This window comes from Coenobita brevimanus, chromosome 69, assembly GCF_032717465.1.
Source record: "Coenobita brevimanus isolate Jiangsu-jjx chromosome 69, ASM3271746v2, whole genome shotgun sequence".
Classification (NCBI taxonomy): Eukaryota; Metazoa; Arthropoda; class Malacostraca; order Decapoda; family Coenobitidae; genus Coenobita; species Coenobita brevimanus.
Window position 1 is genome coordinate 24,968,711 of NC_137022.1, and position 63,204 is coordinate 25,031,914.

Genomic DNA, 63,204 nt, shown 5'->3' on the forward strand with positions numbered 1-63,204 from the left:
TGCTGCCACGTTAAAAAGGGGTTCCAAATTCCTGATCAAGCACTTCTTCTCACATCATTCATCCAGCCAGCTCGATCTCTTGTCAGTTCCCTAGCCTCACCGACTTCCAAACCTCTCTTCCTCACACACTCATCCACCATATCTCTCCATCTTCTCCTTGGCCTACCTCTCCTCCTCCCTCCTTCAAATTCGCTCAGATATACCTTTTTCACCACTCTATTGTTATCCATTCTCTCCACATGAAGATACCATCTCAGTATATCTCTTTGATTCTGGTGTCCACCGAACTTCCTCACTCCACATCTTTCACGAATCACATTATTTCGTATCCTATAGACCCTCTGTACTCCACATATATTCCTCAGGAGTCCCATCTCCACTGCTCTTACTCTTGACTTTTCATTTTCATGCCATACCATAGTCTCACATCCATATGTTAAAGATGGCACTAACACTCCTTCATGTAAGCCTCGTGCAGCTGCAACACTCAAGTCTCTGTTTCTTATCAGGGCCTTCATTGCACCAGCTACTTTTCTTTCGTGTGTCACTCTACTTCAACTTCTTTTGCACTCAATGGTAATCTTGAAAAAAAAAAAAAAAAAAAAATCTTATATGTTGTCTTACTTCAAAAACATGTTTTCCCACTTTCTCGGCACTTTTCCTCATTCTCACCTATTATCTTTTCCTTAAACTATTCCTCCTGATTCCTTTTCATATTAATGATTTCTCTTTCTTCCTTCCATTTTTATTCTCAAACCTTATATTCTCCCACATGCATTGTTTTCTTAATAATTATACATGCCATATTTCTGCGACTTATTCTTGCTGTTACCATTTTTTTTTTTCCCCCTCAGAAGTCCTGGGGGTAAAAGGGTTAATGATGGGTGTATGTAGTACACCCTCCAGTTCAAAACTGTATCCTAAGCTGAAAAAAAGAATATTCTGTGGATGATAATAATCATCATCAAGTAAAAAAAGCTTATGCTTGTATCACAGCAACACTCCTGATCAATGGACATGACTCATCGTCCCAACAGCAGATGCAATCCAATACTATAAATCTCCAGTCAGATATATGGGATAATGAGAGAATAGACTATTAAATGTCTTGTTTATTTACAGAAGAAACACTGAGAATGGCCATGTGAGATCTGGCCACACACCATGTTAAATTAACATAGTAACAATAACATGCCTCACGGAGGCAAACATTTAATTATCGCTGGAGAAGCAAAACATTTTTGGCATTCCTTCATGCAAACTACAAGAATAGCTATTTGGAGGACTACAGGCTCCCTCAGTACCCAGGGGTCAGCCAGGAAAGTAGGAAGGGTAGGTAGAATAAATTAAGGTAGCGAAAATTCAATAAGGTTGGGTATTATGAAGGTTGTGGCAGAGATGGATTTTATCAGTGGCATGGCAGAGTCTTGTGCTTTGTGTTACTGTGTGGTACAACACAGTATATCGCAGGAGGGGGGGAGGGGGGAAGATGGCCAGACTGGGAAGGGCAAGTGGGATAGACTGTAGAGTGCAGCATGAATTTACAGGACTTGGCATGCAGTTGTAAGATGGGACATAGAATTCTTGGACAGACAAGCAAAAGGGTACATGCAAGTTTTCAGACTCATATGACATGCATCTGAAAGCCCATTTTCTTCTGAGTTCTGCATCTTACACAACTTAAATACTGTATACATGATGCAAAATAAAAATGCTCCCAAGTCCCAAGTGCTGATTGGATGTTGCAGTGATGGCTTCCCACTGGCAAAGAAGTGATGTCACTGCTAAGAAGTGACACCACTGCCCGCAGTACATGAATAAAATGTGATATTGTGGGTAAAATAGTCATTTGGTCAGTTTCAAGCATACAGACTTCTTAAAAATATTTTCACTATATGGGTATTAACTCCAACCAGATCTAAAAACACTGCAGGTACCCTAATGGGGAGGAATATGAAAAATATATGTTAGGGTGGGGATTGTGTGTGGTTAGCAGATGCTGGTAGGATGGGACACTTTAGGGCAGGAACAGGAAGAGGCAGGGGTGGAGTTAGTGCAGGATAAGCTGGCAGTTCCACAGCTCGCCATTATGGTCACTGAAACACTTCCACACTGCTCCTCTTGTCAACACACCACAAGCAGCAGGAGGATATGGGCAGTGTCACACAAGGTTTTTCTGCTAAATTCCCTTGCAACTCTCTTGGGAACATTCTCTTGGCAGTTATTAAAGAAATACTGTCATACAGTCCTTTTAGTTGCAACTGCCTCAAAATAATGCTGGTAACCCCAAAAGGGAAGTCACCAAGACCAAGTTGTCTAAGAAAAGTCACTGGAGAAACTGTTTATGTGACACTGCCTTAAGTTTATCAGTAGTTTCCTCAGAAAAGAATCCCAGAAGGACACAGATTATGCTAGAGGATGGATAAGAATTCTTTATCAACCCATCCTTCATTCACCAAACTCGAGATGAATGTGACTTTCATCTTCATCCTGTGGGTAAAAGAAAATATACATAAACTGTCTGAGTTTGACAAAAACTGAATACGATAGCAATCCACAATTCTAGTCATTCATGTAAACTGTTACACAACTATTAACTGGGCATTAAATCTGAGATATTAACACTGACTATTGTACTTCGCACCACAACACTGCAACAACCACATTTTACTACCCTTGCCCTCTGTTACTAGATCCACTACTCATAATTTTGTCTTTTTCACCATTCAATACCAATCATTTCTTTCTTGAAATTCTGTTTTATGGTTCTTAAATTCACTCTCATCTTAAATGTCAGGACCAACTTGCCTAGCCGCAGGCTGCTACGCTCCTCATGGGGGCAACGTAGGATTGGATGATGGATGGATGGATATATATATAGTACTTGTCCTAAATATATACAAACCTCAATATTTCACCTACACTTCAAACCTACAGCTCTAAACATGGTAAGAAGCTAGACAGCATCTCCCATCTTATTACTTCAACTCTTCACCTACCAATTCCATTTATATCCATTTCTGTCACAATCATGTTTGGTGCTAGAGAAGGACACCTTCACATGATGGCACTCATATAAATGAGTGGCTCCAATGTCTGGTTATACAAACATCCCTTACTTCCACCCTATCCTCAGAAAGGAGACTAGACTGCAGAAAGGCAATTTTTGCCTGCAGTTCACTGGGGTCTCATTCAGATGAGCCTGAGGTTGCAACTACTATTTACTACTACACAACAATATTAAACATCACTCACATCAAACCCAAAACAGGTTTCCATCTCTTTCTGTGCCTCCTTCTTTGCCTCTGAGCTAATTTCCGCCTTGATCTCAGGCTTCTTATGCTGCAGTGAGAGTAGCGACGACTCCTCTACCAGGCATGGACCATCAACTGTGAGTGAGGTGGAATTAGGTGGAGGTTAATCCTTTGACTGTGGTGGGTTTCTGATTTGAATTTTTCATTATAAGTTTAAAATTTAACAAAATGGTTTTAGTCTCAGCCAGAATGTTAATCATATTCCCTATTAACATTTTTAATGACCAAAGCATCCTGAGCATAGTAAAACTGTCTATTGTTAGAAAAATAAAATGAAAAGTAGCAAGGTAATTTACAACCAAATAATTTATCCCATTCAAAACAAATGATATATTTTTTTCTGTCTTTCTTGTTACCTCCAGACAACTGTATTCGACTTAGGACAGATGTCTTACATTACTGAAAGCATTATCTAACTCCTCCCATTAAAGAAGTCTCCCATAAGCAAAATAAAATAATCAATATTAAATGTAATCCTTAAAGTCTGAAAAGTCTCTCTTAGCTAAATAAAAATCAGTGCTCTGATGCTAGAGAGAGAGGAAATAGTAGTTTCATCTCATTAGTGAAATAATTAGAGATAAGGATGAAACAGAAACTAGGGTCTGTCATCAGTAATGCCCAAATCTAATATCTTATGCTTAAATCAGGTGATGACGTTTGGGTGACGGGAATGTGAGATGTGAAAAGAGTGGATTCACATTATAAAATAAAGTATAATGCATGTGAGAAAGAAAAACAGTCAAAATGAAAGAGGAGAAAAGCTTCCTTAAAAAACAGAAAAGCATACAAATCTGGGAGGCCATGCAGCAACAAATCTATGCCTTCACAGCTATGGTGTCAGTATCTTACACCATGAGGACTGAGGTGGTCAGCAGAAAAAGACAAGAAGAGAAGAGAAGAGAAGGGTTGAAAAGAAATGAGAAGGGAAGAGAAGAGATGAGAAGGGAAGGGGCAAGATAAGATATGTGATGGGAAGGGGAGGGAAAAGGTAATTCAACAACATACCAATGCCATCGGGAGTGATTGTGTCAGGCGTGATAGTTTCCGGCACCATTAGTGGGGAAGTAGCCAGCACCCCCCCTACTCCACTCCCATCAAGCGGTCCATCTGTCACTGGGATACCATCAGACATCATCACGTGACCCTCACCATCCTGCAACCAATGGATGACAATAGTTATCATCACCATCATCCTGACCTTTTTCTTTTAAGGACAGGGCAAGATAGTATCCACAAACAAAGAATGACTATTACACTAGCTGTGATTTTCCAGAACATATCTCTGATCTGTCATGAGAAATGCCCACAATCAAGTGAGATATGAAACTACACTCTCTTCACATCAAGCTTGCCTAAATCTGACAACACTCCATCTGAAAGTTACATAAGTTATAACATTAAATTTTGTGGTAGGTGGGGGTGCTCACCATCCACTCACTTGATGTAGTGCTGCTCTCAGGTGTCTGCCCTTTCCTCTCCTCCATCCTTCTTTCCTCTTCTGTCTTTCTTTCCTTCATTTATTCCTCGTGCTTCTACCTACAGGTGACTTTACAGTCCCTCTTCTGTCTTTCTTTCCTTCATTCTTTCCTCTTCCTTCTGCCTGTGGGTGACTCTACACTGAGTGACAAGCCCACCATTTACTACACTGAGTGGTAACCACATAACCAAATTTTGGCGCCTGGTGGTTTACTGAGTAATTACGGCACTCCAATCAGATTGAGCCGGTGAAGGTTTATATCCAAGGGGTGGTTGGGGTATATTGTTCATGTTTTGCCACTCAGAGATGAGTGAGGCTGGTCACTCTCATCTTAAATGTCAGGACCAACCTGCCTATCCCCGGGCTCCTACGCTTCTCATGGGGAGATGTAGGATTGGATGATGATGATGATAACATTAAATTAACACAAGAACACAGCATGTCATGAAGAAGTGCTATGGGATGGACACTGAGCCACAGTATTGTCTTACATCTGCTACAGACTTACAGACGTACAGTAAGCCGCAAATGGATGAAAGTCTCCACCAAAGTTTACCTGTAAGTGAAAGAAACACCATACACATACCAAGTACAGCACTTAATGTATTATGGAAAAGATGTCTGACCTGCAGCTGTATGACTTCAAGGACGACATACTGGTTACCATCCTGTCCCTCAACTGCCATGATGTCATCTTCATCAACATCGCCCGTATACATCTCAACCTGTTTAAAAACATGTCATTACAAGGGTTCATTAATGTAAAAATACTAATACCTGGTACATATTCATTTCCGCACCTATATAAACTACTATGGAGCTGCTTTTGGCATCTGGCTTAGTTTTTACATCATACATAAGGCTCCAAACCTGTTGTCCATTAATCAGCTGAAGTCGCTTCTGTCGCCCGATCTTAAGAGCCTGGGCCTTCTCCTGGGCTGATGCATCAGGGTCATGGATGGCCATGTGTCGAATCAAGTTGCCTGTACCACAAGTATTGCAAAAATGTCAGTACTGTATTACATAGCCCACATTTACAAACTTCTTCCATATCAATGAAGGCAACTAATAATTTCATAATCAACTCAAGGAAAATATGCTACAATCATCCATTTATCTTCCTAAGGGTCAAAATTACTGCCTCAGCACCCAATACAAGATGTTATTAAGACATGTTTATGTAGTACATACAATTAACTTCTCAAAAGTTTTACAACGGTGACACAGGTATAGTTAGCCAAGTTATGCCTTTTCTGTGGAGTAAATGGTCCAAGCATTTAACTGGGCACAGTGCTGATTAGTTCTCCTTCTATCAGGTTATTTCTTGCTCTCTGGGCTTACCAAACCCTTCAGCAGGAAAGAGGCTACCACGATAATGGCAAGAAAGAATTAAATTTTTGTGCATAAAGGGCTAACACAGATCATCTGTGAAACTTATTTTTCTACACTACTGTGGCTACACAAAGAGGAATAGGATATGGCCAACACCTTAAAAAATAATTCAATAATCTTTGTATTCATTCATCACCTAATCCTATGTTGCCCCATGAGAAGCGTAGGAGCCCAGGGTTAGGCAAGATGGTCCTGACATTTAAGATGACAGTGACCAGCCTCACTCATCTCCGAGTGATATTACGTCAACAATAAATCCCAACCATCCCTTGGATATAAACCTGAACAGGCTCAATCTGATTGGAGCACCCTAATTACCCACTAAACCACCAGGTGCCAACATTTGGTTATATGGTTACCACCCAGCACAATAAATGGTTTCCTGGTGTACAGGAAACCATTTGGTATGTCAAAGTGTAGTCACCCACAGGTAGAAGGAAGAGGAAAGAATGAAAGAAAGTAAGACAAAGGAGGGAGTCTAAAGTCACCTGTAGGCAGAAGGATGAGGAAAGAATGGAGGAAAGAAAGACAGAAGAGGATGGAAGGAAAGAAAGATGGATGAGAGGAAAGGGCAGACACCCAAGAGCAGTATTACATCCAGTAAGTGGATGATGAGTGCCCCCACCTACCAACCACACTGGTTACCATCCTGCGTAAAAAATGGTTTCCTGGTATACAGGAAAGAAATTTTTTGTAAACACCCTAAATTCTGGATTAGTAAATGTATGCTTCTTCACTTCTCAACCCTCAAACAACAAGAATTTAAAGTGCACAGGAAGGCCTGGCATGAGGCTATTTCAGTAATATACAATCAGTTTTAAGGGTACACATACTCCACCTGTAGCTGCCTGGAGGAAAAGCATGAAAGTTCCAGTACTCCACCGGCAGTTCAAGAGTAATTCAGTAACAAAATACTGTACTGGAACAATAAGAAAAAATACCCTCTCCCTCTATCTTACCTTTATGCCTGAAAGCTTTGCCACACTCGGGACACTCCTGTGTTTTCTCACGTGGCATGGGAGGGATGTATTCAGGGTTGTGATACAAATTCTGGTGTCGCTTCAACAGCTGCTTCTGACGGAAGGCCTGCACAGGAAAAGATAAAACCAAAATAATTACTGGGAACTTTTGGTTTGACACTCGAGATCTCAAAGGAATACTGTAGCAGACTGGCCGATGCATTTATGAAACAGAAATAATTTCATGACGGTAGATTAAAGATTGTATTCCAGGCAGCATAGGAATTTTGTAACACATCTTCCTAAATGATTTCTGCATTTTACTCCTCAATATTCTCCTGTATGTTGTCAATGGAAAGTCTATCAATACTAGAAATATCCAAGTAACATACACTATGACAGTATCAACATGTAATATGCTTAGAAAATGTACTTCAAAGTCTTCATTGTCACCTATAATTATGAAAAAAAAAAAAAAAAAAAAAAAAAAAAAAAAAGTCCCTTACCTGGTCACATTGGTCACACTGATATGGCTTCTGCTCAGTGTGTACTAGCATGTGCGACTCAAGGTGACGGGCCGAGGTGGAGGCATATGGACACAAATCACACTTGAAGCACTTCTCACCCTCATGGGACTTGTTGTGCTGCTTGAATGTGTATCTGAGAGGGGAGGATGGGAAGTGAGATAGTGATTCTTAAAACATTAACATACCGGTAAATTAAATTCCCTCCCTCTATCTACACCCTATTTCCCCCACCCTCCCTGTCTTTCTCTTACACCCAATTTTCTCTCCCTCTCTCTCAATATGTACCTGTGAGTAATGTGGGAGGAATGGACATGAGACTGTGACACTTAAGCCTCCTTTGGTGCTGACAAGCCTACACATTGTGGTGTTATGCACTCAGGGAGGAATAGCTGCAGAGTCCACCCAAAAACAAACTTCTTTATATATCCCCATACTTTGCTATGGGTAGGACCCTGGTGAGGCACTGTCTACAGAATAAGAGGGTGCCATTTCTATACGTGGTGTACGTACAGCAGTGTAAACCCCAACCACCCCTGGATATAAACCTGCCCAAGCTCAATCCGATTGGAGCGCCTTAATTACCCACTAAATCCCCAGGCGCCATAATTTGGTTATATGGTTACCGCCCAGCATAGTAAATGGTTTCCTGGTGTACATGACCATTTGGCTTGTCACTCAGTGTAGAGTCACCTGTAGACAGAAGGAAGAGGAAAGAAGGAAGAAGAAAGAAGGAAGCAAAGAAGGAAGGATGAGAGGAAAGGGCAGTCATCCAAGAGCAGCACTACACAGAGTAAGTGGATGGTGAGTGCCCCCACCTACCACTAACCATCATTCTATTTCAGTTTCCCCATTAATCCCCCACATTACACGAGAAACAAAGGTCCAGCTGATGATGATAATTACCCCATACTGAACATTGGTACATCTAATTAATTATTTTTTAAAAAGTCCAAATAATTTTTGCCTGCGAGATACTGATGCATAATTCTAATTTTGTGCTCCCTCTTTCTCATTTTATGAATTATAACCCTTTTTTTCTTGTGAATTCTGACAATTATGGAGGAAGAATGAGACACATTACACCATGTCTGTTCTAACCTGATGAAGATCCCTAACCCTTCAGTTGATGGTCAAGTGTACTGTAGTCAGACCTGAGTCACAATATGACATGTATCTGAACATTCACTCCTGCCAAGGCTCATGGGGTTTCAAGCAAGAAAGATTTGGTACTGGTATTCAAGTTCTGGGAGTAGCCCAGTTCCAGCAGGTGAAAACAAACTGATTATAATAAATGGTAGCAGAAGGTGCCCACCTGTCTGGGAATGCCTTGCCACACTTTTTGCACTTGAGTGGCTTGTCGGATGTGTGGAGCTTCTGTACGTGTATCCTCAGGTCAGTCTTACGTCCACATGTAGTTGGACACAGCTCACACGCATACACGGGCTTATTACCTGAACCATGTAAAACAGATTTATAATCTCGTTGGAAAAAAGAAAAAAATCTTAGGATGCATAGTTTTCATGGACTGCAAGTACTACAGTATATTTTTATGAAACACTTTTCGTGAGGAGTTGAAAATTCAAAATACTGTAGCATATTTTATCAACCGGTAGCAACTGTAACCTCTTGTCACACATGAGAACACAGTATAATAAACTTGAAACATCTTATCACAGAAGAGGTGAACTAAGCATGGCAGATTTTACACCAGTATGGCTTCTCCCCAGCATGAACCAGAGGTGGTGTGTCTTAACCCACTAAACCACCTGCCTCTACATGTTCTGTTTGTTATATATGTTTAGAGTCCACAGACCTCAGTTAAACTGCTGAAAAAACACTACAATTTAACTTCTCCACTCACCCATACATAAAGGTTAATGTGCCCTGATTTAGACTGAAAATTAATCAAGCATGTCATTACTCACCAGTATGTATAAGCTTGTGAGCCTTGAGCGAGTTGGACTGGGTGAATCGGGCATGACATATCTCACACTCGTATGGTTTCTCCCCGGTGTGAATCCTGAGGTGGCGCTTGAGCTTAAAGGTGTCAGGGCTGGCATATGTGCAGTGGGGGCATTGATATGGCCGCTCCCCCGAGTGGCAACGCATGTGCCGTTTCAACTTGCTCAGCTCCACACTGGCATATTCACAGTCAGGGCACTTGTGGGGTTTTTCATGAGTATGGATGTACCGCACATGACGAACCAGTTCACCTGAAGTAATGAATGTTGTGTCAAACAAATTACCCACATGAAACTCAGGCCTTAACAACAACATAAAAAATCATTACAGCATGAAATAACAGAAGTTTAATTTAAATAAAATTATTCAACCCCATGACTATAACATCTGTGATTTATTCTGCCTATAGGCTATACAGACAATATTATTTAGTTTATGAGGTATATTTGCAATCAAAACTAATATTAAATCGCTCACTCCCCATAAAATAAGTCATATATTTTATTCTGAATACTCCTTGCTACTTTAATCATTAAATATCGAATTTCTCAAAATTAAGGAGCTAAAACATACATCCGAACAATGCTGTAAATTAGTAATTATTCACACAAAGTAAAAAATTCATACTTTTACAGAACTGATTTATCCTTTGCAACCATCCTTTTCCTGTTTCTGGATCCTACCCACCTTACTTCTCTGCAGGGAAACAGAGTTCAGCGAATGATTACTTTCTTACTTCCAAATGTTGATTCTTATGTTTGGGACTGGCTGTATCCTGCTAGAACAGGTTGGAGTTCTGCATCACAGTAACTCATAGATTTCACCCACCTGTAGGTAGCAGAGCCATCTGTATGGGTGTCAGTGATGCAAAACTACCTCCTGCACCAGCAAGAATTCCATGTGGATGTGGTAATACTGTACCTGAGGTGGTGAAGGTGCTCTCGCAGAACTTGCAGCGGTGTGGTTTGATGCCAGTGTGGGTATTGACGTGGTTTTGCAGTGAGGCCAGAGTCTTGAACCCTCGCTCACACACAGAGCACTTGTGGGGGCGCTCCTCACTGTGAGACTTCATGTGTCTGGATAACAGGTACCTGACAGGGATTTATGACACTGCTGTCACTCTTCTAGCAATGAAGGATCAATAAAACAACAACAATATATGGGTTACGTAATAAGAAGGGTCTTAAGTGAAGCCAAGAAAGTGACTCGGTAGTAGTTCTTAAAACAATAAGAGGTATCAGTACTACTTTTACAGAAATGTTCTATAATTTGATAGGCCTTGAGTGATACCAAGGAAGTAATTTATGTTATTTATATGAATTTCATCATAAAAGATGCCACCTTAACCCTAGAAGGGGTGAATACAAGCAAATAGATTGCACATCACTCTGTCCTCCAACAGCCAGCTCTCTGCATCACCATCATTCTCATTCATATACCATTCTACCCCATCCTTTAACCTCACCCTTCATTTCCTTCTCTGCCTCTCTTAACTTAATTCCATATCTCTGTCACTCTTTCCAACTACTCCATATAGCCAACCATACACCATTAATACTGCTGAAGATGAGAAACTTCAGCCTGCAGTTCACTAGGTTTGTGCTTCAGATGATCCTGGGGCTACAATTATTACTATTCCTACTACTAATACTACTAATGTGATCTGATTCCTCTACTCCTCCAGCTCACCTTTTGGGACTGGTATAGTTGCAGTAATTGCACATGTGAGCTTGTGTCACCTGCTGGGACTTTTTGTGAATTATACGCATCATTTTCTTCTCGTCCTCCTCACCGGACTCCTGAAATTACAATTTAAACATCAGTCTCTAAATTACTTCACAAGATTCACGATACAATATTATGGTTTAAACATCAGCCTCTACAGTACAGTACTGTAATTCATGGAATGTGACGGCCCTGCAGGGGCAGATGCTTGCCCGTGGTTGACAAATCTGCTTGGCTAGACAGACTGGGGTTGATCAACAACAACAACAACTTGAAGCATTATAGACTTATCAAGTGTCTTGCTTCACACAGCTGCAATTTCGTCAAAACAAAAATCATGTTCCTTGTTATTTCAGTTGAGTATGTGACAGTAGATCAGTCATCAGCCTATACCTTAAATCTAATTAGCTAAAAGACAGGTGAAATTACTATGATGCTATTCCTAACTTGAGTGAGATATACCCACAGTATTCACAAGCACACTATTATTTTTAACAATTTCTGTACCTATCTACTTCACCTCAGGATAAAGTCAGCCTCTCCAACATTCTGCATGTGTGTTTTTTTTTTCCCCTGCCCTTTTACAGCTTATTTCTCATAGTTCAGTGGCCAAAAATGACAACACTATGGTTCGACATTCTTGCCATGCCACTTGTTCATGACTATTATCGTATTCTTGCGATAATCTCGAGCTGCAGTTCAACACACAATATGGAGAAATGACAATTTCAAGCCATGTTAAAGTGAAATGATTACAGCACAGAAAAACACATGGCAAGATATTGTAGAAGACCTATGCACAGGAAGAATGTTATACCGTAGTTCACACATGCACGGTTGGAAAAGGCCATAAAACACTGCTTATGAAAACTCACATAACTTAGTCCCTCATCGGCCTCATTGAAGTCGTAAACAGTGTCGTCTTTGTCAGCATCGCCAGACTGCTCCACGATCAACACGTAGCTCACTTCACCCGGGTTGGTGGACGATGGCACGATGGTCACAATCTGGTTGTTGTCACCTGCAGAGCCAAACCAACATCATTTCAAAATCACTTCTAACATTTTTACTGACTCTAGGCAGCTTTTAACCTTGTGTAATGTTTGCAACGGTTATAACCAGTACACAGTATTTACATTTATCTCATCTATGCACATATTAAATCTCATGTAATGTTACATGAAGGAAACAAAGAGAAAGTTACTCCACATAAAAAAGGATAAATCAAACTAATCATACCCCTTTGGAGACATGAAGGACATACAGCTATGCTACTACCATCCAGGTCATACTAACAGACAACCCTGAATGTACGAAACTGCAAAAAGCAATTGTTTCTGTAGGGCCATCCTCCAGGTAATATTACATAACGCACACCCTTGTGGTAGACAGCACCTCACCAGGGTTGGACTAAGGTCCTTCCCACACACAGATGCAAGGTAATATGAGGATGTTTGACACCTGGGTGGATGCTGCAGCTGTTCTATGTATGTAGGCTCCTCATCAGTGTCAATGCTTTAGGTAAAAGTGATAATCACAAACAACAGAACAACAATACGCATATGTATCAAAACTTACATGACCAAAAAAGTACACGCAGCTGAAATGACTCAAAATCACTAGCAAAATGAGTAAAGTGACAATGCAACCATACAGCTACTGTGGAACAGTAACTGCATTGTACCCACCAGTATTAAGGACGACCTGGTTGTTTGCCTCGGCTGTCTGCATCCCAGGTATCACCTGCAGTGTCCCATCCTCACCTAGTGCCACCTGACTCTGTGACAGGCTCTCCCCATCCTGCATGATGTACCAGATACTTAGAAAAGCAACTGTGCTGTGCTGGAGATTTTCATATATTTTAAACATATATTTCAAGCTATTGCTTTCAAGTTATCCTCTTATAAACTCAGCATACTCTCATTTATCCAACTTGAAATACATGGTTGATTGTCTTTTTTTTTTTTGTCCTACTCACAGAACATGCATAACACCCCATGTCCCAAGGTCCAGCAGTCGTCCTATGTGCCACACTCTATGCCAACACTTTCACACTAACACCAGGCATCCAAACAAACCATGATAGGGCTGTCTCTTCTCTTTCAAGGCTGGTGCACTGGTACTTTTGGGGGATCAAAGTCACACCATTTCAGACAACAGATAACACATAGCCAATCAATCACATGTTCAAGCTATGTGTACAGAGTAAAATGAGTGTCAGTGTGAATTATAATTCAGTACAATTCTTACGTCATTGATGGAGTCATCCTCAGCGTTAAGCATAACGGTATTTTCGGCTCCCCCAGACTCCCCCTCTGAGGCATCCCCAGCATCAGAGGACACCACCACCATCTGCTGTTGGCTCCCATCAACATTTTGATAGAAGTACTGACCCGACTCATCCACAAATACCTGAGCCACGTCTGATCAGCAACACAGAATGAAAAAGAGTACAGTATTGTATGACTGAAATACACACACACACACACACACACACGCACTTTTATTACAGGGGCAGTGATTATTATGGGCAACATGGACAGAAAAATAATTAGTACGGTATGACCAGAAAACAAACAAGCAAAACTTTGTTAAAAATGGAATGCTTATCCCTCTCGGGAATGATGATGCAAACTGTCATATCAGAGTCGAGCTGTAGAGTAACTAATGACGCAATTTGCGTCACTATCAGTTTTGGGCTCAAGAGATACTGATTAGGCAATTCTAGACATATTCACCAAAAATTAAGTTTTAGCATGAAGTGTGTCAAACCTTGGTGGGTCATAGGGGTGGGTGTTTATTTCAGCGCCAACACTCTAAACTACAATAGTTGGTGTCCTCTTGGCTTTCAGTGGTGGTGGGGGGGGTGCACGATTATTGGCAATTTACTAGAAAACTATTGGTCGTATCAAAATTCTGAAAACACCACGAGAAAGCTCATGAAATTCTGCATCTAGCCATATACTTTGCTCTTGCACAGTGCACAAAAATTTATGCTAGGAGGTTCAGATGCTAATTTTACTTTGGAACTAGTTTATTCTAACCGTATTTCAGTACTTTTACTTATCAGTTTTGTGTGTTTTTGTTAGCTTATCTTAGAGCATAAACATCAGTGAAGATGATGGTATACAATTTATACCAATATAACCAATTTCAAGGACAAATAAAATCCATGAGAATGTTTTCCTTTGTGTGCAGTCAGAGGCTGCCTTCAATCCATTCTCTCTGATCATGTCATACAAACTAAGAGAAAACTTACAGTTCCCATGAGGGTTAATGAGGTCAATTCTGCTTCAGTATCTAATACTAATGCAATATTTTCTGTCATCTGTCTTTTGCTGCTTTGCAGACTCTCTTCATTTGGTTCTATCTTTCTTGTATAAAAGTTGGCAATATCACATGGCATTATACAAGTGGCAATGCATAACTATTTAACCTACAGAGCTTTGGGCTGTTTCATGCAATTTATTCTTGCCATCTCATGATTTTTTTAGAAAGGGCAAGATAAAGTCTACAAAAACTCTTTCAGTACAAGAAGTATTTCCTAAGCTGAATAAAATTGTCTGGTAACTGCAAGAATAAATTAGAAATGACATCATCCAGATTCACAGAATTAAAAATAATATACAGTAATCCAAGTACTGCATAGAGGACATGCAAGACCTGTTTGCACTATTGTCCTATGGTACAAGGTTGGGGCTAAAAAGAACTTTGGTGCACAAATACAATGCTCACCTGTTGGTCCCTGTTCACCAGTTTGTATTTCCTTGTTGAATGTGTCCAGGTAGTTGTGGATGTCGCTGATCCCCTCGCCACCCTCACTGCCCTCCATCCTACTGAGTACACAACATATCAGCTCTCAGAACCCAGCATGCTTCCATAAAACAATGCACAACACTGAACTAAAGTCATCTGTATTTGTTTCTGTACTATAACATGTTACTGTTAACCATGGCAAATTGGATTTCTTTTTTTCTGGTTTTCTTTATGGTGTAAAGCAGGACTTAATGGGTTGCTGAATCAGTGATCTATCTAGCCATAACCATAAAAGAAAATACACTAATACAATTCACTGTTTTTTATAATATTTACATGGATGTCCAAATGCACAATATTAAATACCCAATGACACACACAAAATATAGTGCAGGTATTACTAGTTTCATTCATTACAGAATTAAAACTTTTTACTGAATAAAGTCCAAATTCAAAATTTCATATTCACCCCAGCTTTTGATACCTTTAGCTCGCCCCCCCCCCCCCACAGCAAACCCAGTGAGAAAAGAAGTAATCTTGTAACAACAAAAAACAGAACCAGGTTGTATGAAATGAAATTCAGTAGTGTTGGATATACAGAATAGAGAGTTCAATCAACTACAAGATGTTGTACAGTATAAAAATGAGACTCCTGGCTGTAGAGAGTTCAATCTAATGCCTGATGTACAATATTACTATACCTCTATTATTCAATTTTAGTCTGGCTATGGTACTTGTTGAACAAAAGAAAAGTCAAATAATGAATCAATGTATTTCTAGGTTACATGACACAGAAACTATGCATTTTCTTTTATAGCAACAGGCATAATCAGGAGGGATGATGTAAGCAATACAGACATTTGCATTTCTGACTAGAAAATGGGGAACTTGGGCAACCTCTGGACTAACTAAATGGACAGAATGAAGTAAATTGATGGCATACAGAAGTTTTTAAAATTCAAATGTGAGAATATGGGTAACACCTGAAAAGGCAGACCTAACTGTGTATGCAAGGAATGGAACAGTATGCTAGTGAGAGAAGGAAGCAGATGGGTGCTGAGAAAGTGAGAGGTATACTGCAGGAAGGTTTGTAGCCTGGAGGCAACTCTATTGTGGATTCCCTGTTTGGGGTTTTCAGCAGAGACCAAGACATTAGAGATGACAGTGAATATTGTGTGCATTTTTTTTCAAACTCACAAAATACTCTGACCCCCACAGCTACTGGAGAAAGATTTGTCAGGTGGACACAATTCTGTTACTGTTAAGTAGATATAATGCAATTCATTCAACTGATTTAACCTACCCGAATCTAGTAAGTCTATCTATCTATCTATCAATTGCCAGACACCATAATCCCTTAAGGGGTGGCCATTTGACTTTGAGTTATTTGTTTTAAGGGGAGGGGCACTAACCCTCCACCAACCCACTTGTTCACACGTAGGGAGCACATATGGTTTGGTTATATGGTTACCACCCAGCGTTGTAAATGGTTTCTTGGCTTACAGGAAACCATTTGGCTTGTCACTCAATGTAAAGCCACCTGTAAAGGAAAGAAAAGCAATAAGAAGTGAAAGGAAAGATGCGAGAAATAGGAAGAGAGGAGGGGAGGCACAGAAAAAGAATGACAAAGGCTACGAAAGAAGTAGGCAGCACTACATCAAGTGAGTGGATGATGGTCGCCACCACCTACCACCAAAATCTACTAAGTACTCACCATATTTATAAACAAATGCATTTTAAGATTACTAATCATATCTGGCCTCTCCCAGCTAGGTGGGGTAAGGTAAGATCTAAGAGAGAGAGAGAGAGAGAGAGAAGTAGTCAACAGCATATAAAATGAAATGGGCCACACACTCATTTACTCACCATTAAAGGCCAGGTTTAAAATTACACTAATATGATAATAATATGGAGAGAGGGATGGTGCTGGTAATGAATGGTGATGGATGGAAAATCTCAAATTTGTTGTATGCTGAGGATGCAGTGCTACTTGCAAATACCAGACAAGAGTTTGGTAGACTAGTGCAGAGTTTTGTAGATGTCTGTGAGCATCATACCTTAAGAGTAAATGTAGAAAAGAGTAAAGTGATAGCTACCGAGAGCAAAGGTGACTCCTAGTGCGATGTTACAGTGAATGGAGAGAGACTGGAATTGGTGAGAGAGTTCAAATACCTGGGTATGGTGGTAGAAAAGAGGAAAATGTCCCAAAGAAGTGGAAGGTAGAGTGACACAATGAAGGAAAGTAGCTGGTGCTGTGAAGGCCCTGATAAGAAACAAAGGCTTGAGTGTTGCAGCTGTGTGACTTACATGAAGGAGTGTTGACACCAACTTCAATATACGGATGTGAGACCATGGTGTGGCATGAAAATGAAAAGTCAAGAGTAAGAGTAGTGGAGATGGGACTGAGGAATGTATGTGGAGTACAGAGAGTTGATTGGATAAGGAATAATGTGATTCGTGAAAGATGAGGAGTGAGGAAAGCTGTGGACACCAGAATCAAAGAGAGTGTACTGAGATGGTATGGCCATGTGGAAAATGGATGACAAGAGAATGGCAAAAAAGGTATATCTGAGCGAATTTGAAGGCGGAAGGAGGCGAGGTAGGCCAAGGAGAAGGTGGGGAGATATGGTGGATGAGTGTGTGTGGAAAAGGGGTATGGAAGTTGGTGAGGCTAAGGGACTGACAAGAGATTGAGCTGGCTGGTTGAATATTGTGCAGAGAAGTGCATGTCCAGGGATTTGGCACTCCTTTTTAATGTGACAGCATTCAGACTGGCTCTATCAGATAAGTACATGTGAAGCTACAGAAAGTGGTGGAATTTTTTTGGCCCATCAGATGAAGCCAGGATCTCAAGGGATTGAATGATGAATGAATGGAAGCATGGCCCACTGAACTGGGCAAACCTTGGCTGTCTGGATGTTGCTACTCCTCACCCTGCCTTAGGGTGGGAAAGGAGGTCTGGATGATGATGATGATGATGATGATATGGGTCTTGCAACCAACACATTAATCACAATTGTAATTTAAGGACAGAATGAAATATGAGACTAGCATTATCTAGAAACATGAGTGAGGTGGAGGGAGAGTGGGACGGAGAGATTGAGGGAGATATGACGGCGGGGGTGGTCATATGCGAGAGGGGGAGGAGTTAGTTGGAAAGAGGACAACTTGCTAGACAATGACAGGGTGTTATTACATTGTGGCCACCTCCGGCATCAGAGCATCTACTGTAGCTACAGATACAGCTATCAGTATACTGTGTAGATATAGCTCTGTGTGATTCTTTGATGGAGTATAGCACTATGATTTTTTTGATGGACAAACATTAACTCATTCTATCTGATACCTTTTCCATTATAATCAGGCCACTACAATACTATTCTTATTCAAGATGGATCTCCAGTAGTGTATATATAGGGTTAATGAAGCCTGTATGTAACCACTTCAGTATTAACATTCTCTAAGCTCAATAAAACTGTCGGTGATATTGGTACGGTAACTGCCAATTTCATTTTGTCCCCTTAAAATTTCAGGGCCTGGGGCTAGGCTACCATAGTCCTGAATATTTAAGGGTAGGACAACCCCTATGCCCTAGAAGCATTACATATGATCAAACCTCTGACCACCTCTTGGACTGCAGCCCATAAACTTATCAGTTTCACCCCAGGAGCTATACCGGTATTCCCCCCTACTCCTCCCCCCCCCCCAAAAAAAAAATGCAGTGAAAGTCCCAAGTTACCTATTAAACTCATTTGTATAACTGAAAATGCCAGCTGTACAACAAATGCAGCCTTTTCATTAGCCCGCGCCCTTGGTACTGTACATATACCCTAAACCTGGATAACCAATGGGCCAGTGAATAAGACACTATATCTTTTATTAGGGCAAATTTATTTCGATCTGAAATGGTTGTTCTTACCACACACAGCTAGAAATAATAAATGTAGCTTGATGTAAAACCTGTTAACTTTCCTAGCAAAATGTGAAAAACCAGTGACCAAAACTGCCTAACTTAAATTACACATTCCCGTTAATAATTCCAGTACAAAGAACTCTTGCCATACCCATTCTTAACGGCCCCCTAAGTTGAAATGCCTGGTGGTTCTTGATCCCCATCAGCTCTTCCGCACTACGGCAACAATATCCTGGAATATTATGTATCCCAACAGCTACACGAGACCTGGGGGTAAAACGCAGCTGACTACTATCATGATTCTGCTACCTCAGAAGACAACATGGCTGCCATCCCCTTCTCTCATTACACCTCAGTCATCTTGCCATTATTATCTCATTTACTCAGCTGCTGCACATCATTATCATTCATTTAACCTCTGCCTAGGAGGTCAAAGTGTCCTAGTAGGCACCGTGATAGGGCTACAACCACGCAGTCTGACGGACAGAACAGAAATTAAAGCTTTGCACAGTGAAAAGTAGGGGGCATCACAGGCGGCCTCGGGGACACCACCACACGCTCCTCAATATCCCTTAATTTCACATCCTGCCTGACTTATTATCACAATAAATATACCTATTTCTTAGTTAAACGATACTGTACTATCACCTGATGCGGCAAAATGTGGCCTCAGTCACAGCAAAGGGCCAAAACAATCCATAAAAACATTACCTGGATGACTCCTGGAGCGGCCGTCAGAGCGCGCAGGAGGGACGCGACCAAAATGGTGACCTTTTGTCTCGGGGACCCTTACGATAATTGTTGCTGAAATTATTTTCATCCAATTATTATAGCGTAGGTACTATAAATTTTCCAATATTTTAAGTAATCATTTACCTAACGCATTTGAGTGTCAAGTGGTTATTACATTTTCACTTATTCATTTATAAATGTTTGCAAAGCAGAGACTTCCTCAATCTTTGATAGTTATTTAGGTTATTAATTTTATTATAATTTACTATTTCAGTACACAAAGTAACAATAACATCAACAACAACAAAAGTACGTTCGTGGACAGGTGAGGAGGTGGGCGGGACGTGTCGCTTGAAATGGCATTAATTCTTAACTTTTCATTGTATTTTTTGTCACACGTAGCATATTGATAACGAATTGCGTGACATTAGCAATATGTAATGATGGTTCTGTCAATAATGGGTTGTTTAGGCAAGATAACCAGGTAAGGCAGGACTAGTCTGGTATTCAATAGTTTAAGTTAGACATAGAAATTATTTTGAGTGTTATTGTATTAGTATAATGTACGCTAGTGCATGAATAGGATAGTATGTGTGTAATTTATGACTTTGTGATACAACATTTTGTATTGATGAGATGCTTTATATGATTTTTTTTTTTTTTTTTTTTTTTTTTTTTTGTGCACAAGTTTATGAAGAATGATACTTGAGGCTGTGACCAAAATCTGCATAGAGAGAATAAAGATGTGTCACAATGGGAAAATGTTAACCAGAGTTAATGGTACTTAGTCAGTCACTTGGTGGATTCACTGTATCATGGGTTAGGTTAGCGTCCTGTGTGTGCTCCAGTCATAGTAAACTTCAGCTTCAGTCTAGCAACACTCAGATCTTCACTCTAGTAATGTCACCACTGTAATAATGTTGAATATCCTTAAAATAATGAATGATGGTGATGTTAATAGAGTTGACAGTGAATAATGAATTTTGTATCCCCAGAGTACTGTACATACATCATGGCTGGTGTTGGCATGAGTCATGAGAATATTGTGTTCCCCGGTCGAGTTCCGGCTGAGGTGAGGACTCTGGTCAAGGCGGCCAAGGACATGGACAAGACCTTCTATCGGCGCCTCATTAAATGTTGGTAATGTCGTGCACAGTACCTACCAAACACCAGTACGTAGAAAGGCCTCGGTATGGGTATCTATCTGTCTTTAGCCAGACGTCTCATTATAAGTAGCTTTTCTGTATTTATTTTATTTTTTTAATATTTTGCTATTAAGTCCTCAGTACACACAGTCAGCTTTAGGCCATAAGTAGCATCATGTGACACCCTTTTTTGCTATTAAACCTTCAGTTGCTTAGATAATTTTCCTGATAAAGTACCATTTCTACCTTCGAAGTTGAATTGCCAGTTTCCCCACAGTTTGCAGCAGCAGTTATGTATGTAAAAAGTTGATACAATGCCTGTTTTATCACTTATAGTTTTTATTAGTTTTCTTACAGTCATGTTACTGGAATACGTTTGTTTCTGAGTCTGTGACTCCAGCTCTATATCCTGGCAAATTTTTTGTCAGTACACCGCTTCCCGTTCGATCAGCGAAGTTAAGCAACGTTGGGTCTGGTTAGTACTTGGATGGGTGACCGCCTGGGAACACCAGATGCTGTTGGCATCCCTACGTCAAGTGGGGTTGGTGGAGGATTAGTGCCCCTCCCTGTAAAACAATTAACTCTAAGCCCTTGGCCACCCTGTCTGGGATACATGGCGTCTGGCAATGAATGAATGAATGAATGACTGAGGTGGACGTTATTTGTGCCTTATAATTAAATTTGGTGGGAACAGGTGTACATCACCTAAATTAGACTGTTTTCTGCTAGAAAGGTTTAGAGTATCACGGTGATCATATGCCTGATAAAGATTTAAAGCTCCTTCTTGTCATGTAACAAGAATTACCTTTACAGTACACTTGGTTCAGGAAGTACCATCAAAGTTGTATGAAGCAAAAAGTGTACTCAGCATATGTTAATATACATGTTACTGTGGTATATATGCACAAATGTAATGTTGTAACTGCTAGGTGAGTGATTTTTTTTTTTTTTTTTTTTTTTTTTTTTTAATATAGATTTACTGATTCAGTATGTGGATGGACAAGAGGCCCACCAAGACATTAAGTACCGTAACTTGGTGTTGGGATGAGGGTGTAAAAACTGCAGTTAAGGAGAAAAGAAGGCTTTTCTAGGAATGGAAGAAGGGTGGTAAGAGAGAGGAATACTTGGCTGTCAAACGTATGGCTAGAAAAGAGGTTTACAGGGCGAAGTCTGAGTCACAGAGAATTTTACTTGATAACATAAATTGTATGGAAAGGAAGAATATGGCATTTAAAGTGGCAAATCAGATGAAGAGGGAGAATAGGGATATCATAGGTGAGCAGTGTGTGAAGAATGATGAAGGAAGGGTAGTGGTGAACAGTGGGGATATTATAGACACTTGGAGAGAGCATTACAGCAATGAGGTGTTTGACTGGGACAGGGAGGGTTTGGAGCCAGCATATCCAGTGTTTGACCCTTGGCCTTTGATTGACACTGCTACTGTGAGCAGGACAATAGGCAGAATGCAGGTGGGGAAGGCAGCAGGTGTATCTGGGCTGACTGCTGAAATGTTGAAAGCCTCAGGAGATATAGGGGTGAAGTTAGTCACTGACCTGATAAATACGATTATATATGAGTGTGTTGTCCCATATGATTGGCTGAAGAGTATAAATGTAAATGTGTACAAGGGGAAGGGTGATGCCCTGAAAAGAGGAATTATAGAGGCATTAAGCTTTTAGACCAGATAATGAAGGTAATGGAGAGAATTCTAGAAGGTATGATTAGAGAAAGAGTGAATGTTAATGAGATGGAGTTTGGATTTATGCAAGGCAAAGGGACCACTGATGCCACATTCATTGTTCGATAGCTTTAGGAAGAGTGTATAGGAAAGAAAATGGAACTGTACTTTGTTGATTTGGAGAAGGCCTAGAGAACCGTAATGCCTAGTCTAATTTGTCTTGCTAAAACAGCCATGGCTCAGTGGGTTAGAGCGCTCAGACTGAAGGGTCGGAGGTTCGAGTCCACCCGAGGGTCATTGGTAGACATCAGGAAGGGCATCTGGTCATAAAGTGCTACACACTCCAAAACCAAAGTCCTCTGCCCAGGGGCAACACCTTAGCCCTTATTGAAAAAAGGGGATGCGGTGTAAAACTTAAAAAAAAAAAAAATCTGCGGGACTGGTCTAAACTGGTCCAGACCAGTCTAAAAGCTTCATGAAAATGTGGCTATTATGTGGTGTTTAGGGAACCAGAATACACCAGTGGGCTTAGAGTATTATAAGAAAAGATTAAAGTTTACTCCATGTTTTTTATTAACTGCAGTACATGTACTGCTGGTGGTAAGTGGGGCATCCATCATTCACTTACTTATTGCAGTGCTGCTTATAGGTGACTACACTGAGTGACAAACCTAATGGTTTCCTGTAACCCGGGAAACCATTTACAATGCCGGTGGTAACCATATAACCAAGTATTGGGGTGATGTGGAGCTTACTGTGGTGCCCCTTTTAACTTGGTGGAGAGATGCAAATACAGCGTCCACCGAGGAACCAAACCTTTACGCTCTTCCCCGCACCTTGCTGTGACAAGGTGCTGTCTACTTCAGGGGAACATCAGTTCACTACATAGAACAGCCCTGCAAGGGGGTTTGCTTGCCCATTGTTGATGGGTGTTCTCAGCCTGACAGGTCGGAGTTATTCTACTGCTGCAACATATGTTTTTTTTTTTTTTTTTTTTTTTTTTTTTTTTTTTTTAGTGCAAGCCATACCATAGATTGGATATATTAGTAATTGTTATTGGAGTTTTATTGTATGTTTTGCAGTGAGCCTGGGGTACTTGCAAGGTAGTGCTGGTGAGGCTGAGTGTGAGGCAGCAGTGCGGCAACTTTGTCAGGCAGCTGGCGCCACCACAGAGCAGGAGGTTATGGTTAGTCACACAACACATGCACTTCACACATATACACATAAAATCAGTAGATCATTGTATAAATTGTTTTGTTTCTTAACATGCATCACCACCATCATCAGATCTTTCTCACCCTGGGGCAGGGAGAGGAGTAGCACAGTCCAGACAGCCAAAGTTTGCTCACTTCAGTGGGCCATCTTTCCATTCACTCATCATTTCAACCCTCAAAATCCTGGCTGCATCAGATGGGCAGAAAAATATTTCATCACGTTCTGTAGCTTCACATACACCTATCCAATAGAGCCAATTTGAACGCTGTCACGTTAAAAAGGGATGCCATATCCCTGGTTATGTGCATCCGCACAAAATTCATCCATCCAGCTCGATCTCTTACAGTCCGTTAGCCTCACCAGTTGTCATACCTCTCTTCCTCACACACTCGCCCACCATATTCCTCCACCATCTTCTTGGTGCACCTCACCTCCTCCCTCCTTTAGATTCTCTCAGATATACCTTTTTCACCCCTCTATTGTGATCCATTCTCTCCACATGACCATACCATCTCAGCACACTGTCTTCATTTCTGGTGTCTACAGACATACTCACTCCACATCTTTCACTTATCACATTATTCCATATCCTATCAACATTCTGTATTCCACATACATTCCTCAGCAGTCCCATCTCCACTGCTCTTACTCTTGACTTTTCATTTTCATACCACACCATAGTCTATCATCCATCCATCCATCCATCATCCAATCCTACATTGCCTCATGAGGAGTGTAGGAGCCCGGGGCTAGGCAGTTGGTCCCGACATTTAAGATGAGAGTGACCCACTTAACTACCAGGGGCCAAAATTTGGTTATATGGTTACCACCCAGCATAGTAAATGGTTTCCTGGTGTACAGGAAACCATTTGGCTTGTCACTAAGTGTAGAGTCACCCACAGGCAGAAGGAAGAGGAAAGAATGAAGGAAAGAAAGACAGAAGAGGGAGTGTAAAGTTACCCATAGAAAGAAGGACTAGGAAAGAATGAAGGAAAGGAAGACAGATGAGGATGGAAGGAAAGAAGGATGGAGGAGAGGAAAGGGCAGACACCTGACAGCAGCACTACATTGAGTGTGTGGGTGATGAGCACCCCCACATCTGTATGTTAAAGTTGGCACTAACACTCCTTAATGTAAACCTCGCGCAGCTGCAACACTCAAGCCTCTGTTTCTTATCAAGACCTTCATAGCACCAGCTACCTTCCTTCCTTCCTTGTGTCACTCTACTTTTCATTGTACCCAGGTATTTGAACTGTTTCATCAATTCCAGTCTCTCTTCATTCATTGTAACATCACACTGGGAGTCACCTTCTCTCTCAGTAACCATCACTTTACTCTTTTACATTTACTCTCAGGGCATGACACTCACAGACATCTACAAAACTCTGCACTAGCCTACCAAGCTTTTGTCCATTATTTTTAAGTAGCACTGCATCATCAGCATAGAACAAATTTCAGTTATTCCAACCATCTCCATTCATACCAATGCCATCCTTCTCTTCATTACTTGTGTTTTTACTTCTCTCATCACCCTTTCCATATGTATGTTCAGCAACCATGGGTACATCATGCACCCTTGTTGCACACCCCCATTGATCGTGAACCATTCACTTAGATGCCCATTTACTCTTACACATCCCCCACTGTCATCATAAAAACTCTTGACAGCACCTAGCAGCTTACCATCTATACCGTACATGTGCAAAACCTTCCACAATTCTTTTCTGTCTACTGTGCCATATTTTTTTCCTGATCCATAAATGTCATAAACACCTTATTGTCCTACTCCCATGCCCGCTCCACTATCTGTCTCACTATAAATATTTGATCCACACATCCTCTGCCATTCCTAAAGCTACCCTTTTCGTCACTCACTAGGACTTCTATCTCTCGTACTTTCTGTATAATAATTCTTCCATGTACCTTCCCTACCACGCTCAGTAAACTTATGCCACAATAATTCTTTCACTCACTTCACTCACCTTTATTATTGCACAGGGGTACAATCACTGCCTTTTTCCACCCTGCTGGCACAGGTTCACTCATCCATGCCATCTCACATAGCTGCAACAAGCACTTCATTCCACTCTTCCCACTACACCTAATCATCTCTGCATACACCTCATCGACCCCAGCTGCTTTCCCATTTTTCATCCACTTCACAGCATTCTTCACCTGTGCGAGTGTCATGTTTCTTGGCACTGCATTTCTTCTCTGCACACCCCCAAAACCAATCACAATAACAGCCGCTTTGCATTTCAATATTTTTGCAAGAAATTTCTTAATCAGTTTATGAACACTTCACTTAGAACTTCTCCACTTATTCATTACTAAGTGGTCAGTATGTGCATTGAAGGCTGTAAATAAATACTTTTGGTTGTATTTTGAAACTGTCAACAAATCAAGTTATGTCACAGTAAAGCTGTCTCAATAACCTTTGTATTGGGGTTATGTGTGGTACAGCTAATGATGGCTTATAAGCTGGAAGTTCAGCTAAGCACTAATATCATCTGAATCTTTCTCAACATTTGTTTGAGACTCTTAGGGATATAAAATGTGAGAGCAGTCACAGTACCGTACCAAATATTTTTCATACAGCGAACTCTTAATAGCATGTATGGTTATAAGGACTAACCTATTGCCACTGTGCCAACAGACAACGTGTGTACAGTATGCAGGTGTGTTGGCTCTGCTACGAGCTGCTCTCAGGGTCAACACATCCACTGTGCGGCAGGACACTTGTATCGCTGACTTTACCAACTTAGGGTGAGACTATTGTTTATCTATCTGTCTATCTATCTATAGCCCGACGCCCTAATCCCGCAAAGGGTGGCCGCAGACAAAACGCCTCCAAGTCACTCTGTCACCCACCATTTGACTACCCTCCCCCCAACTCACCCCCCCCCTCCCTCATATACCTCTCAACTCCATCCCTCCACCTCATCCTTGGTCTACCCCTCCCTCTCCCTCCCTCCACCTCACCTACATACACCCTCTTAGTCAGTCTTTCATTCTCCATCCTCTCCACATGTCCAAACCACCTCAGTGTATTTCTCCTAATCTTTTCAACCACATCCACATCTACCCCACAACGTTCCTTCACTTCTTCATTCATCAACCTGTCCCTCCACATCACTCCACATGCTCCTCTCTAGTAACTCATTTCCACTGCTCTCACTCTTGACTTGTTCCCATCTTGCAAGGTCCACGCCTCGCTTCCATACGTCAGGGTAGGGATCACAATACCATCATGCAGTGACTTCTTAACTTCCATACTCACCTCCCTATTTCTCATCACACTTCTCAGTATGAAAGTGCTCCCCCCCCCCTTTTTTTTATGTTGCATTTTTTTTTTTTTTAGTTCAAGGGAGATTTTTCTTAATGAAAGGGTTAATAGGGATTGTTTTAACCTCTTTGCTAATAGAAGTATTCCCTAAGTAGAATAAAATATGGTGGGAGTAAGCATAGAATGAAAAGACAAAGACATTACACTGTCCATTGAAGTTAACCCCCTTCATTTAGTGGTAAGTGATGACACCCATCATCCACTCACTTGATATAGAGCTGCCAATTTTTTCCTTCCTATTCTCACTCTGTCTCTGTGTTTGTCTTCTCTTCTTGCTTCTTTGTTCCTTCCTGTCACTTATTATTCTTTGCACTTAAGGTGGCTCTGCATTGAATGACAAGCCAAATGGTTTCCTACAACCCAGGAAACCATTTGCAATGCTGGGTGGTAACCATATAACCAGATGGTGGGGTGATGTGGAGCCTGTTAAGGTGCCCCTGTTAACTGGTTGGACATGCAAATGCAGCATCCATCCAGGAGCCAGGCCTCCATAATAGTCCAATGCCTGACCATGGCGAAGCATTGGCAACCACAAGAGAATGTCGATTCACTGCAAAGGATGGCCTTGCAGCGATGGTTGGCTGCTTGCAGTTGATCGGTCTGCTCAGTCAGATAGACTGAGGTTAGTCAAAAACATCAACAGTCACCATCATTACAGGTATATCTCTGTATGCTTCTCTAGCTATTGCCAGATATTTTTGTTAATCATATATTTTTTTTGTTTGGGTGTTTGTTTGTTTCCCCTGCAAAAGGAGAGAAACGACACCTTCAGTATGCATTAATCCCAACATTACATTGTCACTTTGTATTTTCTGTCTACCATCAGTCTCTAATTATCCTAGGAGGAAATAACGTAGTGAAAGAGTGCACTGGGATTGATTAGGTTCCGCTTGAGGGGATGGGGCAATGATAAATATCTGGTGCTGTGTATTAGTGATGAAGGTAGATCACTTGCACAGTAGACAGTGGGTAGACATACTGTTGGTAGTTCTCCTATGTTTTTATTTTCTCATTCCTAGTTGGGGTATTATCCCATCTTTTGATGGGAAATAAAATCAGAATGATGATGATGATAATGACTGTTATTATTGCACACAATACTGGTATTTACAGTCATCCCTCATTTTTTTGCAGGAGTTAGGGAGCAACCACACCCATGAATAGTGAACATTTGCAAATAATAAAAATTCATCTAAAAGTGCCACCACAGCCATGATTTAACTGTTTTACTGTCAAAAAAGAAAGAAAAAAAACTATTATGACAAAAAAAAAAAAAAAATGTAGTTCCCCAAACCGTCGCCAGGCATTGGAATTTACTTGTTTTAGTTGGTGGGGGCGACACCATCCACTCACTTGATTTAGTGCTGCTCGTAGGTGCCTGCCCTTTCCTCTTTTCTTTCCATCCTTCCTCTTGTCTTTCTTTCCATCATTCCTTCTTCTTCCTTCTGTCTACGGGTGACTGTACACTGAGTGACAAGCCAAATGGTTTCCTGTACACCAGGAAACCATTTACTATGCTGGGAGGTAACCATATAACCAAATTATGGCGCCTGGTATTTTAGTGGGTAATTAAGGCGCTCCAGTTGGATTGGGCCAGTGCAGGTTTATAGCCAAGGGTTGGTTGGGTTTTATTGCTCACGTAATGCCACTCAGGGATGAGTGAGGCTGGTCACTCTCATCTTAAATGTCAAGACCAACTTGCCTAGCCTTGGACTCCTACACTCCTCATGGGGTAACACTGGATTAGATGATGATGATGATTATGAAGTGTATTTTCAGATGGTTTAGCCACTAATTTCAATAAATCATCTCAAAATACACTTTAACTAAAATATTTTGTGATGGTTTACTCATCTGCAGATAACCTAAACTGGCACAGTTATTACTGCTGAATAGAGGTATAACTACAGCATATTAAAAAATGGATTTATTTTACTGTATACAGTAGTGTACATTATTGCCTTCTCTCTTCTTGCTATTTTGGAATTGGTAAATGACAGGGATCCCTGCAGAACTTATTCAGTTTGATATTTCTTGCCGTACAGACTTCCAAATGAGTTTGCAACTGATGTGAGCCGAGTCGTGTATGGCGCTGCACGGGCAGACATTAACCGGCAGCTTGTGGTGGCATCTCCGGCCCTCCCTACCCTCACCAACATCAGCTGGAGAGTGGAGGTCACCATATCAACCAGGTCAGGTTCGGATGATGTGTTTAGATGTATGTAGGTGATTGGCTACAATCAACCCTGGAAATTACTGCCAGAAGGCTGTTCACAGCATATGCTTGCTGTTGTGTGCTGGTGTTCTGCATCACTGTAAAATATAATTCTCACAACAAAATTATGCATGCTCTGGTGTGCTTGTGTTCTGCATCACTGTGATCTATAATTCTCGCAACAAAATTATGCTTGCTGGAGTGTGCTGGTGTTCTGCATCACTGAAATCTGTAATTCTCACTTGCACCACCTTGGATCTGGTGGGGCTAATTATACAGAGTACAGTGCTGCAAAACTTTCGCCTGTGCCAGCAGGCATTTTGTGTGAATGCTGCCTGAGAGTGAAGTGTAGCTTCAGGTTTGGTAACAGGCCCTCTCTCAGTGATGACCCAACAAAATGCCTGGAACCACTGTCTGATTTGCTTTTTCTCCATTTCTGCAACATTTGCAGCCTTTCTTCTAACTTTCTCTCTGTTGAGCACCACCTCTCCTCCTCTAAACTGCACCTTTGCTTTGTAACAGATTCACCTGTCGAAGGTTACTGATACCAAACCGTTTTCTGTATCCTCCTACTCTCTCTGTACTCATTTCAAAGCCAAAGGTGGTTGTTGTGTATATGTACGCAGTGACATACCTTGCTTTCGTGTTCCTGAACTTGATTCTTCTGTATTCTCTAGTCTCTGGCTTCGGCTTTCCTGTCATTCTCAGACTAAAAGTATCTGTGTTGTTTACTATCCCTGAATTCTAATGACTATGAAAAAATCTTCAATGATCTTACTTCTAAGATGGAACACATCCTATCCATTTCTCCATTCTCTGAAAACTCCATCCTAGGAGATTTCGGTGTTCACCACCACCTTTGGTTCTCTTCTCCTTTCGCTGGTCCACCTGGTGAACAAGCCTACATCCTTTCTATCCTTATTGACCTAGAGCAGCTTGTACAGCACCCTACCCGTATCCCTGACCACCTTGGAGAGAGTTCCAACATACTTGGCCTCTTCCTTACAACTAATCCTTCTGCATACGCTTTTAATCTTTCCTCTCCGTTGGGCTCCTATGATCACAGCTGTATCACTTTAACCTGTACTATCACTCTAGTAAGGCCTGTGGACCCTTCAAAAAAGCGTCGGTTGTGGCACTTTGGAGCTGCTGACTGGGAGGCCCTCAGGCAGTACTTTTTGATTTTCACTGGAATGATTATTGCTTCCATGGCCAGGAGCCATCTGAGTGTGCCATGCGCATTACATAGGTTATTCTCTCAGGCATGAAAGCATACATTCCTTTCTCATATCCTTTGACTAATGCAAAAAAAACATGGTTTAATCACGCTTGTTCTAATGCTGTCCACAACGAGGAGAAGGCTAACAAAAGGTACCAGAGCTAACCCACTCCTGAACCTCATCTCTTTTATGCTTCTGCCTGGAATCATGCAAAGTCTGTTCTTTGCTCTGCTAAAAATAATATCATTCGTACTAAATACTCTGAACTCTCCGACTCGAATTCTTCCCATTTTTTCTGGCACCTTGCCAGAACACTTTCTAACAAATTTACCTTATCATCCTTCCCTCCTCTTTTCCACTCTAATGGTTCTGTGGCTATTTCTTCTACTGATAAAGCAGAACTCTTCGCTCAGACTTTCTCCTTCAGTTCCTCCGTAGGCGATTCCTGTGCTGTTCCTCCATCACTTCCCTCCTCAGACTTTCTCATGGCTAACATTAAGATTTCTTCAGTTGATGTATTTTCTGCCATCACTGACCTCAATACTAACAAGGCATTATGGACCTGATGGGGTCCCTCCAGTTGTCCTCAAGAACTGTGCTTTTGTGCTTACACCCTGCCTAGGTAAACTTTTTTGCCTTTGTCCATCAATTTGTACCCTTCCTTCTTGCTGGAAGTTTGATCTTCCCACCTACCTTTCAAACTCCTGGTCATCCTTCTTTCAGGATTTTGGTGAAAGCTTTGCCATTGTACTTGACATCTCAAAGGTTTTCAGTCGGATCTGGCATAAATCTTACAGTTTATGTCTTTCTATCTCTGCCTTCATCTTTAGCTTCCTTTCTGGTTGTTCTGTAGCTGCTGTTGTTGACAGCCACCATTCTTCTCCTAGAGCTATCAGTAGTGGTGTTCCTCATGGCACTGTCCTATCACCAACTCTCTTCCTTTTATTCATCGATGGCCTAAGCTGGACAGTACATCTAATCCTATCCACTCATGCTGATGACTCCACCTTTCACCTTTCCATTCGTTTCCCACAGCGTCCATCTCAGCAGTTACTTCAACAAACTAGGGATGAGGCTATGGCACACCTAATGTCTAACTTGGCTTATATCTCTGATTGGGGTAAAAGTAATCTTGTTGTTTTTAATGCATTAAAAACTCAGTTCTTACATCTGTCAACCTGACAGTGTCTTCCACAGGAGGACCCCCTATTTTTTAATAATATCCAGCTTTTCTTGCATCATCTTTAAAAATACTTGGGGTTTCATTCTTTTGGGATTTGTCTTGGAAAGAACCTATTACCTCCCTTGTAAAATCTGCCTCCAAGAGATTAGGTGTGCTAAGCCGACTCTGTGGCTCCTTTACCCCTGCACAGTTGTTGACTTTATACACGGGTTTTATTTGCCCTTGTGTAGAGTACAACTCGTGTGAGGAGGCTCCCCACATACAGCACTTCTCAACAAGGTGGAGTCAAAGGCTTTTCGTCTCATGAATTCTTCCTCTTTTACTGGCTTCCTTCAACCTCTGTTGCATCTTTACCTCTTTTCTGTGGCTACTTCAATGGTCATTGCTCTTCTTAGCTGTCTGCTTACATCCCCCCACCACTACAACAGACACATAACTCCTGTCGAGCATCAAACTTTCATCCCTTTTCTGTCCAGCTCTCTAATGCAAGAGTTAACCGTTACTCCCAGTCCTTCATAAATGCAACAGGTCAGCTCTGGAACTGTCTTCCCTTGTCTGTGTTTCCTACTGCCTATGATCTCCAGTCTTTCTAACCCAGTGTGTCCAGGCATCTCGAAATATACGTACAGTATCTTGAATTTGGCTCATATCTTATCTTTGTTTTTGTTTTCTTGGAGGGAACAATTTGTGGGCTCCGGGCCTTTGGTTCCTTCTTCCTTGCATAAAAAAAAAAAAGGCCATGCAGTCATAAGCCTATCTATCTATCTATTGCCAGACACCATAATCCCGTAAAGGGTGGCCATTTGACACTGAGTTAGTTGTTTTACAGGGAGGGGCACCAACCCTCCACCAGCCCACTTGTTGATATGTAGGGAGTATGTATGGTTTGGTTATATGGTTACCACCCAGCGTTGTAAATGGTTTCTTGGCCTACAGGAAACCATTTGGCTTGTCACTCAGTGTAAAGCCACCTGTAAAGAAAAGAAAAGGATTAAGGAAAAGAAAAGGAATAAGAAGTGACAGGAAAGATAGGAGAAATAGGAAGAGAGGAGGGCAGGCACAGAAAAAGAATGATTAAAGCTAAGGAAGTAGGCAGCACTACATCAAGTGAGTGGATGATGGTCGCCACCACCTACCACAAAGGCAGGAAACTCAGCCACAAATAAACAGTCAAAGTCTTACATGAAATTCCCACCCAATTACAAGTCTTATTACATAACACAGAATGAAGAAAGCCCTCCTGTATTGGGGCGTGGTGGCCCCACCACCCAGCATTTATTGTGCACAAAGTCTTTGACCTCCTGGAGCACAGAAAGAATAGGATAATGAATCTCAGGCCTCTTTTATCCTCTGGTTAATATCCGAGTGAAATCAGTGAGCCATGCTTTGCATATCCACATCCCAAGTGAATGTCAAAAATTGGATTTGAGAGTGAATGGATATATTATCAGTTTCACTGGGCACACTTTTGAAAGTTCTGTTCTTTTTATGCTGAGGCTGGTGATAGTAAGGAATGTAGCAGTGATGATAATGATGATTGTAATTGTAGATGATGGTGATGATGATATTATGATGCATTTTTTCCTGGTGAAGTACCTGAACTTGTATGTATCCTGTCAGCTGGTTGTCACGTGTGCTGGAGCCAGTGGTAACTCTGCGGCTGGAGTCGAGTGATGGCACATCCCACACATTTGAAGTGCCCATAGTCAAGTTCCACCAGCTTAGGTTTACAGTGGCCAGCCTTCTGCACCAGATGGAGAAGCTGGAGGCATCACCACTAGTCAAGAAGTAGCAAGTTAGTCTAATAAGTTTAGTGTGACTGTATGTGTACTCTCTTGAGTCATTGTTTCTGTACATCCCCAGATAATCTATGTAGCTATCTATTGCCAGACACCTAATTCCCATAAGGGGTAGTCACAAACAAATCTCCTCCATGTTTCCTGGTCCTCTGCCATTCGCTGCCCTGCTCCCATCTCACATCTCCCTCTCTCATATACCTCTCCACTCCATCCCTCCATCTCATCCTTTGTCTTCCCTTCCCTCTCCCCCCATCCACCAAACTCACAAACAGTCTCCTTGTTAGTCTCTTGCTCTCCATCCTCTCCACATGGCCAAACCACCTCAGTGTATTTCTCCTAACGCTTTGTATCACATCGACATCCACAACATAGTGCTCCTTCACTTCCTTATTTGTCAGTCTGTCTCCCCCAGTAACTCACATGTTCATCTCAACTAGCTCATATCCTTCTCTCACCCTTGACTTGTGTCTTTCCAGCAAGGTCATTGTTTCTACACATCCTCTGATAATAATGATAATAATTATAATACTACTAACAATTATCTTGTCGTTTGTTTCACAGAAGCATCAGTTTTCTTATGGAATTCAATAGTGCCTGAAACACATTTGCACCATTGTAAATTACAAGAACTGTGACATTATTATATCCAACACAAACTAAACCCTGTAATCATCCATTACAGCATTGTTTCTCCTCCTTCTCCATGACCAGAAGGAATATGTAGCCAGGGTTTCATGCCAGACAGAAATCTGTTGTTGGTACTGTAGTTTGGAGCTTTCCTTGACTGTTCTAATACTATTTGTTGCTTACTGTAATCCCAGTCTGTCTGGCTAGGCAGAGCAATTGACCACAGGTAATCAGCTGCTTATGTTGAGCCATCCTACAGGTACAGTACAGTACATATATATTGTACAGGGTCCTGCACCTTGCTGTGATAGACATTGCCTCACCAGGGTCCTTGCTGTAGTGAGGTGCAAGGATAATATGAGGGGGTTTGACTCCCAGTTGAATGCTGTGGCTGCTCTACCCAGGATGCACAGCACCACCACATGTAGGCTGTTCTTCAGTCCCACTAATAATAACAGTACACTGTATCTCTAGAAACTGTTTTTATGTTGTCTAATGAAGCTTTGAACTGCGACTACAGCAATGAAAAACAAGTGTTCAATCATTGAAGTACTGGTAACGGATGCCTTTTTGGGGTGGCACCCGCATACATGGGTGACTCTGCTACCTTGTTGTACAATGCTCCATGGCTCCTTCCCAATCCCACATAAGGAGGATTGTTGATTGTTGGAGAAAGGCAACTTAATCCACTGGGTTCACATTCAGGTGAGCCTTGAATCACAATTCAGTAGTGTGTTATCAGTGTGAAGTTCTGGCTAATACCTCCCTCCAGCTAGAGGCAAAAGTGTGGGGTGTGCAGAAACTGGCTTACAGTTGTACATAATTACAAGTATATTTTTACAGTGTACAGTTGTAATAAGGAGCTGGTTGTTACTCCTCTTGCTGCATTTGTTGTGGTCTCTGGCTCAACTGGATGTTAACCTGTTCAACAAGAGAAATTTGGCTACTTCATTTGGGTTCACCCTGAAATCTTTTATAAGGTTATGTTGTGTTGTGAGAGTGAAATGCATGTTGTAGTGAGAGATGGTATTACAGTGTACAGAGCAGTTTATGTACTGTATTAAACAGCATGGTGAATAGCTTAATGTAACTTTCCACTGTGAATTGTTAATGTGGGTGCTACTTGATATCTTGACTAGAGGAAATGTAAGAAAGTAAAAGCCAGATTTTTTTTCCCCACAAGTCTTTGGTCAGGCAAGTCCTTGCACTGACACACTATAGCTCAAATCTAAGCTAAGTAACCAGAGATTTTTCTATCATGTCAACATTGAGTCAGGGTTTGGGGGATTTGGATGGTGAGTGAATGTGACCCATTTAATTGGGCATCTTGAGTAATTTTCCCATTATCATGGCTTTGTTTTCATATTCTTTCCTTTTCTGGAAGCCAGCTAACCCCACCTGTGGTTGGGAGAATAGGGACAGGATGATGATGATGACAGTGATGATGTAAACATTGTCAGGTACAGTTGTCTTCTACAGCATAAATGATCTAGACTTCAGCAGCCCATATGAAACAGGTATTAAAATACAGTATTGGATTGGCAGTTATCGTAAATTCTTGAAATACTGTATTAATACCACGGCCTGTGTTTTGGTTGCAGTAAAATTTTCTTCATACTATAGGTCTGATTAAATTTGAGGTGTTTAAGTTTAAATCTGTGATTGTTAAGGTTCTGCCAAAGATATTTAATATGTATTCGGTATCCAGTGTAAGAATTTTTGCAAGTACACGTGCATGGGGAAGTAACTGATTGTTTGCTTCAACCAGAGATTGTAGAGTAGGATGATGTATTGAACCATTGTTCATCATTTTTGTAGCTAATTTTGTATAGTTATTTTGGATGTGATTACATATCTAGCATTTTCATTCCATGCAAAAGTGAGATAATAGAGTACTTGAATGTTTTATGTTATGCTGCTAGTGATTATTGCTCATTATTAGCCACTCATACTTGTCATTCACATCTCAGGCATGTATCATTGTACAGTAATTGTGATTAGTATACAGTAATATTTTCTTATAATAAACAATTATTGATTATGTATATTGTATCAGGATACCTCTTGCATATTTTGTTTCTTGTGGGTTATCGTTCTATCTATCTATCTATCTATCTATTGCCAGACGCCTCAATCCCGTTTGGGTTGGCCACAAACAAATCGCCTCCAAGTCACCTTGGTCAGTCCTTGTCCGAGGCTTATTGTTTGTTTTTTAGTTAGTTGTTTTCCGGGGAGGGGCACTAACCCTCCGCCAACCCTTTTAGTCGTCTTTTACGACAAGCAGGGATACTGGGGGAGTATTCTTGAAATAAAAAAAAACTACCCCCAGGGGTAGGTTATCGTTACAGTACAGTATTTTGAACTTTACATTCTTGCCACATCCAGACAATCACCTTTAACTTTAGAGGACCTCATAGCAGTGAGTGGATTAGCAAAAGCTATATTTATTCCCTCCTGTTTAAAATTCCTTCCTAAGTTTAACATGAATATCCAGAGGAAGTCAGAACATGTACAGACTCGGGTGTTGCAAAGGTTATTCGGCTGAAAACAATAACTACTGTATGATACAATAATTATATCTATCCATCTATCTATAGCCAGATGCCATAAACCCTTAAGGGTTGGCCGTCTGTCTTTGAGTTAGTTGTTTGTTATACAGGTATATCCATCCATCCATCATCCAATCATACATTGTCCCATGAGGGTGTAGGAGCCCGGGGCTAGACAAATTGGTCCTGACATTTAAGATGAGAGTGACCAGCCTCACTCATCCCTGAGTGGCATTACATGAGTAATAACCCCAACCACTCCTTGGATGTAAACCTTCACTGGCTCAATCCGATTGGAGCGCTGCAATTACCCACTAAACCACCAGGCGCCATAACATGGTTATATGGTTCACACTCAGCGTACTAAATGGTTTCCTGTGTACAGGAAACCATTAGGCTTGTCACTTAGTGTAGAGTCACCCATAGGCAGAAGGAAGAGGAAAGAATGAAGGAAAGAAAGACCAAAAGGGAGTGTAAAGTCACCCGTAGGCACAAGGACGAGGTAAGAATGAAGTAAGGAGAGAAGAGGCAGGAAGGAATAGAGGAAGAAGAGGAAAGGGCAGACACCTGAAAGCATCACTACATCGAGTGAGTGGATGGCGAGCGCCCCCACCTACCAAAATTTAATACATATACTGTAGACAAATATATAAATTGTATATATATATATATATATATATATATATATATATATATATATATATATCTATATACTGTGTATATACATATATATATACTGTGTATATACATATATGTATGTATGTATGTATATATATACATATATGTATATATATATATATATATATATATATATATATATATATACTGTGTATATACATATATGTATGTATGTATGTATATATATATACATATATATCTATCTATCTATTTATATATATATATATATATATATATATATATATATATATATATATATATATATATATATATATATATATATATATACAGTTATTTATTGCATGTTTTCCTAGCAGCTATGTTTATTTCTCCAAAATAGATGTTATATCGTATAACCAGTCCTTAGTTGACAAACTAAGTTTCACATCCACCATGTTCACAATTTATTCAGGACTCAATAGTTTGAAAATAATGTACATTAAAGTGTCAACCATTTCTTAGCTTACTGAGACAAAGGGAGTGCTGAATGCTCATTACTTTGGAAGGTGATAAGGGCAACATCTTAAAAAGACTCTTGCATTCGCCCTCAGTGCAATAAAATAAATTTTTAAAATCATACTACAGTACAGCACGGTTTGATGATGGGAGGTGAAGGTGACCCTCATCCACTAATCTGATGTAATGCTGCTTATGGGTACTTCTTCCTTCCCCATACCATTCTTTCAATTTGTCTGCCCTCCTCTCTTCCTTTCCTTCTTGTCTGTTTTTATTACTCTTTCCACTTCAGGTGGCTCTACTCTGAGTGACAAGCCTAATGATTTCCTGTAACTCAGGAAGCCATTTACAGTGCTGGGTGGTAACTGTGCACAGTAATTTAATTTACAAGGTGAAGTGGAATCTATTATGGTGGCTCCGAAAACTGGGTAGAGAGATGCAAATATAGTATCCATCCAGGAACCAAACTTCCACACTATTTCTTGTGCTGTGCTGTGGTGAGGTGCTGTCAGCCTAATAGGAACATCAGTTCACTGCACATGACAGCCCTTCAGGGAGTGTTGGTTGATTGTGGCTAATGGGTCTGCCTAACCAGGGAGATTGGGTTCATCAGTAACAACAACAACACAGGGGTTGAAAACACACCTCAGTCAGTTGTTATTTATCTATGCTATAAAAGCATGTGTGTGTGTGTGTGTGTGTGTGTGTGTGAAGTTGCTGAATCATCCTGCTGGTTGAGCTTTGTGGGCAGGTGGGTGGATTGGTGGACAAGAAAGTGGCATGGGTCGACAGGCAGGGTGAGTAGAGGAGGTGGATTGGGTGAGCAAATATGGAGCTGGGTGTAGGGGGTGGTTGGGATCATTAGGTTGGTTGGATGTGGCGGGTGGGTTGTATATGGGATGGGAAAGTTGGTAGATGATTTGATGGGTGGGTAGACTTGGTGGGTGAACTGATTGTTGGATGGGTGGCTGCCTGCAGGACAAGGCAGGAGATGGGGTTATGTTGTCCTAGTTCCAAGACAGACCACACTGGGTGAGGCTGCAGGTATGTGGGTTGGTGGGGGATGGTTGGTTGGTGAGTGGGTAGTGATAAAAGAAGTCTGTGGGGAATAAGTAGGTCCATGGAGGGAATAGGCCTAGGTCAACGTGGGGAAAAATGAGACCCATGGGAAATATGTCTCTGGGAAATTTAGCCCACGGGTTTAATAGGTTAAAAATCAATCAATGTATTAACAAGAAGCAGTGCCAAGACACAGCAAACCTGTCCCCAGCAGATATTTTAGTGCTAACGTATAAACACATGATATATAGTCAAAGATGTCACATATCAAATTTGGAGTAAATCGGGTGGAAACTGACGATTTTATGCCAATTTGAAACATTAAGTCCGACCCACCTGACATTTACCCCCCGACCACTAACTGGGGGTTGACCCCCCCGATGAAATGAGGCATGTTATAGGAGGCAAATCTGAAAGATGCACTTTCAGGTTTTGGTTCCATGTCAATATGACGAATATGAAAGGAGTTATGGCGAAAAAACTATTTTTATACTTTTTTTTTTTTTACATTTTTGGGGTCTACAGCCTGGGCTTTGGCCCAATTTGACCACAAATTTAATCAGGTGACCACAAGGTCATAGCCCATCATCCCAGTAATTTTAGTCAAAATCGCACCAGTAGTTTTCGCGTAAAGCTGTTAACAGACAGACAAACAGACAAACCGAGTGAAGACAATACCCACAGTGTAGAGACTCAAAACTCTACACTGTGACAATACCAGTCCCCAAGCTCCTCCGGGGCGGGGACGGGTAATTACGTGCTTCCCGTGGGAATATGACCATACTTATGGTTCAAGGTAAAAAATAGGTTCATGGGAGTAAACAGGTCCATGCAAGGAGTCTGGGTTTATGGAGGGAACATACAGAGCTGGGGGGGGGGAGGAATAAGTCCATGAAGAAAATATAGGGCCTCGGGGTGACACCTCCATGGCACAAAATAGGTCTATGGGAGAAAGTAGGTCCATCGGGGTCCATAAATGCAAAATAGATCCATGGAGGAAATAGGTCCATGAAGTGGAAAGTAGACCCATGGAAGAAAACGTGTGGGTGGTGGATGACCCCTTGGGATTGTAGTGTGTACTGTTGTTCTGAGATATGTGGGCGAAATGTATCCTCAAGTGTAATAAGTGAAATGTGTTTATGGCACATGGTGGAGGGGGTAAAACACACACACACACACACACACAGACTGACGAGGAGAGTGTATTTGAGTGAGGTGGAGGGGGGGAGAGGGAGGTGTAGGCCAAGGATGAGATGGAGAGATGGAGTGGAGAGGTATATGGGAGAGGGGAGTGTGAACTGGGAGCAGGGCAGTGAAATGGCGGGGGACAGGGCGACATGGAGGCGATTTGTTTGTGGACACCCCTTACGGGATTAAGGCGTCTGGCAATAGATAGATAGATAGATGTATACGGTACATACATCAACCGTGGAGACAACTTATCACAGTTTCAGTCCATCCATCCATCCATCATCCAATCCTACGTTGCCCCATGAGGAGAGTAGAAGCCCGGGGCTAGGCAGTTGGTCCTGACATTTAAGAGCCAATATTAAAAAAAGAAAAAGCTCATTTAGTTCATATTTCACATGCAATGCGTCCCTTGCGCCCATTTACATACAGTAATCTTAAAAACATGGAGGAAGCCTCACCATATAGGTTTACTGTACACTACGTCCACACATCCATCTTCTACAAAGACACATCGCACACAACACAACCACTTTCCACTTTTCCAAAATAACACCATTGAAGAAATACAGTCACTCACTGTTAAACTTCGTCATAATCAAGAAATAATAATTTTTAACATTGCCATTTCCCCCTGACATCTCCCTCGCCATACCAGCGCAATACAACCCTCACCCCCTCCCCGGAACATACCACCGCTGGGGACTCGAACGCTGAAAACATTGCCCGGTACGAAATACAGAAAGCGCAGCCGCCGAGGCCTCAACACCGTATCACAGGTCAACAACATTTATTGCATTTTCTCACCGACAACTCACATTAACCTACATCTATATCCCATTGAAGCACAGTGCTCCCCACTTTTCCCCAAGCATCACACTTTGTTGACTCACATTTTCACTCACCATTACCTCGTGGACGGGATCCAAACTTCCTTCAAGATCACACTATCACCAAAGGAATACACTTCAAACCAGACCGATCACGGATCACTTACACAAACTACAAGGAAGCAGACTGGACAAAATTCGCTGAAGAAACCGAACAACACTGCAGCACTAAAAACACGCCCTAAACCAACACCAGATAGGCACATTATTAAACCTAACAAGATCATACTTAAAGCAAACACCATATTCCACGAGGCAGCAAAAGACACAGCAGCTCAAGTTTTACATCTAAGATTGGTGGCCTCATATAGCAACTCCACTCACTCAAACACAATTCTCCTTCCAACACACAGAAGACATCATAAGGCCCCAGCAATTAAGCACCGAAACTGACAACATAAACGGCGAACTAGAAAACCTATATATACAGTAACTACATTCATCCACTCTACAGACCCTTCTCGGCTTTGCAAAACTCTAAACAGTATCACTAATTCACAACCAAGCACCTCCAAGTTCTATGCCGCAATCATCTTTAACACCCAAGACATACTTTCTTAAAAGGAACGGGCAGACATACTCATGAATCACTGCCTGTAACATAAATCGCCTTACACCAACACGCATAGTCTAAAAACACTCTCTTCTTCCCTGTTACCAAGACCAAATACTCCTGTGACTGCCACAGTATTTTCTTTCCTCCTTTCCTTTGTAGAGAGGAGCTATTATAACTAAATTCAAGGCCTATAACGCTGTCTTCTTAGTCAGATCTGTACAATTTCCATAAGCCAACTTTCTTCCGTCAATCCATATTTCAACGTTTCGCCACGGACTTCATTAATTCTGGAGGGTTTCAGCATTTTAACTTTTTTCAGTGCCTAATACACTCTCATTAAACGAAGAAAATCTTTGTATAACATTACATTGAATGAAACTTATGGAGACAGTTCGTGCCTTTAGTTCCTCGCAGTGGTTTTGTTGCCTCCCCTCAGGAAAGATCAAACTTTGCCCACATTTCAGCCAAAACAAGGTTATTAATGAAGGACAGTGTATTGAAATGATGAGAAACAAGCTGATCTTTGTGATGCAATCCAGTAATGAAATAAAATATGAATTAGACAGCTCATGTCCATAATTCACGCCTTTGGTTCTAGCTAACACTCAGGTAACGATGTCGCCGAAAGGTAAGAAGGAATGGGTAGAATGTGACAAGTGCATATTTACTAGAATATGATGATTACAATAAGCATCCCTGGCTCATTAATGATGACTCTTTTCTTGGTGCTGAGAGAAGCGACTCGTTAATGATACAGAACACAAACAGAAGTGTATATAGTATTGTTTCCCCCTTCAACGTTTTCTTTCTTTATTTTTTTCTTTAGATGATCATAGAGATAAGATGGATTTTCTGTATCAGCAATTCGCCGTTGTTAAATTCGAGATAACTTATATCAGCCATTAGGGATTAAATATTACAGGGTTTAAAAAGCCATCGATACTAGATTATTTTATTTTGTCACAGATCATTTGGCTGCAATCTGTTACAGTAATTTGTCTGTTGTTCTTTTTTTTTTTAAGATAAAATGATTCTGATGATTTTATGTGGTGGACTGTAGGAAAATAGCATCATAAATGTAATGAGTAGCGAGCGAGTGCGCAAGCCGCCTTGCACTTGTTTCTTGTTTACAAATTGTACACAAAGGTCATCAATGGCCTTCAGTTTGTTGCTCTGATTTAGGTTTTACATAATACCATGAAAATGAGCACTTCAGGTCTTCACACAGAGGGCTTCCCAGTTGCAGGTGAGTTCATACCAGCCTTTAACAAGTAAATAATTGATCCAGCAGCCGTAGAAACTGTCAAAATGGGTAATGGTAACGAGACTGGCCTCAGGCTAGTGCCACTGACCTGGAGACGGACCCACTTCTCCCATGACCTCCAGCTTCAGAAATAACCAGGAAATCGTAGATGTTCTTGTCATTTAGGCTGTCACCTTTAGTATTTTAATCGAGGCTTGGGATAATGCTCGTATATAGGCGTACTGGCAAGAGGCTGGGTGTGTCAGGCACTGCTTGTTTCAGTCAGTTTTTCACGGATTTTCCTAATTGTTCTAAGCGACTTTCCCTATGGATTTAAAGTTATTATTGTGTGCTCTTTGCTGCCGGCATATTGTGTGCAGTTTGCATCAATATATTTTTGGAGTGAACATTGAGTAGGATATGTGCTAGGCGAGCTAAGCATTTAAATTACTTTATTTTGTAACTAGCAGGGTTATGCTTTGGCCAAATCAAAGCATTTAATGGCTACATTACAGAGTAGGTGCATACCTACAAAATTAAATTAATTAATGCCTTTTTCAGTTGTATAGCAATAGACACATTTATAAAGATTTGTAAATGTAGTTATGTAGGTAGATTGTGTGTTTTATGTACGTATCCCTTTTTATGGCCAAGAATACGAAAGCCACTTAAAGAAATATTCAAATTGGTGCATGAGGGACATGGGTTAAGAGTGTAAATCTCTAAACGAATAGACTGTTAATAATTACCATGGGATGCGCTGTTATGAGCTGTATCATCTATATTGCCCATTTCTACTATTATGAGCTGTATCATCTTTATTGTCCATTTCTCATTTTATTGAATTTATATCAGTTATTACTAAATAGGTTAGATGTAGCACATACCGGTACTACATAATGTGGTAGACAAGAGTATTTATTCCTGTCAGTGTAGTTAGGCACTTATCTTTAAATTTTTACTGGAGAACTTCGTTCATTTTAGATTTCTCATAAATATTATTATTATTACTACACATTATTATTATTGTTATTATTATTATTATTATTATTATTATTATTACTAATACTTAACCCATGAATTGTGCAATTACTTTTTTCATTCCACCCCATGGTGTGCAAAAAATGTTTTTTTTTTTTAAGTTTTTCTTTATTATAAACTTGAAGATAAACATCCAGGGCATCATATAGTGAAAAACAAAATCTTTTTCCCACTCTCTCTCTCTCCGTCTTTGTGTAGCGCCATTCATAAGTTTGCGTAGGGGTGTAGTGAAAAAATTATTTTTGTTTTTGATTTTGTTTATTACAGACTTGAAGAAAAACACTCAGGGCACCATCTAGTGAAAAAGAAAAAAAATCTCTCTCTCTCTCCGTTCTTTGCATAGCGCCATGCGTATAGGGGTGGAGTAGTTAGCGGTGATGCACAGCCGCTGGAAGGTTAGCACAGCCTGAGCTGTGGCTCGCAACGCAATGCTACCCAGCCTGAGCTGTGTCTTGCAATGCGATGCTACCCAGCCTGAGCTGTGGCTTGCAACGTGACGCTACCCAGCATGAGCTGTGGCTCGCAATGCAACGCTACCCAGCCTGTGCTGTGGCTCACAATCCACGAGTTAATAGTAATAGCAGTAGCAGTCCCAGGTTATTCTGAAATGTGAACCCAGTGGACTGCGGACTGAAGTTTCCCCCTCTTCTGCGGATCACTGTCATTGTTCTCATGATTAAAGAACTGGAAACATTAACCACAAAGCCTGCAGTGTGTGATTATGTATTTTTCATTCTGTTCTTGCTCCCTTCAGATAGTTTTATTCAGCTCAGGATAGACTTTTTAAACAGAAATGGCTAAATATAGCTTTTGTTTTTACCTGTCAAGTACAAGAGATCTTCCTTAATCCCTCAGTGACCCCTGGCATTGAAGAGTGCCATATAGTACAAGTGCGATAGGTGTCGAATTAGTGCTATTATAAAAAACATAACAGTTATGGGAAGGTAACAGAGGTCAGTGGTATATTTGCACGAACCTACTCTACCATCTCAAGTACTTAGGCAGTCAGATTTTACTGAGCTTAACCCCTCAATGGCTTTGAGGCACGGTATACATGTTCTGGACTTTTTATGTTTGTGCACCAATACTGGGGGCCCAATGGTGGTTCAATATCAGGAGGTGGCAAGACTAAGGTGTTGCCGTCTTGGGAGGACTTTTATTGTCTATTATTTTCGTCACATACCAGAAGTACAATATGTCAAGGTTTGCAGCATGAGATGTTTCGCTCCCACGGCAGCTTACTTGGATCTGATGGAAGCGATGTCTAATGAATCAGGTTATGTTGTCAGCTGAAAGTGAGAGTGAAAATGAAGGTGCTATTATAAAAGGAAAAAAAAAAAAACAGCTTTAAGTTTATCATAATACCGAACGGCATACGTCTGGTAGTGGAGGAGCTCCAGCAGCACAGGTTTTGACAGTTCACCAGTTTCTTTTTTTTTTCTTTCTTTTTTTACATTATGTTAGACATCATTTTAATAAGGAAATTATGGTCTATAGTTTGATGTGGAATATTTTATCAAAATAATAATAAATACAGTGAGTAGATTACCTAAACAATACATATACATTAATATGAAGATGGTTCAGTGGGCACCATTTTAGTGGACACACACTTTCACTCATACATTTTAAATTTTACTTTTTTAAATTTTAATGTAGGAAAAATTTTCATGCTTAATTTGTAAAAAATGTTCCTTTCTTTTCATTGATATTAAAAAAAATATATATATAAATAAATAATTACTAGAACATCTGTGTAGGAAATGGAAACACAAGCTTGAACAGAAATTATGAGTGGGAGTATCTGGTTACAGTAGCTTTGTTTCAAGGGATCCGAAGATTTTTATTTACTGTATACTGTATTAACTTCATCAGTACCCTGATATCTCCATATTTTATTCAGTTGTTTGATTCAGCACAGGGGAGACGTCTTTCAGTGATGGGGATAGAGTCAGTCTTCATTAACCTCTTCAGTACTATATCATTTGTCATGAATTATTCTCTTAACTGTCAGAAAATTGTTTAAGGGAAACCTGCTTAGAGACCTGATTCATGACTTTGAAATGTTTTATGAGCTGTAGATTAATTACTTTAGTCTGGGCACATCTTTTTTTTTTCTTTTTTTTCCTGTGTATATATTTATTATTTTTTATGTTGGAGAACAGTAGAATATTTTATTCAGACTTCCTCTGAGGCCCCTGGGCTGAAGGGGTGTAGGCATCTGAGGCTTGATTATTTGTTGTGTTAATCCAAATACAGTGATCCTATGGCTGTCATGCATAATTGGTACGTGTCTAGTGCGTGATAATGAAATTGCATGATAACGAAAGCACAAAACCTATGGGATTTATCCTAATTGGTACCAGCCACCCCACTTGTAAACCCAAATTTTCCCTTTTACAACTGTTTAGACCCTCAAAATACATACATACTGTTATGATAAGTACTGTATCAGAAACACACATAGACATGGTTGGATTAATAGAAAATCATAAAAGGGCACAATAAGGAAGAAACACGTACCGTACCATATAGAGACCTGAGATGGGTTTGAGGTAAAGGGTTCTCAGGCTAGGGAGCCGAGAGTTAATGGCCTCCACCACCAAGGATGAACTCCTCAATTAGGACCTTATCTTTGAATCCCTCAAAGCCTTCAGAAACCACAGTTTTTGCACCACCTTTGTTGGCAGAAATCAGCTGAGGTGCACGATAACAACATTTTTTTAGCTGAAAAATGCAAGATAACGGCAGGAGCGCAGCATTTCCTGTAGCAGTGATAACAAAAAGCACACTAACCAAGTGCGCAATAACCAAGGGATCACAGAACTGACTGAAGTGTCTGTTTGTGCTTGATTATTCATTGTCGGGGGAATCTGAAGTGTTTGATAATTTTAAAAATGGTTCAAAAGTAATCTGTAATGTTTTTGTGGGGCCTGTACTATATGGGGTGTGTCTTATGCTGACTAGAATACTTTGAGGGTAGCAGGAGGTTACCAGAAAAGAAACTGGATAAAATGGAAGGATGGAGTGGAGGAATATATGAGAGAGGGTGTGTGTGAGGCGGTGAAAGGGTACCTGATGGTGGAGGGCAAAGTGACATGGAAGTGAGTCGTTTGTCGTCCCCCCTTATGGGATTAAGGTGTGTGGTGATAAATAAATAGATTCAATGGATAGATAGGTGGATGAAATAAATAATGTAATTTTCCTTAAGGAGCTGACTGATCTAAAGTGTTAGAGTACAACAGCTTCATGTTTATCTCTTTTAGTATGTTTATTTTGTTATTAAATTACAGTAAATCACAGGAAAATAATCCATAGTAAAGTACAGCAGTAATAAATATAAATGTCATAGGACTGAACAGATTAAGCATTGCTTTTCTGAATCGATAAGGGATAAAATGATTTTGAAATGCAGCATCCTATTTGATGATAATTTCTGGGCTGTTTCTGTTAGTTTCTTTGAGCAGCATGCCACATACACTACCATAATTGTGACCATAAATTCCAACCGCTTCAGTACAATACCTCTTTACTTTTATTAGTGTTGCATCCAGAATAGTTAGTTTATTGAGCTCAGTAGTCTTTGTTTTATTACTTTATTTTATTTTTCTATTTTTTCTAGTTTGATGTTGTGCTCATTAATTTGGGGATTGATTTGTTACATCAAGGGAATCATATTTAAAGGTACTATTGATTAGCCAGAACTCGACTTAATTAGATCTGAGAGAGAGAGAGAGAGAGCATGTAAGTGGCTCAAGGTAACCTGTAATGAATACCGGTACCAATAATGTGTCTCAGAGATTATTGTCCTTACTTCTCCTCCTCCTCCTCCTCCTCACTATTACTATTATTGTTTCCTGTACTATTTAAAATGACATGAATACAAGTTGTTGTTGGTCGATATATGAATTAAATTCAGCTGATTGAGAGAACTATAACTCTCTCTCTCTCTCTCTTTACTCCCCTAGACTTTTCCCTCCCATTGTAGTTTTCCTCCACCCCCTCCTCTTGTTCCCTTCTTTTTCTTCCCCCTCCTCCCCCCCAACCTTTCTGCCACGCGTATGCCTCCCCCTCCCCCTCTGTCTGTCTGTCTGTCTGTCTGTCTGTCTCTCTCTCTCTCTCTCTCTCTCTCTCTCTCTCTCTCTCTCTCTCTCTCTCTCTCTCTCTCTCCTATTTTTTGGTTTAATGCATTTTCTTTCCTCCTCCTGCTCCTGCTCCTGCTCCTGCTCCTGCTCCTGCTCCTCCTCCTCCTCCTCTTCCTCCTTCTCCTCCTCCTCCTTCTTCTTCTCCTCCTCCTGCTCCTGCTCCTCCTCCTGCTCCTGCTCCTGCTCCTGCTCCTGCTCCTGCTCCTCCTCCTCCTCCTCCTCCTCCTCCTCATCATCATCATCATCATCATCATCATCATCATGTTGTTCACTCTCTTATTTCTTTATACTTGGACTTTTTATTTCCATATTTCCTCCTTTTCTTTCCCTTATCATTCTGTGTCGTTTTGTCGTACCATCATTTGCTCTTATCCATTCCTTCTGCTCCCGTCTTATTTACATAGCAGTTTTCCTTCCTTCCTTCCGTGTTTGCTTGCTTGCTTGCTTGCTTGCTTGCTTCCTTCCTTCCTTCCTTCCTTCTGTCTCTTCAGTCCTTCCTAACTTGCTCCTCGCTTCTTACTTCCTTCCCCATTTTTGTTCGCCCTTTCTTCCTTCTTGTAATTTACCCTTTTTCCCTTCCGTTCCCATTTCTTTCCATTTCATCCCAATATATATTTTTTTAAAGTCCAGCATGTCTTTTTTTCGTCCTTCCATTCCTCTCTTCCATCCGTCCCATCATTCATTCTTCTTCCTTTCTCTCTTTGCCATCGCTGTTCTTTCTTGCTTTCACCCATATTTGAACTTCTTACCCTTTCATTCTCATCCGCTTCCTTTCCTCTTTATCATTTCTTTCACCTATCTTCCTTCATTTCAATTTGTTTCCTGTTCCTTAATCCATCCGCGACTCCAATCTCATATTCCTTCCTTCCGTCTCGTTTTCCTATCCATTCCATCTCTTCATACTTCCCTCCCGCCTTTCTTTATCACATTCGTTTTTTTCTTTCCTCTTCTCTGTCCTTCCCTCCTTCCTCCCCCACTCAGCATCCTCTAATACCTGCGATATAATAAGGAATATTTAGGGTAGTAGAGTGCTGGAAGACCCACACCTCACACAAAGTCGAAAATCTCACCCAGGCTCGCTCTAATTTCACCCTTAGTTCCCCCCAGTCGTTGAAAAGGGGGGCATAGGTCTATTGAAAGGGGCGGCAGCTGTTTGAGGAAAGGGGGGAGGCGTAGAGAAAAGGGGGAAGGGGGGTAGGGGGTAGAAAGGGGTAGCTTGTTCGAGGCCCAGCTTATGGAATGTCAAGAGGAGTGTGTTGGTATTGTTGTTCTTGTTTGTTTGTTTGTTTGCTTCACCCCCCTTCTCCTGCCTGCCCTCTCCCCCTTCCCCCCACTTTCACCCTTCATTGTCTCCCCCTTTCCCTCCTTCCCATTCCTTCGTGTCGTATTTCTGTCACCCCCATCTACGTCTGGGCTCTGCTTTTTCATCTGGCATTGTAGTCCATCAGGTACAGGGGGTTGTCGGTACCAAAAAGATGGCAAAGGCTCATTGGTTTCATTTGAAAGGTATATTACTCAGGAACTCATTTTGCCCTGGTAGCAGTCTGGATTTCACAGCTTTCATATTTTTATCGCCTATTGAACAGACCACCTATTGGCGAATAAATCCCGCCAAATGCAGTAAACCCTGTATGCGGTACATTCATATCAGAACTGCATGTCATGATTCTACATGGTATGTCAAGTGCCTTTTACTATTTTAAGTTTTAATTATGGCCATTTAATGCTACTGTAGTAAAAAGTTTGGTCAAATCAAAAGATGTTGTACTTTTTGAGCCAACATTTTATAATGCCAATAATCTACGCATTGCTATATCTTTGCAATCAGATAAGTTATTGATATTTAAAATTATTGTTTTCATATTCAATACATCCATATTCAGACAGAGGGATCACATGTAGCAATTATTATTCAGCATATAATTGTGACTGTATAGTATAGGTGACCATGGTGACACATATATACCAAAATAAGATTGCAAAAACTGACTATTCTTGTCAGATCTCATGATAAGCTGAGTTGGTATCTTGATTGTTACAATTTAGGAGGTTAAATGAATGAACTAGAACTAAACACCATCTTTTCATTGCACCAGACACAGTATTAAAATGTACAAACAGGCTACATAATGTTCTCAGTAATTCTTGTCATTTGCAATACTTTCAGAGTAATTCAAAGTCAAGTTCTTCCATTTCAGCATCATCGTCCATCACTTGTGGGTCACCGTCTTCATCATCCTGTGGCTGGTTGTCACAGTTTCTCAACTTACATAGTTCAGAGCACTTCATGTTATTAACCATGCATGTACACTGTGGGAGGCGACATGACCTTGAACAGTTGCAGGCCAGGAGTTCCAATACAGAATCGGGTGCAGGAGCGCCATCCAGCCAGTCAATTTTCAATTCCTCTTTCCCATCTTTTGCTTCAACTTTCCAACCTCGACCTCTAGGTGATGGTACTTCTGGGTAAGCTTCCAGACTTCTTCGCCAAACACTGGCCTGGTAGTTGGCCCTACATGCATGTTTATGAAGGGCGTCTGCACATGGTGGAAGCTGGTGCGGTTCAAAACAGCCTTTCTTACTGCTGAAAAGATGATACCGCAGTTCATTTATTTTTTGAACGCTCGTTTTGGTTGCATACATTTGACATGTAAATGCCTCCAGGTTGTTACGAAGTTAGTCTGAGACATCCCACACAGTTCCAAGATCTGCGAATGTGGACTGGAGCTCTGCGTCATGCTTTAACAGCTTGAGAGAAGCTATCTTTCCTCGGCCTGCAAGGGAGCTCACACTGTCACATCCAGTGTATGCATGCATCCCAAGTAAAGCTTTGCATACCAATGGTCCTAGTGTAGTGTACACTTTCTGTACATTATTGGCAATTAGCTGATTTTTTTTTCTAAACATATTATATGCTGCTGTTGATTTGCTGCAAAGTTCAAAATATTAGGGAAAGATCAATAGTGGCTGCATTTGATTCCTTGTATCTTAAAATGTATGGAAAGATAGTTTATTTATGTTATTATCACATACGGTTGCTAAGATACGACGATAAGTCGGTTTTCAAAATTTATCTGGCGGCTCAAACAGTACAAAATCTTTTGATTTGACCAAACTTGGTGCTATAATGGCATTACATGAACAAAGTAAAAGGCACTTGACATACCATGTAGAATCATGACATGCAGTTCTGATGTGAATGTACCGCATACAGGGTTTACTGCATTTGGCGGGATTTATTCGCCAATAGGTGGTCTGTTCAATAGGCGATAAAAATATGAAAGCTGTGAAATCCAGACTGCTACCAGGGCAAAATGAGTTCCTGAATAATATACCTTTCAAATGAAACCAATGAGCCTTTGCCATCTTCTTGGTACCGGTTGGCTAAAAATGGGGGGTTCACCTGACGGACTATTGTGATTTAACTTTTGTGCATCGCTAACATAAAAAAAAAAAAAAAATGACGGTAGTAGCAGCAGCAGTTGTTTTTGTGGTAGTAGTAGTAGTAATGATAGTAGTAGTAGTAGTAGTAGTAGTGGTAATTTCCGCCGGATATACTGAAGACACAGTAGTTCTGATAATGTGTTTTGCTGTTTCCTGTCTCCGAATCTTACGCACGTCATGTACAATAGCGGGAAATGGAGCTGGCGTGGTGATGATGATGATGATGATGATGTACCTTTACAAATAGACGTCCTTGGGAAGTATGGTTGATATAGCCTTTTCACTTTAACATGGCCCAGATTTTATTTTTACTAGCAACCCACTTCATTTTGCTCATTGGTAGAAAGATACAATGCCAAGTCTGTACATCCTTTTCTTAGGGCTTACTCCTGACAAACTTACTCTAATGTTAATTTTTTCATATGACCGAGCATTCAAGTTGGAGATACGTAAATTTTAGGCCAACTTAGTGTGAAAGGAGTATAATTGGCTAAGATAATTGTGTGAAATCAGTCTTCTTTTGTTTCATATATATTTACAAAAGGTTACAATTAATGAGATGTAGCAACTAGCAAGAGCGAACTAGCAAGTGTTGTTTATTCTAGTAAATTTGGTGTGTGTGTGTGTGTGTGTGTGTGTGTGTGTGTGTGTGTGCATTAGTTGGCTCTGCATGTGTATGAAATGTGTTTGTCAGAGGTTGGTTGTGTGCATATCTAAAAGTTCCAAAGTAGTTGTCTGGCCGTGTGTGTGTGTGTGTGTGTGTGTGTGTGTGTGTGTGTGTGTGTGTGTGTGTGTGTGTGTGTAGGCGGATCTTTCGTATGCAAATTTCTTATCTCCCCAACCAAGCCCGTCCTTTGCCCTCCCTCTTGTAAAACTGCATGCACACAAAAGCAAAAAGTATGTGTGTGTGTATGTGTGTGTGTGTGTGTGTGTGTGTGTGTGTGTGTGTGTGTGTGTGTGTGTGAGAGAGAGAGAGAGAGAGGTGAGGGAAGGATGTCGGTGTGTACACATAAGTAGGCTAAGTGTAGACATGGATTTTTTCATTCCTTTATGTGTGTGTGTGTGTGTGTGTGTGTGTGTGTGTGTGTGTGTGTGTTATGCACGAGAAGGGAGGGAGGGAGAGGGGATTGGGCAGGGGACAGGATAGGAGGGAAAGAAGGGATGGGAGTATGAAGCTAGGACTGCAGGCTGTTAGCGAACCTTCCTTTAAAATTACCCTCCACCCCAGCCATGCCTTTGAACTTCATTATAGGGGCGGGGCAGGCATGTTCACTGTTCACCGATCTTTTGAACTTCCCGCCTCGTGTTATTTGTTGTTTATTTATTTATTTATTTATTTATTTATTTATTTATATTTTGGCTGGTGTGGACGGGAGGGAGTTGTTATTGTCTGGCTTGTTTTTGTTTTATGTCGGTTTTCATGTTGGATTTGCTGTGTTTAATTTTGTGTCGTGTTTGTATTGTTTATGAGATTGATTTTTTTTGTGATTGTCATTGTTTGGATTAGTTTTGCTTTGCTTTGACGAATTCTGTTTTTTTTTTTTTTTTTTAATTATTAAACGATCACTATTGTAGTAGCCCCCGGGATCCGCAATAGGAAAATTAGTACTCCTTTGTGGGCGATTGTTGAGAATGGACTACAAGAAAAAACATGAGCAGTGCATATTTATGATAATGTACTTGTAATGCTTCAGTTTTCCGAGGTAATAGTAGTACACATTACCAGTAGTGCTTGTATTGCCCTGCTCCTTACCATCCTTCCCACGGACGCATCCATGTGGCCATTTAAACCCTCATTACAGTCTCCCCTCCCACGTCTTCTCTTTTTCCCGATTTCTGTACCATTTTCTCCCTCGGCCACCGCACGCACGCAGTATGTCCTCTATTATTCCCTCTGCCTCTTTTTTTTTTTTTTTTTTTTTTTATAAATGTGATGCGTTTGACAATGGGTATGGGCATGTAGGCCTTGGGTGTGTGGGTACAGTGAGAGAGAGAGAGAGAGAGAGAGAGAGAGAGAGAGAGAGAGGGAGAGAGAGAAAAGGAAAGTGGGTGACAAGGGGAGAAGGAGAGGAAGGAGGGAGAAAAGAAAGTGGAGGGGAGGAGAACGGAAGAATGGAGGGAGAGAACACAAAAGAGAACGAGAGAGAGGAGAAAATGTGAAAGTGGAGGAATTAGAGAAAGGATGGGGAGAGAGAGAGAGAGAAACAGGAGGAAGGAGTGGGAGGGAGGGAAGAGGAAGGAGAGGTGAGAAGGAGACATTGGAGGAAAGGTGAATGAAGGAGGAAGGTAAGGGGAGTATGAGAGAGAGAGAGAGAGAGAGAGAGAGAGAGAGAGAGAGAGAGAGAGAGAGAGGAGGGAGGGGTGGAGGGAAACTATTGTCGTTGAAGGGAAAGGGAGGATGGGCATTGTCGGTTAGGCCAGGCAAGGGTACGTGGGTATCATGGTAAGTAGGCCGGTAAGTAGGTACGTTGGTAGGTAGGTAGGTAGGTGAAATTGCTTGGTAGGTAGGTATCCAAAGTGAATGATAGGCATGTAGTTACGTAGGTAGGTCTGGATAATGGTAAGTAGGTAGGTGGGTAGGTGGATAGGTTTGGGTAATGGTAAGTAGGTAGGTTGGTAGGTGGGTGATTTTGCTTGGTAGAAGGTAGGTAGGTAGATAGGTAAGTAGGTAAGGAAAAAAGCTGGTATGTAGGTCAGTAAGTGTTGTAGGTAGGTTAGTAGGAAAGTAGAATTAACACAACTTGGTATGTGAGTTTGGTAAGTAGGTCAGGTATGTAAGTAGAGTTAGGTAGGTGGGTAAGTAGGAATTGGTGGGTAAGAGAGGGAGGTAGGTAGGAAGGGAAGTGGGTGGGAAAGAAGGTAACATTTGTACCGCGGGAAATTGAATTTTTAGAGAGAGAGAGAGAGAGAGAGAGAGAGAGAGAGAGAGAGAGAGAGAGAGAGAGAGAGAGAGAGAGAGAGAGAGAGAGAGGAAGGAAGGAAGGAAAGAAAGAAGAGAGGAAGAAAGGATGGAAGGCAGAAAAAAGGAAAAAACGCAGACATAAAGAAAGGAAGGAAGGAGGGAGGGAAGGATAGAAGGAAGACAAGAAGGAAGAAGGGAAGGAAGGAATATAAAGGTGACATGATGAAAGGAAGGAAAAAAACAGACATACAATTACAGGAGAAAGATAGAGATAGATAGATAGATAGAGAGAGAGAGAGGGAGAGGGAAAGGAAAGTAATGGAGAAAGTAACATGGGATGAAGGAAAGATGAAAGCAGTTGCCGACATGCCTGAAAATTTTGGTGTACCCTCTCTCTCTCTGTCTCTGTCTCTGTCTCTCTCTCTCTCTCTCTCTCTCTCTCTCTCTCTCTCTCTCTCTCTCTCTCTCTCTCAAGGGTAGTAGGGATTGCTGGTGGTTGTATTAGGAGGAGTGAGTGGTTCTTGTAGTTGTGGTAGTAGTAGTAGTAGTAGGATATGATGGTGGTGATGGTGATTGTGGTTGTGGTGGTGGGAGGAGTGAAGTAGTAGGAAAATATGGTGTTTGTGGTAGTGGCAGTGATGGAGTTGGTAGGAGTGAATGGTTGTGGTAGCTGTGGTGGTTCTTGGGAGTTGTGGTTGCGGTGGTTATGGTGATAGGCGTGAATGGTTGTGATATTTGTAATGATAATGGGGAGTGGTGGTGATGGTAGTGCTTGTGGTTGTGGTGATGATGGTGGTACTTGTGGTTGTGGTGGTGGTGATGGTGGTACTTATGGTTGTGGTGGTGATGGTGGTACTTGTGGTTGTGGTGGTGGTGATGGTACTTGTGGTTGTGGTGGTGGTGATGGTGGTACTTGTGATTGTGGTGGTGGTGATGGTAGTTGTGGTGGTGGTGATGGTGGTACTTTTGGTGTTGTGGTGGTGGTGATGGTACTTGTGGTGGTGGTGATGGTGGTAATTGTGGTTGTGGTGATGGTGGTACTTGTGGTTGTGGTGGTGGTGATGGTGGTACATTTGGTGTTGTGGTGGTGATGATGGTACTTGTGGTTGTGGTGGTGGAGATGGTGGTACTTGTGGTTGTGATGGTGGTGATGGTACTTGTGGTTGTGGTGGTGGTGGTAATTGTGGTTGTGGTGATGGTGGTACTTGTGGTTGTGGTGGTGGTGATGGTGGTACTTGTGGTTGTGGTGGTGGTAATTGTGGTTGTGGTGGTGGTGGTGGTAATTGTGGTTGTGGTGGTAGTAGGAGTGAATGGTTGTGATATATGTGATGGTTGTAGTGGTGGTAGGGATGGGGTGGACGATGGTGGTTGTAATAGTTTTGATGTAGGTCTTTTTTCACATTAAATTGGCCCAGATTTTCGTCCTTTTGTACCTTATGTCACGTGGCTCTTAATTTCCATGGCACTTCTTCGTGACTAGCATCGTAGTATTAATCTCTTTTTTCAGTCTACCCTGCAAGCTGGGGATGGCAATTTTAAGCCAAGAAAAAGTGAAAAGAGTATAGATGGTGGTTATGGTAGTTAGTAATGGTATTTTTATGTGTATTGTGGTAAGGAATGAATGGTTGTGGTAGGGAGTGGTGGTGGTAAACGTGGGTGTGGTAGTTGTGGTTATCGAGAGTGATATGAGTGTGTGTGTGTGTGTGTGTGTGTGTGTGTGTGTGTGTGTGTGTGTGTGTGTGTGTGGCTGTTGCTGTGAACTTACAGTTGTATGTGATGACGTACGACTTCCAGTACATATTCTTACACACACACACACACACACACACACACACGGGGGAATGTTGGGTGCATGACTTACATCTTGTGTGTGTGTGTGTGTGTGTGTGTGTGTGTGTGTGTGTGTGTGTGTGTGTATACTAGCGGTGGTTTGAGACGGAAGTGAAGCTTTGAGTTAGGAGCTGTTGACAGGACGTGAGAGAGAGCTGCCATTCTCTCTCTCTCTCTCTCTCTCTCTCTCTCTCTCTCTCTCTCTCTCTCTCTCTCTCTCTCTCTCTCCCTCATTCTGCATCTGTTTATCTATTTATATCTATCTCACCCTTTCTGTACAAACAACTCACTTGAAATCTATTATTTTTAAAGTTTGCACTAAAATGAAAGAACTGTTATAAACTGTTTTTTATACGTTCACTAACTTGTTATTGGGATAGTGTTAGAGAGAGAGAGAGAGAGAGAGAGAGAGAGAGAAGGGGGGGTAGGGGGGAAGAATGTGTCAGAAGATTGAAAAACAGGAAAGGGACAAGGTTCAGGATAAGATACAGAGAGAGAGAGAGAGAGAGAGAGAGCTAATTCGATTAATCTAATAGTAATTTTGCTTTTCTCTTCCTAGGTATGTGACCATTGATTAAAGGAGCAGCCATAGCGGCTACGGTGTACACAGGTAAGATGCGCGCACGCACTCGCGCACACACACACACACACACACACACACACACACACACACACACACACACACACACACACACACACGTTGTTGTTCTTGATTATAATGATTGCTGGTAATCGTATTGCTGTTGTTATTATTCTTATTATTATTATTATTATTATTATTATTGTTGTTGTTTTTATTAGTATTATTGTTATTATTATTATTATTATTATTATTATTATTATTATTATTGTTGTTTTTATTAGTATTATTATTATTATTATTATGATGATGATGATTTATTATGTTCTTATTTTCTTGTTATTGTATCATCATCATCGTCGTTGTCGTTGATGTTTCTCTCTCTCTCTCTCAAATGACCCCAGGTAATAGCCCAATCAGTTCCGTGAGTTTAGTGTCATTAGGCAGTTGAGGGCCAAATGAGGCGGTTAGGTAGTGGTGATGGTGGTAATGGTAGTAGAAAGGATGTGATTGTGGTAGCGATAGTGGTAGATGGTAGTTGGTTTAGTAATGTTGGTAGTTGTGGAGGGAGTCTGCAGTGGTGGTAGTTGTGGTAGTAATGGTTGTGTATGTGATTTTGGAAGTGATGGTGGTAGTAGCATTGGTAGGTATGGCTTTCTGTGTACCGGTATATATATCTGTCTGAGAGAGAGAGAGAGAGAGAGAGAGAGAGAGAGAGAGCAGGAAGGGGTAAGTGTTGAGAGATTTCGACACAGGAAAAAATAATGTTGTGAGAGAGAGAGAGAGAGAGAGAGAGAGAGAGAGAGAGAGAGAGAGAGAGAAGCAGGAAGGGGTAAGTGCTAGAGATTTCGATTTAGGAAAAAGATAATGTTGTGAGAGAGAGAGAGAGAGAGAGAGAGAGAGAGAGAGAGAGAGAGATTGCACATGTGTGTGTATGGATCTGTAATCTCAATGTATGCGTAATAATTCGGTAATATTGCTAATGTTGGTAGTAATTGTGGTAGCGATGGTGGTTGCTCTAGTTTCAACAGCCTTACCACAACTACTACCATCGCAACTACCACAACTGCCACCATCGTCAAAGTTACCAGCGTAATTATAGCCACCAAAACTACCACAATTACCACAACTATGAACATTGAGAGGGACGGGTGGTTTTGTAAGCGTCTTGTGGTAGTTGTTGTAATGGGAGGCTGGGTGACTCTCTCTCTCTCTCTCTCTCTCTCTCTCTCTCTCTCTCTCTCTCCATTGCTATGCTCCGTTCACTTTAACTTGGCGTAAAAATTGCCGTCTTTCCATCTTGAATATCAGGCTGTAACAGGATTTCAACACTGGAATATGGTGCTAATCACGAGGAAGTGCTGTGGGAAGGATATTGAGCCGTATATCATGCTCTGCTATTGAGCTTGGGGAAATAGGCATCAAAGGGACCTAAATAAATATACACCAAGTTAGAATGAAAGTACTATATCCCATTGGCTCCCAGAGTTCCTGGGCGAGGGATTGTGCTGGCAGAGCACTAAGCGTACCGCCCTCCGCCTATCGGCTCGTACTCGCGTAGCTCATGGGTCCCTGCCCGGGGGCTCCCTAGTTTATTAACTTTTGAAAATTCCCAGTTGCGTCCTATATTGAAGACACCGGACTCCTGTGGGTTAAGTCACTCTCCCAAGCTGAATGACAGAGTAGCAGGAGGAATACTAGTAATGTCGATTTGAAGTGGGTAATTGAAGGGCTTTAGAGAATTTTATATGATAGTGGAATTTGGGAACTATTTTTATTATCTGTTTTTCAGTTTACTCACGTATTTTATTTATTTATTTATTTATTTATCCAGTGAGGTGGTTTTGTCATTAGCCCTTGCGGCTCAGATGCGAATGAATGCGTGTGTGGATGAGTAAATGGGGAGTGTGTCGTCCTGTCTCGGCTACCTCCCTTTCTGTGGGGGAAACAGCCTAGGTATGTAATTAGAATATAATAGTGGAAATTTGGGCTGTATTTCCCTTATTCCCCGGTATTTTTCGTTCTGTTTATTTACGTTTCATTGGGAAAGCGTGGACATAGCCGGAAGTGAAAGCCGTGAAGAGAGCCAGCGTTGATAGCGTTACTGGGGAAATAGATAGGGGGGAGGGGGGATGAGGTGAAGGAAAGAGTGGTGATGGTGTGTCATGTAGAGGTTGTGAATGGTAACACACACACACACACACACACACACACACACACACACACACACCAGAGAGAGAGAGAGCATAATGGAGGTGTATCTACTACTGTTTATCTATCGTTCTCACGGTATCCTGTAAACAACGATATGACAACTTCCGGCAAGAAAGCAGATAAAGGAGCACTTCCGCCTGTCTGGTGCTTCTCCCTCGCCCTCTTATCCATTATAATAATAATAATAATAATAATTGTTATTACTATGATTACTACTACCGCTACTACTACTACTGCCATTACAACTGCTACTACTACTACTACTACTACTACTGCTACTATTATTATTATTATTATTATTATTAGCTCTTGTTTGTGGCCACTCCTTACGAGATTAAGGCGTCTGGCAATAGATAGATTTAAACCATCCTTAAATGTAAAATAAAATGAGGTTGTCTAGTGTTATAACGAAGTCCATATGCATCAAAACACACAAGAGTTTATTCCTAGTGATATTAAATTATAGGAAAGTTAATCTGGCCATACAAATATCAGGCTTGCGTCCCAAGATTAAGGTATTTCTGTGCTATCAGGTCCTTAAGAATGGATCCCACGAGTCTCTGAGATATTTTTGTGTACTTTAAGATTGACAGGAGTTGAATATGTAGTTCTATAGAAGGTATGTAAATCAGGGAAGAAAGACGGTAGGGGAGAACGGAATTGAGGGAGAGAGGAGGAAAGACTGCATTGAAGAGACTGAAATGACGAGGGAGGGTGGGAGGAAAGGTGAAGAAGGGAGAGTGAAAGAGGGAGGTTGGATGGAAGGAGGAAGGGGGATTGAGAAAAGGTGGAAGGAAGGGAAAACAGGGAGGGAGGAAGGAACAAATTGAGGGAGGAAGAGACCGAAAAACAGAGGAAGGGAGAGTGAAAAACAGGCAGGGAGATTGGGAGATAAAGCTGGAGTGAGAGGGAGAAGGAAAAACAGGGAGGGTAGGGGGGAGGGAGGGAGGGAGGGAATGAGACCGAAAGAGGGAGAGGGAAAAAGAGGGAGAGAGGAGGGAGGGTGAAAAAGAGGGAGGGAGAGGGAAAAAGTGGGAGGGAGAATGAAAAACAGGGAGAGTGGGAGGAAGGGAGGGGGAGAGAATGAGAGAGAGGGAGGGAGAGAGGAAGACAATAGGACAGAAAAGGGAGAAGTAGACAAGAGAGAAAAAGATGGAGGATGGCAGGAAGGGAGGAAGAGGGAGAGAGAGAGAGAGAGAGAGAGAGAGAGAGAGAGAGGAAAACTGGAAATAAGGGAAGAGGGAGAGGGAGGGAGGAAAAAATGATGGCTGGAGAGAAGGGAAGAAGATCTGAAAATTTCCCACGCGGTTTTCACCTAACTGTTCCCCTCGTCTCCTCCCTACCACACTCCACCACACACTACCACACTCCACCACACATATCTGCACACTACCACTCTGTATCGCACATTACCACACTACCACACACTACCACACTTCACCACACATATCTGCACACTACCACTCTGTACCGCACATTACCACACTACACACATTACCACACTACCACACATTACCACACTACCACACACTGCCTCCCTCTGCCTCACATAGCCACACACTACCACATTCTACCACAGTCCTACCTTCTTCCTACCACACATTCCCACACTCCACCACACACCGCCATATTTTACCACATCTTTTCCCACACTAACACCTAAATCTTCCCGCCTCCTACCCCCTTACCACGCTTTACCAGTCTACCACACGTACATACCACCACAGTTACTCCTACCACACAGTACCACATTCACATACCACCACAATTGCCCCAACCATATTAGCACACTCACATACCACCACAATTACTCCTGCCACACTCACATACCACCACAATTAGAGCACTCTTATATCACCACCGTTACTCCTACCACACTCACATACCACCACAGTTACTCCTACCACACTCACATACCACCACAGTTGCTCTTGCCACACTGTACCACACTCACATATCACCACAGTTACTCCTACCACACTCTTTATTGTTGTTGTTGTTATTATTATTATTATTATTATTATTATTATTATTATTTTATCATCACCACCACCACCACCACCACCACAGGAGGGGGAGGAAGGTGTATGTTTTCACCTGTGTGTCTGTTTTTCTCATTACCGTTAAATTACTGTGAGGATAATGATGTCAATTTAGAGGCAATTAAGGGTTCCAAGGACGGGGTTATTAAATGTAGGTGAAAGTAGGTCAAAGTACAAGGACATGGTATAGAGAAAAAGAGTAGTGTTAAGAATTATGATATGTGGGTTGTAGCGTCCGTAGAGTTTCTATTTATATATATATATATATATATATATATATATATATATATATATATATATATATATATATATATTTTTTGGAGGGTGGGGAGGTCAGTTTGTATTTTTGGTTAAGGTTAGAATACAAAGACGTAGGCTGTCATATAAATAAAAAATAATACAGGGTGTCTCAGATCTGTTATATATGGGTTGTAGCGTCCGTAGAGTTTCGTGCTGGCTCTCTCTCTCTCTCTCTCTCTCTCGTCCCCCTGTATTTTCATTTAGTCCATATTTAAAGCTTAAGAGTAAATAGAGGCAATATTGCAGTTTCCTTCAGTTATCTGACGCCCAATCCCGGAGTTTATCGTAGTGACCTATTCAGTTACTCAGCATCTTAGATTTCACTATTTTTCTTTCCTTAAAGTGGCATAGATTTCCGTTCTTTTTGCAGCTGTTTCACATAGTTTAGTGACAGTACTGTGGCTCTACATCCTTCCATAGCACTTCATCGTGACTAGCATCATTTTCTAGGGTTAATCTGTTTCTACATCTCTGCCTTGATGATGAAGAGATGGCAGTTGTAGGCTGGGTTATTTATTTATTTACTACTACTACTACTGCTGCTGCTGCTGCTGCTACCACCACTACTACTACTACTACTACTACTACTACTACTACTGTTATTATTATTATTATTATTATTATTATTATTGATTTCGAGTAATTGATGTTGTTTCGGGAAAAGCTCTTGCAGTGAAAGGGTTAATTATTTTTTTCCCTTTGAGTCTGACTTGGAGCATAGACTAGACAGCTTGCTCCCTGAAACCCAGCAGCCGTCCTCAGTAAATAATAATGATAATAATAATAATAATAATAATGATCAATGTTGGGTGATGTGGCAAGGTTGCATCTCACGTTGTTGTGGGAGATGTGGCACCACCGCATCCCCGGGGAGTGAGTAGGGAGGGGAGGGGGGACTCAAGCGTTTTACCCCAGTGTTTCTCTGACAGTCGGAGGAGGAGGAGGTGCGTGCCAATGCCGGGTCGGTCCCATTTTTGTCCATATCGTAAGACACCTCGAATAAGTGGCCGGAAAAGTGGAAATAAGAAGGGTATAAGTGCGAGATAAGCGGTGTGACGTGTGGTGTTAAGTGTGTCGCGCCTGCCTAGCGTGGCGGATATACAATAGGGGTGAAACTTCGTACACCCAACCTGGATTTCCCACTTACAAACGTGGTAGTAAGGAGTAGTAGTTGTAGTGGAAGCGGTGGTAGTAGTAGTAGTTGTAGTGGAAGCGGTGGTAGTAGTAGTAGTTGTAGTGGAAGCGGTGGTAGTAGTAGTAGTTGTAGTGGAAGCGGTGGTGGTGGTAGTTGTGGAGGAGTTGTAATATTTATGAATGTGGCCGGGGTAGTAGAAGAGGTAGTATTTGTGTTAGTAGTAGTAGTAATTGTAATATTTGTAGATGTAGTGGCAGGAGGAGGAGTAGTAGTATTTGTAGTAGTAGTAGTAATAATAGTAGTAGTAGTATGTCGAATACATTGTTTAAAGTTGGCTGTTCTAAGCTTTTGTTGTGAATTCGGTTATATTCGGTTTAAATCCCCGCTACCTCGTGGTGTGGTGTGGTGTGTGGTAGTGATGTGGTGGTTGGGTGTGGTAGTGATGTGGTGGTTGGATGTGGTAGTGATGTGGTGGTTGGATGTGGTAGTGATGTGGTGGTTGGGTGTGGTAGTGATGTGGTATTTGTGGCAGTGGTGGTGATAGTGATGTGGTGATGGTTGTTTGTGGTGTTGGTGTGGTGATGGTTGTGTGTGGTAGTGCAGTGTTGTGGTGGTGGTTGTGTGTGTGGTAGTGCAGTGTTGCGGTGGTGGTGGTTGCGTGTGGTAGTGATGGTGCCAGCGATGTGATATGTGAGGTAAGACGATGTGGTTATGTGGTAGTTATGTGATATTTGTGGTAATTGTGGTTGGTGATGCTGGTGTGGTGT

At 41.3% G+C, this 63,204-nt stretch overlaps 2 protein-coding genes across 3 annotated transcripts; one reads left to right on the forward strand and one right to left on the reverse strand.

Moving 5' to 3' along the window:
* Positions 1-1,116: 1,116 nt before the first annotated feature.
* Positions 1,117-19,780, reverse strand: LOC145406201 (uncharacterized). 2 transcript variants are annotated; one of them, XM_080277400.1, is made up of 16 exons: positions 19,737-19,780; positions 15,092-15,192; positions 13,607-13,779; positions 13,045-13,156; positions 12,232-12,377; positions 11,321-11,430; positions 10,553-10,722; positions 9,595-9,882; positions 8,982-9,120; positions 7,649-7,802; positions 7,143-7,269; positions 5,662-5,774; positions 5,418-5,516; positions 4,320-4,467; positions 3,256-3,389; positions 1,117-2,490 (listed from the first exon to the last, which is right to left on the reverse strand). In XM_080277400.1, the coding sequence occupies exons 2-16, from the start codon at positions 15,186-15,188 to the stop codon at positions 2,449-2,451; spliced, it is 2,052 nt and encodes a 683-aa protein (XP_080133526.1). In that variant the 5' UTR covers positions 15,189-15,192; positions 19,737-19,780; the 3' UTR covers positions 1,117-2,448. The 2 variants fall into 2 exon arrangements, with proteins under 2 accessions (XP_080133526.1, XP_080133525.1); XM_080277399.1 differs by having other exon boundaries at positions 15,092-15,189; positions 19,737-19,769.
* A 989-nt stretch (positions 19,781-20,769) lies between these two features.
* On the forward strand, positions 20,770-33,605 carry LSm-4 (COMM domain containing 5 Like Sm protein 4). Its single transcript, XM_080277219.1, has 5 exons — positions 20,770-20,893; positions 23,663-23,766; positions 26,452-26,561; positions 29,187-29,333; positions 33,380-33,605. The coding sequence occupies exons 1-5, from the start codon at positions 20,770-20,772 to the stop codon at positions 33,549-33,551; spliced, it is 657 nt and encodes a 218-aa protein (XP_080133345.1). The 3' UTR covers positions 33,552-33,605.
* The last annotated feature ends 29,599 nt before the right edge of the window (positions 33,606-63,204 follow it).

Coding starts and splice junctions, on each gene's coding strand:
- LOC145406201 (XM_080277400.1), bottom strand. CDS start 15,188: ATGGAGGGCAGTGAGGGTGGCGAGGGGATCAGCGACATCCACAACTAC. Junction 13,780..15,091: donor TGGTGAACAGGGACCAACAG/GTGAGCATTGTA, acceptor GTTGCTGATCAG/ACGTGGCTCAGGTATTTGTG. Junction 5,517..5,661: donor AGCTGATTAATGGACAACAG/GTTTGGAGCCTT, acceptor GTTTTTAAACAG/GTTGAGATGTATACGGGCGA.
- LSm-4 (XM_080277219.1), top strand. CDS start 20,770: ATGGCTGGTGTTGGCATGAGTCATGAGAATATTGTGTTCCCCGGTCGA. Junction 20,894..23,662: donor CTATCGGCGCCTCATTAAAT/GTTGGTAATGTC, acceptor TATGTTTTGCAG/TGAGCCTGGGGTACTTGCAA. Junction 26,562..29,186: donor GCTGACTTTACCAACTTAGG/GTGAGACTATTG, acceptor CTTGCCGTACAG/ACTTCCAAATGAGTTTGCAA.